The following is a 72,089-nucleotide window of genomic DNA, read 5'->3' as shown; positions in this document are numbered from 1 at the left end:
AATAACAAAAAAACAAGCAACCCAATCCAAAAATGGGCAGAAGACCTAAATAGACATTTCTCCAAAGAAGGTATACAGATTGCCAACAAACACATGAAAGGATGCTCAACATCACTAATCATTAGAGAAATGCAAATCAAAACTACATAGAGGTATCACCTCTCACCAGTCAGAATAGCCATCATTAAAAATTCTACAAACAATAAATGCTGGAGAGGGTGTGGAGAAAAGGGAACCCTCTTGCACTGTTGGTGGGAAGGTAATTTGATACAGCCACTATGGAGAACAATATGGAGGTTCCTTAGAAAACTAAAACTAGAACTACCATACGACCCAGCAATCCCACTACTGGGCATATACACTGAGAAAACCATAATTCAAAAAGAGTCATGTACCATAATGTTCATTGAAATTCTATTTACAATAGCTGGGACATGGAAGCAACCTAAGTGTCCATCGACAGATGAATAGATAAAGAAGGTGTGGCAAATATATACGATGGAATATTACTCAGCCATAAAAAGAAACGAAATTGAGTTATTTGTGGTGAGGTGGATGAACCTAAAGTCTGTCATACAGAGTGAAGTAAGTCAGAAAGAGAAAAACAACTACTGTATGTTAACACATATATATGGAATCTAAAAAAGAAAAGGTTCTGATGAACTTAGAGTAGGACAGGAATAAAGATGCAGACATAGAGAATGGACTTGAGGACATGCGGAGGGGGAAGGGTAAGCTGAGATGAAGTGAGAGAGTGGCATGGACATATATACACTATGAACTGTAAAATAGATAGCTAGTGGGAAGCAGCCACATAGCACAGGGAGATCAACTTGGTGCTTTGTGACCACCTAAAGGGGTGGGATAAGGAGGATGGGAGGGAGACGCAAGAGAAAGGAGATTTGGGGTTATATATGTATATGTATAGCTGATTCACTTTGTTATAAATCAGAAATTAACACATCATTGTAAAGCAATTAGACTCCAATAAGGATGTTAAAAAAAATCTGGGCCAATAACTTGAATAAAGATTTCTACAAAGAAGATATACAAATGGCCAAAAGCACTTGAAAATGTGTTCAATATCATTAATCTTTAGGAAAATGTAAAGCAAAACCACAATGGGATAACACTTCACATCCACTAGGATAACCGTGATAATAATTTTAAAATATAGAAAACAGATGTTGTTAAGGATATGGAGTAGCTGTAATCCACATACATTGCTGGTGGGAATGTAAAATGTGTAACTGCTACTAAAAACAGTTTGGTGAATCCTCAAAAAATTACTATAGAATTACTATATGACCCAGAAACTCCATTCCTAGCAATATACCCCAAAGAATTGTAAACACATACCCAAACAAATACTTATGCACAAATGTGCTTAACAGCAATATTCACAATATCCAAAAGGTGAAAACAACTCGAATATGTATCAATGGATGAAGAAATGAACAAAATATTGTGCATTCATACAATGAAATATTATTCAATTATAAGAAGGAATGACATGTTGATACATGCAACACAGGATGAGCCTGAAACACATTACATGGATTGAAAGAAGCCAGACGAAAATGGTCACATATTATAGGATTCCATTTATATGAAGTATCTGGACAAGTAAATACATAGAGACATAAAATATATTAGTGGTTGCCTGCATATGGGGAGAGACAAGAATGGGAAGTAACTACTTCAGGGGTAAAGGGTTTCATTTTGAGATGATGCAACACTCTGTGATTTCAGTATGGAAAGATGAAAAAAGTTCTGGAGATAGGTGATGGTAATGGTTGCCCAACATTGTGAATATAATAAAGGCCACTGAACTGTATACTTTAAAATGGTTAATTTCATGTTATTTGAATTTCACCTCAATTAAAAAAAATAAAGCTTGCTGGGATTTTGATTGTAATTGTGTTGAGTATATAGATCAATTTGAGAAGAATTGGCATCTTAATAATATTGAGATTTCCAATCCATGAGCATGAAATCTTTCCATTTATTTAGATCTTCTTTGATTTCTTTTATCACTCTTTTTTTCATTTTCTACTTGTAGACCTTATAAATATTTTGTTAGACATACATATTTCAATTTTATTTTTGTTGCTAGTGTAGATAGAAATTATTTTCTAATTCAAATTACAATTTTTTATTGCTGATATACACAAAATTTATTTTTGTATATTTAGCTTGTATTCTGCAACCTTGATCTACTTGTTTATTTGTTCCAAAATATATCTGTTGATTCTTTGGAAATATCTACATGACTTTCAAGTCATCTGTGAATAAAGATAGTTTAATTTATTTCTTTCCAATATGTAGCTTTTATTTCATCTTTTTGTCTTATTGAAATAGCTATGACTTCTAGTATGGTATTGAATAGGAGTGTTGAGAAAATATACCCTTTCCTTGTTCCTGATTTTGTGGGAAAACATTATCTTTCCTACCATTAAGTATGATGTTAGCTATTGGATTTTGTTGCTTTTTAAAAAATCAAGTTGAGGAAGTTCCTCTCCACTTCTAAATTGCTGAGTCGAGATAGTGTAAAGTTACCATTTTACCTCCTTTCCGTACTATGCTCTTTGATGGAAGTCAGAATGTGGAAGCTCTCAGTTAAGGAATGGGAAGTTATGCTTAACTTCCTTGATGGCAGTCTTTATGTAAGTTGCTTAGAATTCTTATGCACAGTATATTTGTCTTTTCTCCAATCTTTTATTTATGTATTCATTAATTTAAGAGCATAAGTATAGGCTCATGGATATGTATTTTACTCTATGGGTTATAATCCAGTATTACTTTTTTGTGCAAATTGTTTTAGCCTTGGCCATGGGAGGTTTTCCAGTTGGCTTTTGCATCACTTTGTCATACCCCCTTTTTTGGGGTTGGACTTCCTTACTTTATGGAACATATGTTCTAGGCTAACATTGTAAATTCCCTGAACCTACTCTTATAATCAGCCAATTCTCCAAGGATCCATGATTTGTTCTTTTGGAGGTATCAAAAAACAAGTGCACCTGCATCTAGTGCACTAGGTGTACTAATTGCTACTGGAGTTTCACTGATTCTAGGCCCTTTCAGCTGATATGAAAAAGAAATATATGTTTATATACTAACTGATATAGTATATATAAATATTTATATATGTAATCTTTGGTGTCTATATTGATCTAAATATGAATTTATACTGATATCTATTACCCCATGGATCATCCTATCCTCCCCTTTCTTGTCTGTAATATCTCACTCCAGCAGTGTAAACATGACCACATCTGCCATTCATGTATTTAATTGTTTAGTTCCAGTGTACATATATGTTTTTAGAATGATTCACCCATATTCCACAGGTAACAACTTTATCATGTAGAATGCAGAGCTTATGTGCAGTTCCTTTTACATTTAGTTTTGCAGACTCCACTTATTTCCAAATTTACGTAAATTTTCCCCCACCTTCACTGTAGGTTTTAGATGTATGGTTTTAAATGTTTGTTCTCTTCCCTTTATTTTATGCCAAGACCTGCAGATGCACATATTTTTTATATCATTTGCTTATCTTCTATGTTTATTACTTTGGGGATAATTCATCATTTCTTTTTATTTTTCCAGGCAATTTTAGAAACTCCTTTATATAACTTTATATAGATTCAATGATGTCAATTATCTTTTTTCCCCCTGTAATCCAGTTTCCATTTCTGAAGTGATTTTGTCCTTTTTGTTCATTTATTTCTGAATTCTGTGTGTTCCCTACATTTTCCTATTGTCTGTTCATGAACTTTCTAAGGTTTTATTTTTGTATTTTTTAAAGCATTTCATGATGTTCTTTCTTAACTGTATCTGCTCATAAAAAATATGTTGAAATGTTGTGTTGCTAGTCTCCTTTGATTTGTGCCTGTATCTTCCAGTAAGTTTTATTTTGCTTCTAACAGGCTCTGATTTTCTTTCTTTTCAAATTCAAAAATAATGTGGCATTTTTTGTATTAATAATTGAATGAGTTAGCTCATCCTAAGTCACTTATTAACAGAATAACCCTACTGTTGAGATATTTAAGGTCATTTTCCCATTACTCGACTTAAGGTCTCTCTTCTCTCGTGTCACAAGGAGGACTTGTTCTTTCATGCAGCTTTCTCTTTAATTTTCCTGCACTTATACTCCTGTTATCTCAACTCTTCATTTTTTTAAATTCTTATCTATTGGTTCTTAAATGTATCCTCATTATTTCCACACTGAGTGAGGTAACTTCTGACTTGGAGTGAATATTAGCTGATATTTTTTGGATACTTCCTTCTTTTGTGTGTATTGTGATAAATTACACATATTGGCCATGCATGTATGGTTTTATTTCTGGACACTTGATTCTAATCAGTTGGCCTGTATGTCTATCTTTGTGCTAATATTACACTTCATTGCTTACTGTAGCTTTGTAATAAGATTTGAAATTGGAAAGTGTCAGTAATTCAACTTTGTAATCTAAAAAGTTCTACTTTTTCAAGATTGTTTTGTCTACTTAGGGTCCCTTGCAATTCCACACGAATTTTTAATATCAACCTTTCCACTTCTTCATAAAAGGTCACTTGGATTTTGATAAGGATTGCACTGATCCAGTAGGTTGCTTTTGGAAATTTACCATATTAACAATATTAATTCATTCAATTTATGAACATGGGATCGTCCTGTTTATTTAGGTCTTCTTTATTTTCTTTCAAAAATGTTTAGTAGTTTAAAGTATTAGCCTCCTTAAATTTATTCCTAAGTATTTTATATTTTAAATGCTGTTGTAAATTAATTATTTTCTTAAATTTTTTTCAGATTGTTTATTACTAGTGTATAGGGATACAACTGATTTTTGTGTGTTGACCTTCTATCCTGAAACTGCTAAATTCATTTATTAGCTCTAAAATGTTTTTTTTGGTGTGTGTGTATTCTTTAGTATTTTCTATATATAAGATCATTTTATCTGCACCTAGAATTAGTTTTACTTCCTTCCTTCCAATTTGGATGCCAACTATTTTTTTTCCTTATCTAATATCTCTGGTTAGAATTTCTAGTACAGTGTTGGACAGAAATAACAAAAGGAGGCATCCTTGTCATGATCCCAATCTTAGGAGAAAGTTTTGGCCTTTCAAATTTAATGTTAGCTATGAGTTTTTTCATATATGCCTTTTTCATGTTGAGAAAATTCCTTTCTATCACTAGTTTGTTGAGTGTTTTTATTCTGAAAGAGTATTGGGTTTCTCAGATGCTTTTTCTGTGTCAGTTGAGATTATCATATGCCTTTTCCCCTTCATTCTATTAATGTTGTGTATTACACTGATTGATTTTCATATATTGAACCACCTTGCATTCTTTGAGAACCCACTTTGTCATGGTGTGTAATTGCTTTTAATGTGCTGCTGTATTCATTTTGCTAGTATTTTGTTGAAGATTTTACATCTATATTCACAGGAAATTGGACTGTAGTTTTTTTTTTTTTTCCTCTTGATGTCTTTGTTTGGATAATCAACGTAATTCTGGCCTCACAGAATGAGTTAAGAAATGTTACCTTGCCCTTCTATTTTTTACAAGAGTTTGAGAAGTATTAAGTTATATAAATGTTTGGTAGAATTCACCTGTACAGTCATCTCGTCCTGGCCTTTTATTTGTAGTGAGATTTTTGATTACTGGTTTAATCTCTTTACTTCTAATATGTCTATTCACATACTCTTTTTTTTTTTCTTTAGTCAGTTTTGGTAGTTTTGTGTTCCTAGGAATTTGTCCATTTCATCTATGTTATCTAATTTTTTGGCATACAATTTTTCACAGTATTCTCTTAAAATATTTTTTATTTCTGTAAGATCTCTGGTAATGAGCCCAATTTTATTTTTATTTTAGTAATGTAAGTTCTTGCTCTTTTTTTCAGTCTAGATTAAGCTTTGCCAATTTTGTTAATATTTTCAAAGAACCAATTTTTTTTCTATTGATTTTCTCTATTGTTTATATAGTCTATTTTGTTTATCTTAACTCTTTATTATTCCATTTTTTTCTGCTACATTTTGGTATTATTTTGTTATTTTTCTACCTTTTTAAGGTGTAAAGTTAGGTTTCTAACTTGAGATATTTCTTTTCCTTAAGTGTAGACATTTACAGCAATACATTTCCTTTGGGCACTGCTTTTTCTACCTCCCATTAATTTTGGTATGTTGTATTTTCTTTTCAGTTGTCTCAAAGTATTTTCTAATTTACCTTGTGATTTCTTCTCTGACCTCTTGGTTGTTTAAGAGTGTGTTGTTTAATTTCTATGTATTTGTAAAATTTCCAGTTTTCCTTCTGTTTTTGATTTCTAGTTTAATTCCACACTGGAATTAAAAAGATATTTTGTAGGATTTCAGTCCTTTTAAATTTACAGAGTCCTGTTTTGCAGTCTGATACATGAGGAATGCTTCATGTTCACATGAAAATAATGTGTATTTTCTTGTTTCTGCATGGAATGTTTTGTATATATCTGTTAGAACCAATTTGTTCATAATGTTTTTTGAGTCCTGTGTTTTCTTACCAATCTTATCTCTAGTTGTTCTACCCATTATTATAAGTGGAGTATTCAAGTCTCCAACTATTATTGTAGAACTGACTATTTCTTCCTTTATTTCTACCAATGTTTGTTTCAGATATGTTGAGACTCTGTTTTTAGGTGTCTATATGTTTATAATTGTTATATTTTCTTTACTGATTGAACCCTTTTCTAACTCTTATAATAATGTTTGACTCTATGTTTATTTTTTCTGATATTAGGATAGCCACCCCACTCTACTTTGGTTGCTATTGGCAGGGGATATCTTTTTCATTCATTTACTTTCAATCTATTTTTACTTTTAGATTTAAAGTGAGATTCTAGTAGACAGTGTATAGATGGATCTTGTTATTTTATTTATACTGACAATCTCTTCCTTTAAATTAGAAATTTTAATCCATTTATATTTAGAATAATTACTGATGACAGACATTTCTGTTATGTTGCTTTTCGTTTTCCACATATGTTATCCTTTTTTGTTCTCATTTCCCCAACTACTGCTTTCTTTGGTACTTAACTGATTTTTGGTTTTTTGGTAGTGCACCATTATATTTTCCTTTTCATTTTATTTTCTGAATATATTTTCATTATTTTCATAGGAGTTACTTTGAGGTTTACAATTAAGATCTTAAACTTATAATAGCTAGTTTAAATAAATACCAATTTAGCTTTGATAGTATCCAAAAACTCATCTGTATACAGCCCTGTGCCTCCATTCTTTAGGTTGTTGTCACATCTTTATATATTGTGTGCCCATTAATATAGATATATAATTATTGTTTCTGTGTTGCTTTTTAAATCACACAGAAATAAAAAGAGGAATGGCAAGTCAAAAAGATGTTAGTACTTGATTTACATTTACTATGTACTTACATTTACTAGTATATTTTATTTCTTATTAGTGTTTTGAATTAGTCTAGTGTCCTTACACTTTGGCCTTAAGGACTCACGTTAGCGTTTCTTATGGGACAGATCTACTAGCAATGAACTCCCACTGTGCTTGTTTCTCTGGGAATGTCTTACTTATTTCTTAATTTTGAAGGGTAATTTTTCCATATATAGAATTCTTGGCTCGTAGGGGTTTTTTGTTTGTTTTCTTTCAGCAGTTTAAATATTCTGCTTCTTTCTTGCCTCTGTGGCTTCTGATGAGAAATCAGCTGTTAATCTTACTGAGGATGACTTTTCTGTATGAATCACTTCACTTTTGCTGCTTTCAAGATTCTCTCCTTGTCTTTGGCTTTGATAGTTTGATTATAAGGTCTTGGTGTAAATTGTTTTGAGTATATCCTACTTGGAATTTGATACGTTTCTTGGATGTGTAGTTTTATGCTTACATCAAGTTTGGTAAGTTCTGACCATTATTTCTTCAAATATTCATTCTGTCCCTTTTCTCTTAACCTCTCTTTTTGGCACTCCCATTATGTATATGTTGGTACCATCAATGGTTTCCCACAAGGCTTAGGTTCTGTTCATTTTTTTAAAATTCCTTTTTTTCTCTCTGCTTCTCAGACTGGATAATTTCACTAGACTTGTCTTCATGTTCACTGATGCTTTCTTCTTCTATTCAATTGTAGGTTAAATCCTTCTAGGGCATGTTTCATTTCAGTTATTTTACTTTTCACTCCAATATTTTTATCACTTTGTTCCTTTTTTATAGTTTCTATGCCTTTATTTCTATCTCCTTATCTCTGTTAGTTTATACATTTTTTGTCTGGTTTTCTTCAGTTCTTTGTCTATGTTTTCCTTTAACTCTTTAAATATATTTAAGTATATTTTAGTCAGTTTATTTAAAATCTTTGTTCAGTAGGTCCTCCAGGACCACAGTATGCCATCTTAAGGTCAACCACTGCATCAGGGCACGGGGATAGAATAAGTGATTTAAAGTGTTATCAAAGCTCTTCCACTATATTTCAGTGCACTTCTCTTGTTAAGCATTCACTTGGATGTTGTATACCTTTGACTAACTTCCACTGTTCTGAACTGGTTTGAATGGCAGAAATAGAAACACAGATGTAGAGAACAAACCTATGGTCACCAAGGGTGGAAAGTGGCAGGGTGTTGGTGGTGTGATGAATTGAGAGATTGGGATTGGCATATATACTCTAATATGTATAAAATGGATAACTTATAAGAACATGCTGTATAAAAACTTAAGTAAAATAAAATTCAAAATATATATATATATATGACATTCATGATACTGACGTTTCCTAAACACTTAAGATAAAGAGAAAAGAGAAAAAAATAGTTAATAAAATAAAAAATAATTATTAAAATAAAAAAATTTTAAAGTAATAAAAAGGAAAAGAGAAAGAAAGAAGAGAGCAACCCAAGCAAAAATCAAATCCAGCAATGATAACAAGCTCTACAAAATGATACTAAAAATAAATAAATATGTAAATAACACTGAAAAAAAAATCACAACAAAAATGGATAGATAGATCCCTAGGACAAATGGCAAAAGCAAAACTATAGAGAAAAAAATCACACAGAGAAACATACACATACACACTCATGAAAAGAGAAAAAGGGAAAAAAATATAAATATCATTACTCCTAAAGTCCATTGCCTCGATTTTGGGATCATTTGTTGTCTATTGAGGTATTCCACAGATGCAGGGTACATCGAATTGATTATGGAGATTTAATTTGCTGCTCCTGAGGGAGCTGGGAGGAATTTCCCTTTCTCTTCTTTGTTCAGCTCCTGGGGTTCAGCTTTGGGTTGGCCCGCCTCTGCATGTAGGTCACCTGAGGGCATCTTTTCTTCACTCAGACAGGACGGGTTAAAGGAGCAGGTGATTAGGGGGCTCTGGCTCACTCAGGCAGAGGGGAGGGAGGGGTATGGAATGTGGGGCAAGCCTGTGGCTGCAGAGGTGAGTGTGATGTTGCAACAGCCTGAGGTGCACCGTGTGTTCTCCCAGGAAAGTTGTCTGTGGATCATGTTGGCTGCACAGGCTCCAGGGAGGGGAGGTGTGGAGAGTGACCTGTGCTTGTACACAGGTTTCTTGGTGCCTGCAGCAGCAGCCTTAGTGTTTCATGCTCTTCTCTGGTGTCTGCTCTGATAACCGCGGCTCACACCCATCTCTGCAGCTCATTTAGGTGGTGCTCTGAAACCCCTCCCCTCGTGCACCCCAAAACAATGGTCTCTTGCCCCTTAGGCAGTTCCAGAATTTTTCCTGGACTACTTCCCATCTAGCTGTGGCGCACTAGCCCCCTTCAGGTTGTGTTCATGCAGCCAACCCTTGTCCTCTCCCTGGGATCTGATCTCCAAAGCCCGAGGCTCAGCTCCTAGCCCACACCCACCACAGCGGGTGAGCAGACAAGCCTCTCGGGCTGGTGAGTGCTGGTTGGCACCAATCTTCTGTGTGGGAATCTCTCTGCTTTGCCCTCTGCACCCCTGTTGCTGTCTTCTCCTCTGTGGCTCTGAAGCTTCCACCCCGTTACCCCTGTCTCCACCAGTGAAGGGGCTTCCTAGTGTGTGGAAACTTTTCCTCCTTCACAGCTCCCTCCCAGAGGTGCAGGTCCCATCCCTATTCTTTTGTTTCTGTTTTTTCTTTTGCCCTACCCAGGTGCATGGGGAGTTTCTTGCCTTTTGGGAAGTCTGAGGTCTTCTGCCAGTGTTCAGTAGGTGTTCTCTAGGAGTTGTTCCATATGTAGATGTATTTCTGATATATTTGTGGAGAGGAAGGTGATCTCCTTGTTTTACTCTTCTACCATCTTGAAGGTCTCTTCGTTTCTTTGATTTTTCATGTTTCTTGTAGGCTTGCATTGATGCCTGTGCATATGATGGAATAACCAGCTCTTCCAGTCTTTGCCGACTGATTTTGATGGGGAAGGAATTTTGTCTGTGGGTGTGTGTGAGGGTAATGGTAGGGTGGGGAGTGGTGGTTGCAGGTCCAAGGGACGTCCAGCAGCATATTCTCCATGCAGCTTCTACAACTGAGTTCAGCTTTGACAAATATTTCAGGGATCCTCAATGGCCAAGGCTATAGGTAGTCTACTGTGCTGGTGAAAACTGTTGGTTTCTTCAGTGGCAGGGGCTCCAGGGAACCCTTGATCTTTTTTACTCCCATGGGGGATGTTGTGGCTGAGGGGATCCTTCTTGATACTTGATCTGACTTGTGGTTGACCTTAGGTTGGTGGTAGCACTGGTATCTGATTTACAGAGCTCTGGGGTACTGGCTAGCCTGCATCAATCATGGCTCCGGTGCCTGAGTCATGGGTGGTTGAAAAATGATGGAGTCAGGGACTAGAGTGAGGGCACTTGCAAAGTGACAGGGTTTGAAGCACAGGCTAATCCATAGCAGTGGTGTCTCTGGCATGTGTAATGAAGGTGCACACTGAGCAGCCAAGGGCCAGGGTCTGAAGTATAGGTACGTACGGAGAAACAGGAGCTCTGGAGTTGGGATGCTGGCTAGCCCACAGCAGTGGTGGCTCTGGTACCTGAGATACATGTGCATGTGGAGCGATCACAGAGCTATAGTCTGAAACATGGGTGTGCACATCACAGCTGCAGAGCTAGGATCTGGATTGTGGGTTGTTAGTTATCTCACTGGCAAAAGCTCTTTGTGTCCTATGTGCAGCAAGCTTCTGGGGTCTGCACTGAGAAACACTACTGGGTCTTCTACTGTGAAAGCTGTGGAGAATTCATGGCTGTCACAAAGGATGTTAAGGTCTTCAGTGGCAAAGGTTCTGGGGCCCTCTGTAGAGCATCCCACTGGAGGAGGACCACATTAATACTTACTGAGTGGCTGATGTGAACAGCCCTCATGCTTCTTTGTTCCTAGCCATCATCTTTAGACATCTCAGTGATGCTGGACTCTGCAACGATCCTTTCTTTGTGGTTATTCTCTGGTGTTTTTCCTCCATTGGGTTGTTGTATGTTTTTAATTGGACAATTGAGACCTCCTGGGCTATTTTTCTTCATGGTCAGCTGTCTAATTGTATTATTTTGGGGTGGGTGGGTACAAAGACTGATATTTCCTACTCTGCCATTTTGCTGATGTCAATCAACCTGCATTGATTGATTTTTGAATATTGAACCAGGTTTGCACTCCTGTAATATGTATCACTTAGTTACACAATTAGGAGTATAATTTTTTTTTACATTTTTGAATTTAATTTGCATATATATATATATATATTTTTTTTTTGCAGTACACAGGCCTCTCATTGCCATGGCCTCTCCCGCTGCAGAGCACAGGCTCCAGACGCGCAGGCCCAGTGGCCAGGGCCCACGGGCCCAGCTGCTCTGTGACATGTAGGATCTTCCCGGACCGGGGCACGAACCCATGTCCCCTGCATTGGCAGCTGGATCCTCAACCACTGTGCCACCAGGGAAGCCCTAATTTGCTAATATTTTGTTGAGAGTTTTCACATGTGAGATATCGCTCTGTAGTTTTCTTTTCTTGTGTGTTATCTGATTTTGGTTTTAAAGTAATGTCAGCCTCATAGAATGAGGAGAAAATGTTTCCTCTGCTTCTATTTTCTAGAAGTGATTATGAAAATTTGTTATTATTTCTTAGTTAAATATTTGGAAGAGTTCACTACCTTAGCCTTGTAATTTGTTTTTTGACAGTGACTAATTCTTTAATAGATAAAGGGATATTCTGTTTTTCTTTCCTTGTATGCATTTTGTTCATTTGTATCTTTCAAGAATTGTTGCATTTCATTTGAATTATAAAACTTAAGTGAATAGAGTCATCATAGCTTTCCTTTATTCTTCTTCTTTTTTTTTTTTTTTGCAGTACGTGGGCCTCGCACTGTTGTGGCCTCTCCCGTTGCAGAGCACAGGCTCTGGACGCACAGGCTCAGCGGCCATGGCCCACGGGCCCAGCCACTCTGTGGCATGTGGGATTCTCCCAGACCGGGGCACGAACCCGTGTCTCTTGCATCTGCACTCTCAACCACTGCACCACCAGGGAAGCCCTATTATTCTTTTAATTGCCATGTAAACAGTTACGATGATCCCTTTACATTTTTAATATTGAAATTTGCAAATTCTTTCTTTTTCCTCCTGTTTAGCCTGACAAGAGATTTATCACTTTATTGATCTATTCAAACGGTCATTTTATTGATTTTTCTCTATTGTACTAATTTCAATGTCATCGAATTCTACTATATTTTTTCTAATTATTTATTTATTTTTTGCTTGCATTAGGCTTAAGTTGTTCTTTCTCTAGTTTCCTAAGGTGGAAGTTTATGTTATTAATTTATTCTTATTTTCTAATATATGCATTTATTGCTATAAATTTCCCTACAAGTACTGTTTTTCACTGCATCCCACAAATTTTGATAATTGATTTTTCATTTTTATGTAGTTTAAAATATTTTTTGATAATTCTTTTACTCATGTGTTATTAATAAGTGTGTTTAATTCTCAAATATTTTGGAGACTTTCCAACTACCTTTCTGTTATTGATTTTTAGTTTAATTCCCCTTTGGTCTGAGAACATACTTTGTATGATATCTATTCTTTTAAATTTGTTAAGGAGTGTTTTATGGCCCAGATCTTGTTGAATGTTCCACTTGAGCTTGAGAAGAATGTGTGTTCTGCCACTGTTGAATGAAGCATTCTATAAATGTCAATTAGATCTAGTTGATTGATGGTGCCATTCAGTTCAACTATATCGTTACTGATTTTCTGCCTGCATCATCTATCAATTACTTTAAGACAGATGTTGAACTCTCTAAATATAATAGATGAATTGTCTGTTTCTCCTTCAGATTTATAAGTTTTTACCTCATGTATTTTGATGCTTTTTATTTTCAAGTACATATGTATTTAAGATTGTTGTGGGGTTTTCTTGTTTTTTAGTGAATTAAGCCCTCTATCACTAGGTAATATGACTCTTTATCCCTTCTGATACTATTTCTTGCTCTGAAGTCTGCTTTGTCTGAAATTAATAAAGCTACTTCAGTTTTCTTTTGATTAGTGTTAGTATGGTATATTTTCACCATTCCTTTACTTTTATCCTATCTGAGTGTTTACTTTTAAAGTGGATTTCTTATAGACAACTTATAGTTGAGTCTTGTTTTTTTAATCAACTCTGACAACTTTGGTATTTTTAATGATGTATTAATATCTATATTTGTAACTCTTTTCTACTGATTACATTTCTCCCTTGTTTTTTCTCCTCTTGATGTCTTCTTTTATTTTGAGAATTTTTTATAAATTCATTTTATGTCATGGCTTACCATATCAAACATTATTTTGAAAAAATTGTAGTTGCCCTAGTGCTCACAATATACATTTTTAACTAATAAAACTCCACTTTCAAATGACAGTATAGTATTTCATATGCAGTGGGTGTACCTTATAATACAGTGTTCTTTATTTCTCCCTCTCACCCTTTTGGATATTGCTGTCATTCACCCAATTTGTCCAGATACTGTAATCACACAACATATTGTCTATTATTGTTTTAAACAGTTACCTTTTATTTATTTTTTTTTAATTTTAGTTTTTTTTAATACAGCAAGTTCTTATTACTTATCTATTCTATACACAGTAGTGTATATCTGTCAATCCCAATCTCCCAATTCACCCCACAACCACCACCGCCCACCACCCCACTTTCCTCCCTTGGTGTCCATACATTTGTTCTCTACATTTGTGTCTGTATTTCTGCCTTGCAAACTGGTTCATCTGTACCATTTTTCTAGATTCCACATATATGCATTAATATACAATATTTGTTTTTCTCTTTCTGACTTCACTCTGTATGACAGTCTCTAGGTCCATTCTCGTCTCTACAAATGACCCAATTTCGTTCCTTTTTATGGCTGAGTAATATTCCATTGTATATTTGTACCACATCTTCTTTACCCATTTGTCTGTTGATGGGCATTCAGGTTGCTTCCATGACCTGGCTATTGTAAATAGTGCTTCAATGAGCATTGGAGTTCATGTGTCTTCTTTTTATTTTTGGTACGTGGGCCTCTCACTGTTGTGGCCTCTCCCATTGTGGAGCACAGGCTCCGGATGCTCAGGCTCAGCGGCCATGACTCACGGGCCTAGCTGCTCTGCAGCATGTGGGATCTTCCCAGACCCGGGCATGAACCCATGTCCCCTGCATTGGCAGGCAGACTCTCAACCACTGCGCTACCAGGGAAGTCCCATGTGTCTTTTTGAATTATGGTTTTTTCTGGGTATATGTCCAGTAGTGGGATTGCTGGGTCATATGGTAATTCTAGTTTTAGATTTTTAAGGAGCCTTCATACTGTTCTTCATAGTGGCTGTATCAATTTACATTCCCACCAACAGTGCAAGAATGTTCCCTTTTCTCCACACCCTCTCCAGCATTAGTTGTTTGTAGATTTTCTGATGATGCTCATTCTAACTGGTATGAGGTGATACTTCATTGTAGTTTTGATTTACATTTCTGTAATAATTAGTGATGCTGAGAAGTTTTTCATGTGCCTTTTGACCATAAATAGTTACTTTTTAAATCAATTAAGAATTAGAAAAATAAAATATTTTACACTCATTTATTAATTTTATGATTATCTTCCTTAATTTATATATATCTTAGTGTCTGACTTACATAATTTTTCTTCCACCTGAAGAATATATTTCAAAACTTCTTGATGGGCAAGTCTGCTGATGATGAATTTTCTCAGGTTTTTAAAATTTGTTTATTTTTTTCTGAAAAAATATTTCTCTTTGACATTTGAACAATATCTTTCTCAGTATAGAATTCCAGGCTGGTGGCTTTTTCTTTCCATACTTCAGACTTTTTTTTCCACTCTCTTGCTTGCATGGTTTCTGATAAGAAGTCCACTGTAATTCATATCCATGTTTCTCTGTATATAATGCCCCCCCCACCCCAATTTGGGCTTTGTTCTTTTTTCTTTGTCTGTTTTTCTGCAACTTTAATACAATATGTGTTGGTGTATGGGAGGAGGGCAGTATTTCTCTTGCTTGGTGTTCACTGAGCTTCCTGATCTATAGTGGTTTGGTGTTTATTTTATATTTTGGAAAGTTCTTGACAATTATTATTTCAAATATTTCTTCTGCCCCATTCACTCATTCTTCTCTTTCTGATATACTAATTATTCATGTATTACATCTTTTGTTATTATACCACATTTCCTAAATGATTTGTTCTGTTTTATTTATTATTATTATGTTTTTCTTTTCTTTTTTCTTTTTTTTGCACTTTAGTTTGGGAAGTTTCAGTAGTCTTATCTTCATGTGTGTTGACTTTTTCCTTGGCTGCATCAAGTTTACTGATGAGACCATGCAGGCATTCTTCATTATTACTATAGTATTTTTGATTTTTACTGTTTCTTTTTGATTCTTTCTTAGCATTTTTATTTCTTTTGCATGTTGCCTATTTTTTTCACTAGAGACCTTAACAAATTAATCATAGTTCTTTTATGTTCTCTGATAATTCCAACATGTGTGTCATATCTAGGTCTGGTTCTTATAATGCTTTGTCTCTTCAAACTATGGTTTTTTCTTGGGTCTTTTCATACCTTGTAATTTTTTGCTGAAATCCAGCCATTTCAAATCTGGCAATAGAAACTGAGGTAAATAGGCCTTAAGTGTGAGGATTTATGTTACTCTGAATAGTAGTTGAGCTGTGTTTAATGTTTGCTGAAGCTATAGGTACCAGGGGTTTCAAATTCCTCTCATGTCCTTGTTTTAGTCAACACTAGACCTTAGGGGTTTCCTGTATACTCCTCCTCAGAGAGAATGTTATGACTCATAACTTTTTCAGTTTTAATTTACTGCTATTGTATTACATTGGGTTCTTTTTGTGTAATGGTAAAGTGTGGTTTAGAAATAGCATTCTATAATTTTCTTATTAAATCTTAGTTTTTTTTTCCCTAGAATGTGACCTCAGACCCTGGCCCTTGGAGTCAATCCTCTCAAACCCTGATGCTGCTTTATCAACTAAGTTTATGTAATATTATAAATCCTTTGTTGTCATTCAATAATCTTCCAAGTCTCTTCACCAGGAGTAGATTCCATCTCAAGAAACCACTTTCTTTGCTCATCCATGAGAAGCAGCTCCTCAGTCATTAAAGTTTGATCATGAGATTGCAGCAATTCAGTCACATCTTCAGGCTCCACTTCTAATTCTAGTTCTCTTGCTATTTCTACCACATCTGTAGTTCCTTCCTTCACTAGTCGTGAACCCCTCCAAGTCATCCATGAGGGTTGGAATCAACTTCTTCAAACTCCTGTGTATGTTAATATTTTGACCTTTTCTCATAAATCACAAATGTTCTTCATGGAATCTAGAATGGTGAATCCTTTCCAGAAGGTTTTCAATTTATTTTGCCCAGATCCATCAGATGAATCATTATCTATGGCAGGTATAGCCTTACAAAATTTATTTCTTAAATAATAAGACTTGAAAGTAAAATTTACTCCTTGATCCATGGGCTGCAGAATGGATGCTGTGTTAACAGACATGAAAATGACATTAATTTCATTGTACATCTCCATCAGTACTCTCGGGTGATCAGGTGCATTGTTAATGAACAGTAGTATTTTGAAAGAAATCTCTTTTTTTTTCTGAGCAGCAGGTCTCAACTTTAGGCTTAAAATATTCATTAAACCATGTTGTAAACAGTTGTCATCCAGGCTTTGTTGTTCTGTTTATAGAGCACAAGTGGAGTAGATTTAGCATAATTCTTAAGAGCCCTAGGATTTTCAGAATGGAAAATGAACATTGGCTTTGATTTAAAGTTACCAGCTGTCATAGCCCCTAACAAGACAGTCAGCCTGTCCTCTGAAGCTTTGAAGCCAAGTATTGATTTCACCTCTCTAACTACGAAAGTCGTAGATGGCATCTCCTTCTAACAGAAGGCTGTTTCATCTACAGTAAATATCTGTTTCTTAGTGTAGCCACCTTCATCCATTACCTTAGCCAGATCTTTTGTATAAGTTGCTGTATCTTCTACATTAGCACTTGCGGTTTTACCTTGCACTTTGATGTTATGGAGATGACCCTTTCCTTAAGCCTCATGGACAAGCCCCTGACAGTTTCAAGCTTTTCTTCTGCAGCTTGTTCACCTCTCTCAGCCTTCACAGAATTGAAAAAGGTTAGGGCCTTGCTTTGGATTAGGCTTTGGTTTAAGGGAATGTTGTGGCTGATTTGATTTTCTATGCAGACCATTAATAAACTTTCTCCATATCAGCAATAAGGCTATTTTGCTTCCTTACCATTCCTGTGTTCACTGGAGTTACACTTAAAATATCCTTAAAGAACTTTTATTTTGCATTCACAACTTGGCTAACTGCTTTCAGCCTATCTCAGCTTTCGACGTGCCTTCCCCACTAAACTTAATCATTTCCAGCTTTTGATTTCAAGTGAGAGACATGTGACTCTTCCTTTTACTTGAACACTTAGAAGCCATTGTAAGGTTATTAATTGGCCTAATTTCAATATTTTTATGTCTCAGGGAATAGGGAGGCCAGAGAAGAGGAAGACAGATGGAGGAGCAGCTGGTCAGTGGAGCAGTCAGAACACACACCGCATTTATCAGTTACATTTGAAGTCTTATATCAGAGGGATTTGTGGTGTCCCAAAACAACTACAATTGTAACATCAAAAACCACTGATCACAGATCACCATAAAAAATATAATAAAGAAAAAGCTTGAAGTGTTGTGAGAATTACCAAAATATGACAGAGACACAAATTGAACAACTGCTGTTGAAAATGGCACCAATAGAATTGCTAGACTCAGGGCTGCTGCAAATCTTCAATGTGTAAAAACCACCATATCTGTGACACACAATAAAGTGAAACACAATAAAACGAGGAATGCCTGTATATTATTGACATGCATTGTACTGGCCAAAAATATTTTCTCTAGGTTTCAATAATTTGTCAGACCATTTCTGCAATGGAAATATTTTTTACACATAAAAATTAAATTACATTGCATACTTCTTCTGGGGACACTAAGTACCCTGGAAAAAACCAATTTTTAAGTAAGGACATTTCTTTCCCAAAGACGATTGCTGCTCTCTACAGTTTTATCACAAATCTTAATAGAGTTTTATTTTAGTTGCCAAGTTATTTCAGTATGAAAAATGATCCCACAATTAAATGTTAAACAGTGATTCATTGTGTGACATTTCCCAATAAAGATAAAAATGATCAACTAAGTAAACAAGTTGTTGAGGTGGGATTTCTTCACCATCACTGTGAATGATTCATTTGTTTATCAGTGTTATCTGAAGGTGGCCCATGTTATGTGGCAGCTTCTATTTTCACATGAGCTCAGAGTCAGCTCTTTACTGCATCCATCAATGACCACAACAGCACAATAAGAGAAACCTTGACTCTGACACCAGCAACAGTAGTATGCTGTGAGGAAGGTTTCTAGGAAAGCCAGAGGATGGGTAACCTTGCAGCACACACAGAAAAACAAAATTGTGTTCTTATAACCCATCAGTCCCAGGCCTGCTCTCTCTCTAGGAGTCTCCATATGCTCTGTTCCACTGTGCTGGCTTCAGCCTCCTCCCTCTGATCTTGTCACCCTGTCTCTTCCTCACTGACCCTCTGCAAACAAAGAAACTTCATTGAGATCCATTTCCGCAAGACACAGAGCTAATCATAAATATTATTTTTCTGTTATACATATTCAAAAAGAAGAAAACATCTAATTTTTGAAACCACCCACATTTTTTCAATTTTAAGACAACTCCATAGTGGAGCATGGAGACTTCATAGAGGTTTTCAGTAAAAGCAGAGATAGGCAATAGAACAGGTGCTGCCACAGCCATGGATCCTACTATCCAGAAGTATCAGCTGGGGCTGGGCCTGAGCAATGTTGCTGGTCCTATGATATGATATAAGCCTTCCCTTCAGATAGAACCAACCAGAAGATAATTCATCCTTTTGCATATAAATTTAGACTTAAATTTCTGGTTTCTCCTCAGCTCTCTGCTATCTCCCCATTATCCCCTGGGGAAAGAATTACCTTGATGACAAGAAAAGACCTCACCTTGTCTAATTTGGTGCTGATTATTGTTGAATCTGTTTAAGAAGCACAAAGTGGTTATACATTTTACTGAACAGGTTTTTATACTCTCTTATATCCTTAAGGAAACAGTCACTACAGCTTTGGAAAAGGAAAACATCCCGCAAGCAAAACACTTGAGCTGATATGACAGTGACGGTCTTATGGGCTTCGCAGCATAGAGGTCTCTGAAGCACAGGTTTAGTAATGAAGGTGAGGCAGCTGAGTGGGGGTCAGGACCCAAGACAAGCTCATATGGCTCCCAGTACTTCTTCCCTCCCATCTTGTCTTGAAGCAAGTGATATAGAAAACTGGTTAGGAGTAGGCATTCCAGAACCAGACAGTTTGGAGATTAAAATCCTGGCTCTGCCACCGAGTAGCTGCATCACAGTGGGGGAGTTAATTTTTCTGTACCTCAGTGCCCTCATTGATTAAATGGGGGATAATAAAAGTACCTGAGTCTGACTATCATTTATTGCTGCATAATAAATCACCAAATATAGTGGTTTAGAACAGCAGCCATTGTGTTCTCTCTCACAGGTTTTGTGGGTCATCAATTCAGAAGGGCTCTGCTGGACAGAGTTAGCTCAGGGTCTCTGCTGGGGTTGTGGTAGTTGGGCAGTGACTGGAGCCAGAACTGAGGTTGAGTACATGAAGCAGTGAGGGACAGCTGTCATCTCTCTCCTCAGGGCAGTTGGGCTGCTATAAGGCAGCTGAAGGCTCTGAGGAATATTCTAGAAGCAAAGCGGAAGCTGCATCGTCTTCAGAGAACCGACCTCAGAAATCACTCCACGAGACTCCGCAGATGGAGCAGTCACAACAGTTCCACTCTCAAGGAGATGCCACTTCTCTGGGAGGAGCATCAAAGTCTCAAGCCACACTCACCCATAGGCAGGGTGGCATTGGTGTGGTCATCTCTGCAAAGCACAGTCTGCTGCAAAGGGGTGCCCAGGGGTGTAAACAGGTTAGTTCACAGGAAGCACTCAGACTGTGCCAACCCTGAAAAAACACGAGGCTTACAGAGAGGTGCAGCCAGATCTCCAAAACTGGCATCTTTGAAAAAGCCAGATGAGGAGCCTGCATCCTGCATCTGGGGAGAGGCTCTCAGGAGCATTGGCTCCAAGTCAGCACTACAGAGGATGTGCCCATTTAGGAATCCCTGTGCTCAGGCCTGGGATACCTCTCCAGGTGTGAGGAGTAGAAAAGACAAGGGCACCTGCTAAATGGCAAAAAGTGGTTCCATGTGCTACTTGCATTGACCCTATATAGACTGCCTGTGCTTGTGTGAGAGCTGAAAGAGGATTTGGTTGAAATTCAAGAAACAGGGTCTCAGAGGTTGCTTCGGTCTCCACATGCTCACGTTATTGGGGACCAGAACTTTCCATCCAACGCATGGCTTTTGATTCAGATGGACAGAGTCAGATCTGAGCACTGCTGCTAAATGGCCCTAGAATCAAAGGAAACAGGGAGAGGAACCCATCACCACTGGTAGCTTCTGCATAGGACTCCTACCCTCTTTCTCTGCCCTTGACCTTGCCTTTCTTGGGCTTGCCTTTGGAATTTGGCTACTGCTCCTGGCTTGGCCTCACATGGATCCCCTTTGTGATCCCTCTCTATATACTCTGTAACCTGTCTCAAAGTTTTCCTGGTTCTACTTCTGAATCACTCTCCAATCTATCTCTGCTCCCTCCCCACTGTCTCTGCCTTCTCATTTCTCCCTATTTTTCCTTCCTCACATCTCACCCCTTCTTCTAACTAGTCCCAGTGCAGGTTGGTGCCTCCACCCCATTCTCTGAACTCCAAATGGTAATCTTACCATAAGGCTTCAAATACAGGTTTCATCACTATAAGAAATGCTGTTATTATATAACAGACCTCTTTTTAAGAATAAGAAAATAGGTTATGGAAAATGTTAAGAGGTTCTGAATAATAATTTGAACTACATGTTCTGATTTTTATGCAGTTTCAATTTACCATGACATATAAGATCAGGATTTCTTTCTCATTCTCTCAGCTTCCCTGTCTGCAGCTCATGACATAGTTCAGTTATTATTTTTATATTGCCAATGTTTATAATGCTTACGTTCTATTCTATAACACAATTTCCATGCTTATTTAGCGTTGATATGAAGTGCAAACTGTTCCGAGGTTCAAGACCAGTTTTACTTCCCCATCTCATGCCTAATTTTTCAGTTGACTGCCTTTCACTGTTGGTAGGTCTTTTGTTTGTTTGTTTTCATTTTTTTTTTTTCAAATTGAGCTTAAAGGTGTTGTGCTTCTTGAGATCTATCACGTTTGAGATGATCTGCCCAGAGCTATAATACTTGTATGGAATCTTTGTTTAGTGTACTATTCTAGGTCATGCTTTATGTCCCTTGGAATACTTAGAACTAATTTCACATCCTTATAAAATTGAATAGTGGCTAAGAGAAATCCAATACTGTGTCCATTCCTTTCCTAAATGCCCCTTTATAAGTGATTCCCTTGATGTTAATTAGTTTACCTGATCTTCCTGGATTATGGTAATAATTGTTATTATTATTATTATTTTGTGTGTGTGGTATGCGGGCCTCTCACTGTTGTGGCCTCTCCCGTTGCAGAGCACAGGCTCCGGCCGTGCAGGCTCAGTGGACACGGCTCACGGGCCCAGCCACTCCGCAGCATGTGGGATCTACCCAGACCGGGGCACGAACCCGTGTCCCCTGCATCGGCAGGTGGACTCTCAACCACTGCGCCACCAGGGAAGCCCAGTAATAATTATTTTTGATCTTCAGAATTAGGACAGTTTTCTCTCTGGGGAAGTTTTTCCTTGTGTATAAGAATGTGTGTTTTGTTCCATTTATTGGAGGTGACTTTTCAGGGACCTAGTTATTCTTAGATTATATCTTTGTCTCTCTTCCATATTGATCCTCTTCTCTCTAGTTAGTTTATTCATTTAAAAATCAAGGCTTTCTCCTTGTAATTCATTTGCCAGTGGTGACCATTCAGTTATTTGCTGTTATAACATTTTACTGGGTCTGAAATAATATGATCACTGTGTTGTTTGGTTCCCAGTTTAACTTAGGTCTGTAGTACTACTTTTGGTCTCATTCTATGGTTTTATCACCTCTTCTTTGAAATTTTGAATTCATGTTCTTATTAACCTATTCTGCAGAGTAAAGGAATCTTGGTAAATGTTCCTGTATTTCTCTGCTTAGGTTTTATTTTTTTTGAATATTTTAATGTGCCTTTGGCATGATACAATACCTGTGTCATCTATCTATCTATTTATCATCTATCTATCTATATTTTGGCTGCAGTGAGTCTGTATACTTGTCATATTGACTCTTTTCCTCCTGCTCAGGCTACTACATTTCTATGGTGTAGTGTGAGTGATTCATTCCCTCTCACCATGCAGTGTCTGAGGCCAGCCTGTTTCCTCTTTCTCATAACCACTGGAAGGCAGGTGTTGGGTGCTCAGAATTCTGGCAGGTCTTGGTATACTGGGGGTATGGTGAGCACCTCAATGTCAAGATGGAACCAGCACTGTTCTATATTGTTCTCTTTCTTACTCATTTCTCCCCAGCTCTTACTATCTCTGCTTTAAGAACAAGAGGAAAATGGGAAGGCCAACCACTCACTTTGCTTCTTTTCAGTTTTAGGGTTACTAGTGCAAATTTTCAAAATTAGTGGGCTTCTGGGTTGTGGGAAGAAGATTAACATTTGAGTCCTTCTGTGCCTTCCAGATATTCTAGAATGGTATATTTTTCTCATTAATCACCAGTTTTTTCAGTTTTTTGTGTTATATTGTAACCCCAGTCATCTGTGCTTTCTGGTGGCCAGTTTTGCTGCTGTGCTGCAATTCCAATCTGTCATCTTACTCATGACTTTTCTTCTAAATGAAATCTTCCATGGAGTCAATACTCATGTAGTTCAGACTCAAAGCATGGTTGTATCTGAAGTGCAATCTGCCACCAAAAAGAAATAATAAAATAATTTTAAAGGACTGTGTAGCTCACTTGCGCCTCCTGGAGGGTGTTAAGTGGCAGGTGGATCATTAATCACTCACGTGTTTCTGCAACACCCCTCATGCTTCCCTTTTCTCCCTCCTGATTTTCTTGTTAAGTGGCAGGTGGGTCATTAATCACTCACATGTTTCTGCAACACCCCTCATGCTCCCCTTTTCTCCCTCCTGATTTTCTAACACCATACACACTCTTCCAAACTCAGAAACATTCTTCAGTCAGCTCTAGCCTAGCACATCTTGTGTCCCTTTCATCTTCTCTTTTCTCCCCAATTCTACTTCACAGTAGGTAAAATAACAGTTTAGGAGGAAAATCTCTCTCTCCTTGGAAGGTGGGAGAAAGGAATAAGCTGAATCCCCCCTAGAAGGGAGGGGAACAGAGGTTGGAGACTTTCATATGATCATCACCTTAGTGCTGTGATATACAAGACAGATAGAAGTGCCTGCAGCTATTTTAACTAAAGAAAGGGTGGATACCCCCATCCCAACCTTAACCCCCCTGTCTCTCCAGTGCCCTCACTCCAACTGTATGGATTTTGGGAGACACCTTGTAGGACCTTATCGCTTAGCAGAAGCCCCAGCTTGATGAGGCACTCCCAGGAACATAGACAATGCGACAACTCAGCATTGCAAATTGATGGAGGAAAGTCTGGACTCTTCAGTTTATGTGTTGGGACAATTGACTCGCTTACGATAAAAAAATAAAATTAGCTCACTTTACACGAAATGTATGTCCTTTGTGGGCTAATAATTTAAATGCAAAAAATAAAAGTATGAAAGTTTAAAAGAAAATACATCTTTACTACATCAGGGTAGGAAATAGTTTCTTAGAAAAGACAAAAGAGCAGAAAACATAGAGGAAAATATAGACAAATTTTATATATTGGAATAATAAAATAGTTATGCTCCAAAAAAGCCAAAACAAGCACAATTTTTAAAAAGCTGCTGGGTAGAAGGAGCTATTTGCCAAGCAAATTCTGGTAGCCAGAATACATAAAGAACTCCTGCAAATCAAGATAAAACCCAACAATACAACAAAGTACAATACCTGGGAGAAAATATGTGCATGAGAGAAAACCACCTGGTCCATCAACATTTAATAAATCCTTCACTTCCTTAGAAATCAGGCAAACTCAGTGAAAACAACAAAGGAATGGTATTTCATTCTCATCAGACTGGAAATAAACACCCAAAAAGCAAAAAAGCAAGTCTGATAGTTTAAAGTGTTAGTAAGGATGCAGGCCTGCAGGTTCTACTAGTGAAAGTGAAAATTGGTATAACTGCATTAGACAGCCATTCGGCAATGTCTGTAAAAGAGAAGATGCACATCCTTTAGGTCTCTTCCGTTCTACTAATAAGTAAATATTCTCCAGATGCTCTTGCACATCAAAGGAGGCATGTCAAAGAGGCTCATTGCAGACTGGTTTGCAATAAAGTAAAAGACGAAACAAAATGTAAATGCTTATCAGTAAGAAAATAATTAAGTTATGATGTATTAATACAATTAAATACTATGCAGACTTAAATGTATGATCTAGATCCGCAATGAATGAGTCTCAGAAAATAAAGCCAAATGAAAGAAGTTTGCTATTGAAAAGCACAGTATGTCATTTTTGTAAATTTAAAATACTTAGAAAAAGTATTATATGCTACTTATGAATTCATAAAAGAGGTACAAGTGTAAAAACACTAACTTCATGGTGACTCCCCCAAGGAAGAGGAGGGAGGAAATGTAGGGGATATGATAGGGGTGTGAAGGATATTACAACAATCTAAAGTGTTTTATTTGTAAAACAGAACATGAAGCAAATAGGACAAACGTATCAACACTTGTTTGTCATATTACTCACCTTACTTTTTGAAAGTTTGAAATATTTCCTAATAAACACCAGGAAAGAGAGAAGAAAGGAAGCTGGCTGCTGCAGGATGAAGTCCACCTTCTCTGGTGGGCCCTCCAAGTCCCCATGATATGTCTCAGCCTCCTGCTTCAGCCTCATCTTTGTCCACATCCTCCCTCAGACCACACTTGTGCTTTCAATGTATGAATTCCCTGTAGATTCACACGCGGTGTTCCTCCCTCACACCTCTATCCTCCTGTTCCTGTGGGGTCCTCAGCATTTCCTCCTCTGTGATGCTGACCCTCCCATCTGGGCTAGTTGGCTGTTTTTATATCATCTCATACTTAAAATCTTTATTCATTTATCACAGCAGTTTGTACATATCCACATGTATGTGTTGGATAGATTGAGAACATGCTGAGGGCTGAGCTTATGTCTATACCCAAAATTCAGTCTAAAACCAACTGGGGCTCAGGGAGTGTTTGTTGAACTAGTTGACTTGACCTCAGGCATGCTCTTGGCCATCTCCTGGTGGGTCACTTGGAGCTGCCATGGAGGCCAGTGCTCCCAGGCCCACCTTGGGCTGGTGGAGGAGGGCTACAGTCACATGTTACAGGTGTAGGTGCTGCAAACAATGCTGACCTTGTTTCTTCTCATTTGGGGAATGAAGAAACATTTTAAAAAAATGAATTTAAAAAAAAGGCTTTTATTTCTATTTCAGCTTTGGGGGCTTATAAAAGTCTTACCCTCCACCCTCACAAGTCTGCTCCTACCTTGATTCTTTGCTTTCAAAGACTGGATTCATTTTTTTTTTTTTCTGCTCTAGTGATGGAGAGCTAAATCATTGCTGTGGGTCCCTACTCTTAAGTACCTTCCATAATTACATCATTTACTCGTCTGACACTCCTGCGAAGTATGTAATCCTGTCTCCATTTCACAAATGAGTAGACAGAGATTCAGAAAGGCAAAATGACCCCTGCAACTTGCAGTCATGCAGCAAGGACCAAGTCCAGAAATTCTCCCCAGGGTGGTGTAATTCTGTGCTCAGTGCTCTGCATCTTCCGACCAGCCTGCTCCCCCCCAAAGCACCCTGGCCCTACTGCTCCTCACTGTCAGTGTGGTCGAGGATTGGATCAGCAGAGCAGACATGCTGATAGCAGAGATGTGTCTGAGCCAGTCTGGAGGGAAGGCAGTTAATGACAAGCAGCCTCGTTACTCTGGGGCAATCGCACACAATTAACAGATTTGCTAATTTTATAATTCCTACCTTTCTAATAAACATACAGTTTCATTTCATATGTGGGGTTATTATTCATTTATCAATATGAGATTGCTCCCCTTTGAAGCATAAGTAGAAAAGCAGTGGGAGGGTGTATCGGAGCTGAGCGATGTTCAGTGTCACATGGGCAAAGGCAGAATGTACTGCTATTCATAAGACTTTGTCAGTGTGCTGGCATCTCTGAGGGCAGAATACTCTATGTAGATGAAATCATTAGCAAAATTGCACAGCTAATTAAGGGCAAATTAATTATAAGCCTGTACAAATAGCAACTCGTCATACATCATTGGTAAATAATCGCCAAAGAGGTGTTTGGAACGTATTCATTGTCTTAAAAATACCAACTGGACAGTTTATCCTCCATAGATCAGCTTGTTCAAATGTGTTTCTCTCTTTATCTCAGGCTCTGAGAAGTAAATTTCAGGTTGTGATTCCAGACAGGTATCTCACCTCCTGGGTATATCTGGGGAAGAGCTGGAGGAGATGGAGAGAGATGTCCCACTCTCCAGCAAAGGGTAACAAACCATCAAATTGCAAAAATGTTGTAGGTGTTGTTACAACAGAATTCCTTTTCTACTCTTACTTTTCAATACTTACATTTAAAGTATTGAAAAGGACAGCAAAGGAGAGATGACACCTGTTTGGACAAGAGAGTACATCTGGCTGCTTCTAGACAATGCCCTGCAGCCCCATCATACACACCACAGGGTGATGATAATATAATAGCATAGAATGGGCACAATTATATTTAAAATAATTAGCATTCTTGCCATGCACTCTCATTAGGTTGGAATGTGACTAGCCTAAATTTGGAAGTCCTTTTACAAAGGTTCATGAGGCCATAAATTAAGTCTGCTCTTTGTGGAGTTGCTAGTGCAAAAACAAGTGGTGCAATCAGCCCAAAGACCATTGTATGCTAGTTGGGCTGTGCATGGGGCCAGTGTGGATGGATGTGCCTGGATGAAAGCTTATTTGTGTCTTCTAGTGTCACCCTGAGGTCACTGTGGGTAGGTTAGTGTTGTGGTTCTGCTGGATGGGCAAGGGTGCTGGCAGGACATTCATGGTTACTGACTTAGGAGGGAGAAAAGAGAGAAAGGGAGAGATTGAGATAGAGAATAAACATGGAGAAGGCAGTTATAAGAACAATGTGGATACTTCACAGGACCTGTTCAGTCCTTTCTCTTCCAGGGCCTTGGGGTCTATCTCTCATCTGAGGTCATCAGGAAAGGAAACAAACCAGCTCCTACTGGACGTTGGAGTGGTCTGTGCTGTGACAGGTTCTGGGCTGACTCAGAAGCTAATGGTTACAGCTATTTACTGTGGGACCAGTGGTGACAGGAGCCTCCATGCAGCCAGGTGGGAAGAGGGAGAGGGAAAGTGAAGCAGCTGTGAGAAAGAACACGGCCAGCTCTGCAGAGACCGGATGGCCAGCTCAAGTCCTCCTGCACTGCCCACTAGCTGTCCAAATGCTAACAAGCATCAGTCTCTCTAAGCTGAGGATGATTGAAAAAGTTATGGACTGAATTGTGTCCCCCCACCCCAAATTCATATGTTGAAGCCTTAATCCCCAGTACTGCAGAATGTGACTGTATTTGGACATAGAGTCTTCAAAGAGGTAATTAAGTTAAAGTGTGGCCATTGATGTGGACCTAATCCAATGTGATGGTATCCTTGTAAGAAAAGGAGATTAGGACACAGACACGCACAGAGGAAAGAACAGGTGAAGACACAGGGAGAAGGTAGCTGTCTACATGCCAAGGAAAGACCTTAGGAAGAAGCAACCCTGCCAACACCTTGACTTCTAGTCTCTGGAACTGAGAGAGAGAGTGACACAGAGGCAGAGAGAAACAGAGGCAGAGAGAGACACACACACACAGAGAGAGAGAGAGAGAGAGACAGAGGAAGTGAGAGAGAGAGAGGGAGAGGCATTTATTTTAAGGAATTGGCTCATGCAGTTATGGAGGCTTGCAAGTCCCAAATCGGCAGGGTGAGTCAGAAGACTGGAGACTAAGAGAAGAGCCGACGCTGCAGTTCTGGTTGGAAGGCCGTCTGCTGCAGAACCCCTTCTTGCTCAGGGAAAGTCAGTCTTTTGCTATTCAGGCCTTCAGCTTATTGGATGAGGCCCATCCACATAATTGGGGGCAATCTGCTTTCCTCAAACTCCACTAATTTAATCTCAACAAAAACCACCCTCACATTTAACCAAAATATAGGCGTCCCAAATTCAACTTCTTCTTGGCTGTTTACTAGCTATGACCAGGCCCAGTTAATCTCTCTGAGCCTCAGTTTTCCTACCTGAAAATGGGGATAATGATACCTATGCTGGTTATCATTTGTTTCCTGCTTCCTGCATCCTCCTCCCATCCCTGTCACATGCTCTATGCTATATGTTCTGGAAGGCTGACTTATATGGACTGCTTCACCTGGACTTCCTTGTCTTCTTGTTTCTAAAACAATAACAGCATTGAGGTTGAGAACCCTTCCCTGCAGTGCTCAGAGCTTCCCGGAAACATTTCAGTTCTTCACTCCTAATATAAGCAGAAAGCCAAGGACATCTGACAGAGCCTGTAATATGACAAAGATCAAAACAAACAGGAAACACACTTAGAGGAAAGAGAGACAGGGAGAAGGAAAAAAGCCTGTCCATTGTATCCTCAGATAAATAAGGGAAGGCAATGCTATGAAAAAGCGATAGAGGATGTCATAGAAATTTAAGTGAGAAAGTAGACATCCAGAGAGCACAAGTCCACATGCTAGGGTTTTTGTGAAATGTAAATATGATGAGCGACTGTGGGGCTGGGCAGGTCCTAGTACTGATTGCTTGTTTACCACTTGGTGGGGGGAGGGGGGCTGCACAAAGTACCTGTTTCCGGACATTCCAGGCACTTCTTATTCTGGGTCTTTAGTAGCAATATCTCTGGTGTTCCATTGGTATATTAACTTCTCATTGCTGTTATAACAAATTACCACAAACTCAGTGGTTAGAAACAAAACAAATTTATTATCTTACAGTTCTAGAGGCCAGAAGTCTAAAATCAAGGCGTGGGCAGAGCCACATTTTTTTGGAGGCTGCAGGAGAGAATCCATTTCCTTGTCTTTTCCAGCATCCAGAGCTGCCCGCATTCCTTGACTTCTCCTTCCTCCGCCTTCAAAGCTCATCCCCCAACCTCTTCTTCTGTCACCACATCTCCTTTTTCTGAATTTAAACCCTTTTGCCTCTCTCTTATAAAGACCCTTGTGACTACATTGGGCCCACCTTGATAATCCAGACTAATCTCTCCATCTCAAGATTCTTAATGCAACTGCATCTGTAAAGTAATTGTAATTGTGGTGTGTGTGATGGGGCTGTAATTACATCCCTTTTGCCATGTAAGGTAACATATTGCCAGGTTCTAGGGATAATGGTGTGGCCATTATGGGAGGTCTATCATTCTGCCCATCATAGTTGGTATCTGTCTTTATAACTCCTCTGTTCTAGATCTCATTCTTGAATCTGGGGGCACAGAGAAGAGACTTCACAGTCTGCAGGAGACATGGTCAAATAAGCAAATAACTCTAATGTCTGCAGAATGACACTTTGGTAAGGACTTTTGCAAGTGGCTAAGAGATGGTGCAGACTGGGTTCTCACCTTCTGGGAGATTACAGTCCAGTGGGGAAGAAAACGTGTGAATGAATGTACCTCATGTCATTAGGGGTGCCACCAGCTCCTACCTAGAAGATGGTTTTACTTTTCCAGTGACTGCCTGTTGAAACTCCCTTCCCAATGGGAAGTAGCCACCTCAACAGTTCCCCAAGGCTTCCAGAACTCTCCAGTCACATGTTTTTGATTGATAAGGAGTCTCATTTCTGTTCTTTAAGTTTCAGCCATGTTCCTTTTAAAGCATCAGCTTCACAAAAGCTTCCCTTCCCTCCACCCAGTGCAGGCTGGACTTGTGGCTCTGACTCTTAGTGTGGATGGGCTGAGCAGGGGATATGGGCTGGTCTTGGGCACTCCTCATCACCTCATGGAGGGAGAGAGAACAGAGGCAGATGGCTCTGACTTACCTGCCCATGCTCATTGCATAGCAAGGTGTGGATCTTAATGTTTCTCTGTCTGCCTTTGACTGACCATTGGGTCCCTCAGTGTGCAAGCATTTGTTGGTTACTTTGGGGCCAACTGGCTCAGGCTTGGCCTCTTCTTCTTTACCAAAGCCCCTGCAGGAGGCATTCCCCTTACTCCAGCTTCTCATCAACAGGATTTCTTTGCCTATCAGACAGGCTTCTAGGGTGGAATCCCTTCCATGGGTCTCACCTCATGGAAAAATCAGTCTCCTTTCAGCTCTATCATCTCTCTCCTATTTCTTCACCCCCAATCCAGAAGGACCTGGTGCCCATCCTCAGAGGCTTTTCAACTCTGAGTAAAAGGTGATCTCCAGCCTAGGTATAGGTGCTTGGGAGCAGGGGTGATGAGGGTCCTCAGAGATTGTCCTAGACCCTTCCTCCCTGGACTCAGCTTAGAGAGTTGCTCCTCCCAAAACGTATATTGTCTCTTGCACAGAAAATGTAAGTCTGAGACCTTGGTGCTCCATCCTGAGTGGTGTCAAGTTCAAAGGGCTCAGCTTAAAAGGCAAAGCAACACAAGCTTTCCTCATCAGCTCCTCTTCAAGGATATTAAGAAGAGTTAAAGCTCAATATCAGCAATATTTTCCATGCTCCCTTTTTCAAATCTCTATTTTTTATACCTTACCCTCTCCAGTGTTTTTCACTCACCAAACCCGCCTGCATATAAAACATAAAACCATCTCCTTGGTGTCCACAGCCAGGGCACCCTGCTTCCTGCCCTCTTTTCCATCTCCCAGTGCTGTGCTGGGAACATTGACCTAGTCTCCCACAGTGTAGATTCCTGTCTGACCACTTCCTGCTGATCATCTCCATCCCACAGGCCTGGGAGACCAAAGTCACACAACAGGTGCTAGAGAGCAAGAGTCCTTTGAAAGGCAGAGGTAGGGGAGGGAAAGAGGAAGGGGAACTTGGACTGGCAATTTCAATATTTTCACAGGGGGTTGGGGGAGGGGAAAGTCTGCGTAGCCCACAGTGGTCATTTCATATTGTCATATGTGTGATAATATGCCTGTAGTTATAGAAGGTATATGAGGTAGAGAAACAGGACATAATACTAGTTTTCTCTTAACTGAAAACCAACCTTGCCAAAATATTTCATGAATATTGAATGAACTGGGAAGTGCCTTGAAGTTCTCTGGATGCTAGGCTGGGCACATGGTAAGCACCCTGATAGACTGCCAGAATGGTAGAATGTGATGTCTAAAGGGGAGGGAAAATGCCTGTGGATAAAGAACAGAGCTGTTCTCAGGTATCGTGAATGTCCATTTCTTGTGTTGACCACACTTTAGTCATGGATTCTTTGGTTCTACCCAAAGCCTTGCCTGTGGAGCTTGGGCCTAATGTCCCCACAGTCCCTCCTCCCCACCCCCCACACCACTGTTCTCTATGTGTGCCAGAGGCTGGGCCTTCCTACAGTCCATTTTTCTCTGCTCTCCATTGCATCCCCAAGTTAGAAGACACCTGGGTTGTAAGGCAGCACTGCATAGGATTTGCTCTTAGAGTTATCTAATGAACTGTAAAGGGCTCTATAAATGACGGTGCAGGGTGACTGAGAGCCTGCTCCAAAGGACAGTAAAACAGGTGCCATAGAAAATTGTGAATCATTGTCTAAGCTCCCTGAGCCACTGGTTTCCCTGCAGGACACAGCACAACCACACAAGCTGTTTCCCCAGATAGCCACTGAGACAGCCTGCTCTTTGTGGAGTGATGCACGCACTCGTCAGACTGTCCTCAATTTTATACTTCCTAAGCAGTGCAGGACCATCTGCAGGTGATATAATACTCCTTACTACCCCAGTGACCAAAGGAGTCGTGGAGAATGAATGAACAATTTTTGTGCTGAGCCGTCACCGGTACGTCCCCATTTGGGCTGGATTCATAACATTTATAATGGGATGGAGCAGAGAAGACCTACTGCTCTGGTAAGAAGGTCAACAGCTGTCAGCTAGCCTTTATGATTTCTTCCTTTGAAAAAAAAAAAACATGTTTGGAAAGGTCTCACTTTCATTTTCTCCTTCTTCATCTGTACTAAATGGCTCCTAGCATTGCTGTGTATGCATTGAAGCACCTCAAACTGTCCCCACTCTACTTCTATAGTGCCATAGTAGTATTTTCAATAATGCTAGACAAGATAGCAACCTGGCATTCAGAACTTAAATTGTCAATCTTTCCTTTCCCTCCTAGAAAACTAGGCAAGCACATACAAGAGAACAAGACAATGACACTGGAAATGGGTATTTAGGGAGAACAATGATAAATTACTACAGTGGATTATTTAATAATTTATTAGGAGATTACACCTGCATTAACAAATTTGAGCCTCACCAACACTTTGTAAAATTGACAAACCATGTATTGATGTTCCTCTTTATAAGGGAGGAAATACCCAAGATCACGTGGTTATTAAGAGGCAGGCTGGATGGAACTGGGTCCAACTACAAACCCAGGACTTTTGCTCCTATTCTCTGTGAGAACCCACTTGGCAAAGATACTACTGAGAGGGCTTTATGACAACTGAATATACTTTATACAGAGCTTAACTAAATAAGCACATTCATACTACACAGAGTATCTAAACGGGGTGTGTGTGTGTATGCGTGTGTGTTATATGGATATTTCAAAAATCAAACTACAGCTTTCTGAGCTCTTGACTGACAGACTGTTTTACAATTTTATTTAGCTCTTTAATGTGCATGTTTATTTCTCTAATATAGCAGGAAGACAAAAAAATTGGTCCAGAGAAAGAAGCTGGAGTTTGTATCCAGCTGAAGTCCAGCTCCTGACATGAAGTCCAGTTGGTCACCCAGCCTGATGTCATTTCCTCTTCTTGTGACCACTGAGTGGACCCATTAAGACAGGGGCCTGTGGGCCTCTGCAGCTCTCTGGGGGATTTCATCAACGCAGGGCTGTGTCCTAGGCACAGCATGGTGCTGTCCACATAGCAAGTGGTCAATACCTGCTGATGTTAGTTATATTCCAAGATATGAGGACTGAGGTGTTTTCTTTCCTCTACTTCCTTAAAGAATAATATTGTATAAAGAGTCTTAACTGAAGAGGAGACTATCAAAACTCTGAGAAAAATGTATATCAAAGAGGGATAGAGTAGTCTCACATTTAGCAGTTTGCCAAGTCTTGCAGTTTTAGTGGAACAAGACACAGTTAAGAAGTGCTGAAAGGCAGGCTTTGTCTTCCTGGCTTCAAGGTTTTACTCTCAGAAAGAAGTCTGGAAAAGACACCACCAACAGTAGCAAACACATTTGTTCTGATATGATTAAGAGATTGTACTTGTATGGGTATATCTTGTGTTTAACTTGCAACTTTTTCCCTTAATTAGTGGCTATCCTCATTAAATATTGTTAGAATATCAGAACTGATACTAATTAATTGACTGCTCAGATACACCAGTATAGCTAAGGGGCACTGTCAAGGGGGGGAATCCTAATACATGAAGTGCCCAGCCCAGAGGCTGCTCTCCAATCTCCACAGGCAAGGCAGAACCAACCACAACAAACACCCAACCAGGGAAATCTCTCTTCCTGTGGGTCTCAAATTCCACTCCTCCTCCAAGAGATATCAAGCAGCCTTTCCTGCAGAAATGCTTTTCTCAAGCTGCCCAGTGTGTGCCCCAATGGCCCCATTTAAATCAGGCAGACCAAAATAACATCCCAGAGGTTCAGGTCATTAAATTGTCATTGGAACCACAGCCCACAAAGTAAGCCCAGGAGCTATGTACTAAACCTAAACATGTGCTAAACTACATGATTTAAATAGAATCCAGTCTTCTACATTACAGTTAAAATGTCTAGGATACAATAGAAAACCACCCACCATAGCAACATTTAGGAAAATCACAACTTGAATGCGAAAAGGCAGTCAAATGATGCCAACAGTAACACATCAGATGTTAGAATGATCTGACCATGATCTTAAAGCAGGCATAGTAAAAATACTTCAAAAATATTCTCTTGAAATAAATGAAAATCTCAGTGAAGAAATAGAAGCTGTGAAAAAATAATCAATTGGAAATGATCACATTGTACATTTTAAATATATACAATTTCATTTGTCAATCGTACCTCAATAAAGCCTAGAAAAATAATACGAGAAATCAAATAACAGAAATTTAGAACAAAACCTCCTCAGGGGGCTTAACAGTAGAGTGGAAATGACAGAATATAGAGTCAATGAACTTGGGCACCTATCAACAGAATTACTCAATCTGAATAATTAGTAGTAAACAGATTAAAAAAATAAATAGCTAGAGTCTCAGGGACATGAGGGATAATAATAATAATAGTAAACCTATCCTTGGTACAAAGGATACAAAGTCCCAGAAAGAGGGGAGAAAGAGTGAAGATAAACAAGTATTCAAAATTATAATGGCTGAAACTTCCTAAATTTAGTGAGACACAAATCTACGTAATTTGGAGCAAACCCGAAACAGGATAAACTCAAGAAAACCCATGCCAACACATATAATAATTAAAATTCAAAAATTTAAAGACAGATATGGAAGTAACCTAAGTGTCCATCAACATATGAATGGATAGGCAAGATGTGGTATATATATACAATGGAATACCACTCAGCCATAAGAAAGAATAAAATTTTGCCACTTGCAGCAACATGGATGGACTTGGAGGACATTATACTAAGTGAAATAAGTCATACAGAGAAAGACAAATACTGTATGATATCACTTATATGTGGAATCTAAAAAATACAACAAACTAGTGAACATAACAAAAAAGAGGCAGACACAGTTACAGAGAATGAACTAGTGGCTACCAGTTGAGGGTGAGGGGCAATATAGGGGTGGGAGAGTAGAGATAAAAGCTATTGGCTCAAGGATGTATTGTACAACATGGGAAATGTAGCCAATATTTTGGAATAACTGTAAATGGAAAGTAACCTTTAAAATTGTATAAAAAATTAAAAAATATTTAAAAAAAATTAAAAAGTGAAGAAAATGAAAGACAAAGAAAAATCTTAAAAGCAGCTAGAGAGAAATTATACATCGCCATTAGAGCAACACAAATTTGAATAAAAGTGCGTACCTAATTAGAACACATGGAGACTAGAAAAAAGATGTTACAATGTTTTAAAGTAAACATTTATTTTCACATAAAAATTTGTATGTTAACGTTAATAGCAGCTGTATTCATAATAGCAAGAATTGGACAGAAGCTAGACATCCTTCAACAGGTAGAATAGTTAAGCAAACTCAAACTGTGGTACTTAAAAAAAGAAGATGGAGAAGGAGGAAGAGGCAGAGGAGGATTAGCAGGGAGAAGGAGAAGTGGATGGGGAAGGGGAAGGGCTATTGACACTTGGATGCATCTCAAAGGAAACATGCTATTTCAAAAAGAAAAATAAAGTCAACCCCAAAAGGTTATGTGTTGCCTGATTCCATTTATATAACGCCTTAAAATGACTTAATTTTAGAAATAGAGAACAAATTAGGGGTTGCCAGGGGCTAGGGATGGATTGGCAGAGGGAAGTGGCTGTGATTATGAAAGGGAAACACAAGGTATTCTGTGGTCATGAAACTGTCCTGTATCTTGACTGAGGTGATGGATACACAAACCTATGGATGTGTTAAATTTGTATGGAACTAAAATGCAACACAGCACACACACACACACACACACACACACACACACACACAAATAGTAAAAATACACAGGGAGAATCTGAATTGGAGGATTGTATCAATGTAGGTATCCAGGTTGTTATACTGTAGTATGGTTTTGCAAGATGTTACCATTAGGGGAAACTGGGTAAAGAGCACATGGGATCTGATCTGTCTGCATGATTTCTTTCTTTGTTTTTTTTTTTTTTTTTTGTGGTACGCGGGCCTCTCACTGTTGTGGCCTCTCCTGTTGCGGAGCACAGGCTCTGGACACGCAGGCCCAGCGGCCGTGGCCCACGGGTGCAGCCGCTCCGTGGCTCGTGGGATCCTCCCGGACCAGGGCACGAACCCGTGTCCCCTGCATCAGCAGGAGGACTCTCAACCACTGCGCCACCAGGGAAGCCCCTCTCTACATTATTTCTTAATTAATATTATTTCTAATACATGTGGAGTTATAATTATCTCAATATACTTGTCAATTAAATAAAAGTAAATCCACAGATACTCTGGACAAGAAATAAACATTTCCAGCACCTCAGCCAACCTCCCCACAATCCATTCTGATCTTAACCTCCTTCCTTGTTACAGGTAACATCTATCCTGATTTTTAACCAGGTGTTTAAAATTTTTAACAAGATTTTAACAATTTAAACAAGGATTTTTAACTAACAATCAGGTAGTACTTGTCTCTGCCTTCTTTCTCTCAACTTTTTGTTAATGAGATATTATTCATATTTATAATATTTAATTGTTTATCCATTTGGATAGTTTAGACACTTGGATAGTTTCCAGTTTGGAGCTCTTGGGAATAATGCTGTTATGATCACATTTGATGTGTCTTTCAGTACGCATGTGCATACCTGGGAATCAGATTGCTAAGTGATAGAGTATCTTCAAATTTAATAGGTTCTTCCAAACAGTTTCCCCAAGTTGTACAGATTTACACCCCGATAGGTTTGTTTAGAGTTCTGGTTGCTCCATATACTTGATAATGCTTGATGTCAGTCTTTTTTAAAAATTGTTTTATTTAATATCTTTATTGTAGTATAATTGCTTTACAGTGTTGTGTTAGTTTCTGCTGTATAACAAAGTGAATCAGGGGCTTCCCTGGTGGCGCAGTGGTTGAGAGGCCGCCTGCCGATGCAGGGGACAAGGGTTCGTGCCCCGGTCCGGGAAGATCCCACATGCCGCAGAGCGGCTGGGCCCGTGAGCCATGGCCGCTGAGCCTGCGCGTCCGGAGCCTGTGCTCCGCAACGGGAGAGGCCACAACAGTGAGGGGCCCGCGTACCGCAAAAAAAAAAAAAAAAAAAAAAAACAAAGTGAATCAGCTATATGTATACATATATCCCCATATCCCCTTCCTCTAGAAAAAAAAATGGTTCTGATGAACCTAGGGGCAGGACAGGAGTAAAGACACAGACATAGAGAATGGACTTGAGGACATGGGGAGGGGGAAGGGTAAGCTGGGATGAAGTGAGAGAAGAGCACTGACATATATACACTACCAAATGTAAAATAGATAGCTAGTGGGAAGCAGCTGCATAGCACAGGCAGATCATCTCGGTGCTTTGTGACCACCTAGAGGGGTGGGATAGAGAGGGTGGGAGGGAGATGCAAGATGTCAGTCTTTTTAACTTCAGCTTTTCCAATTCCTGTGTATTGGTATCTCAATATGGTTTTAATTTGCTTTTCTTGAGAATAAATAACATTGAGCAATTTTCATGTGCATTATAACTTTTTAGTGTTTTCTTTAGAGAAATGTCTCTTTATTGACCATTTGGGTAGGTTTACCTGTCAAAGTTTACAAATTCTTTACATATTCTCTATATAGACTGTTTTTGGTTATATGTGTTTCAAATAATTTCTCCCATTTTGTGACTTGAGTTTTTACTATCTCTTAGTGGTTTCTTTTAATGGCTCAAATTTCTTAGTCTTAATGAAATCCAGTTTTATCAGTATTTTCCATTATACTTAATAAGATTATTAAGATTATTCTTAATCTTGTTTAGAAACTCTTTGCTTACCCCAAGGTCATGAAGCTATTTGCCTTTATTATATTCTAAAAATGTTATTATTATCATTATTTACATTTAGACATAAGTATATCGTGTGAGGTAGGAGTATTGCTATCCAGTTTACCCATCACTATTTACTGAATAAAACTTATTGTTTTCCCAGTGTTCTTTGTTGCCAAGTTTGTCATGCATCAGTTTTTCATGTGTCAGTCTGTCCTTGACTCTTTATTCTATTTCATTGGTCTGTTTATCTATAACATATTTATTGTAGCTTTTCTGTAAGGCTGGCTATCTGGTAGTTTTAATCTTTCATTTTCTTTTTTCAAGAGTGTCTCAGCTAGACTTGTCATTTTAAGGTAACATACAAATTTTTAGAATCAACCTGTAATTTTCCAGATACTGCAAGTATATTGATTAAGGTGTCTTCAGATCTATATTTGAGAAGAATTAATATTTGTAGAATACAAAATCTTCCAGTCCATGTATGGAGCTTTATTTATTTGGTCATTTGTGTTCACTTTGTTGATATGTGAACTTGGCTAGGCTGCAGTCCTCAGCTATTCAAACACTAATCTAGGTGTTGTTGTGAAAGAATTTTGCAGATGTAATTAAAGCCCTAAACAGTTGACAGTCAGGGAGATTATCCTGAATAATCTGGATGCGGTTTATTGACTCTACTGGAAACCTTTAAAAGCAGGGCTGAAATTTCCCCAGGAGGGAGGAGAAATTTCAACTGGATGATAGCTTCAGCCCTGCCCATGAACTTCCATTCCTGATTGCCTTTCCTACAGATTTTGGACTTGTTTAGTCACTATTGCATAAACCAATTTCTTATAATATATCAAATATATATTCAGTTCTATTTCTTTAGTCAAACACAGACTGATAAAGCCTTTTAAAATTTCAGTGAAAGTTTCCTAATTTTCAATATATAGATCTTGTGCATATTTTGCTGTATTTATGTATTTTATGTCTTTTAATACTATTTTTATGGTACCATTCTAAAAGTACAGTACATTCATTGTGTACTATAATTCTTCTGGTATAGAGAATTACATTTGATTTTGCATCCAGTTATTCTGCTAAATTAACTTATAAATTCTATTAATTTATTTGTGGGTTACTTTGTCATGTCACCTGAAGATAATGACTGCTTGTCATCTCTTTTCAAATTCTTAAAATTTTATTTCTTTTCCTGCCTTTAGTTTACTAAGTAGAATGCCCCATATAAGGTTGAATAGCAAGAATCCCTGACTTTTATCCCTGATATCAGAGGGGAACTTTCGACATTTCACAAATGAGTATTATATCTGTGTAGAGTCTCTGTAGAAACTCTTTATCAGATTAATTATGTTCACTTCTATTCTTTGTGAAGATTATTTTTATCATAAATGATGAATTTTATCAAATCTATTGACATATTGTATAACTATTTCCTTTATTTTGTTAATGTAGTTCATTATAATGATTTTTGAATGTTGAACCAAATTTGAAGGCTTTTTTTTTTTTTTTGCATTCCTGGAATAAAATTATTGGGTTGGCCAAAAAGCTCGTTCACGTTTTTCTGTAAGATGGCATGGAAACCCTGAATGATCTCTGTGGCCAATCCAATACCTTTATATAATAGTTATAATAGTTCTTTTTATATTTCATTGAATTTGGTCCACAAATATATTGTTTAGGACTTTTGCATTTGTGTTCATGAGACATATTTGCTTGTTATTTTCCTCTTTCGTAATGTCCTTGACAGGTTTTAGCATCCAGAGTATTTTTCTTTCATAAAATTAGTTGGGAAGAAGTCTTTCTTTTTCAGTTCTCTGAGAGAGTTTCTATAAGATTGAGACTTGTTTTATGGCTCAATATATGGTTAATTTTGATAAATACTCTGTGTACATTTGACTGGAACTCTACATTCAGTATTCTATGTTTATGAATCAAATCAAGTTTGGTAATATTGTTGAAATTTTCTGTATACTGGTTGATATTTTAATCAATTTGTTTTATCCATTACTGAGAAAGCTTTCAATATACTTATATATATTTCTATTTCTACTTTTAGGTCTGTCAGTTTTAGCTTCATGTATTTGAGGCTATGCTATTTTGTGCATACAGAGGTGCATTTGTTATATCTTCCTGGTGAATTAAAACATCTTTTTATTCTTTTTGTCTCTAGTAATGCTTCCTGCCTTAAAGTCTACTTTGCCTTATATTAATATGGGCATATCAACTCTCTCTTGATTTGCGTTTGCATAGTATTTTGCAGCCTTTTTCTTTCAATCATTTTGCATTCTTACTATTCAACTTGAGTCTCCTACAAGCAGCATATTTTTATCATTTTTATTCCACACTGATGATCTTTGCCTTTTACTTGGAAAGTTTAGTTCACTAACATTTAGAGTAATTGTTGATATATTTTCTTTCTATTTGTTCCTCTACTTCTCCTTTCTCATCTCTGTTCTTTTTCTCTCTCTTTTTGTCTTATTTTAAATTCATTTTTACTGTAACGCTTTCATCATATTTTCTTGTTAGTTATATGTTCTTAATTATTACATTAGCAATTGCCATAGAGACTACAAGATTAATTCCAGACTTATTAAAGTTTAATAAAATTAGTCTTTTTCACTTTGTGGACAGTACAAAGGCTTCGGAGTACTCAGCCTCCTGCCTGATCCCTATTACATAGCTCTTCAGTGTTTACATTTTCTGTAATGTAGTTACGCATCTCAGATTTTTGGTGTTGTGTTTGTTTGTATTAATTAGTCAATAATCACTTAGATTTATCCTTTGTGCTGCTCTTCATTCTCTCCTGCATCTGAGGGCGGTCAATTGCATGACGCTTATGATTCTTAATGACCCCTCTACTGACTTTGGCCTTGGGCAGTGGGATAAAAACAGATGTGATTATACCATGTCTGGGCAGAAGCTTTATGCCTGATTGTGTGGATCAGCTCCACATGTCACTCTTCACTGCTTCCACAAGAATCCATCACGTTCTTGCTAAGGGCTGTTCTTTCCCATCCCATTACTGCTGATGAGTAATAAATTTGGTTGTGTGGGGTATTAATTTTGTTATGCAGAAAAGATAGTTGTAAGTAAACTGAGCTTCCATTTAAGGACATTTTCCTTCTACCTACAGAACACCTTTAGTGCAGGTATGCTGGGAAACTTGAAAATTTTTCATTTCACATTCACTTCTTTAGCATTCTTTGTTGAAGTATAACATAAATACTAATAAGTACACAGATGGATGAATTTTCGCAACGGTAAATACACCTTTGTAACCAGGACCCAGGTCCAGAAGCATAACACTATCAGCATCACAGAAACACCCTCCTGATGCCTCCTCCTCGGTGGTGGTAGAAATTTCCAAATCAATGGCTACCCTGATTTTAAATACCATACATTCATTTTGCCTATTTTTGAACTTTATATAAAGGGACTCTTAGAGTGTGTATCTTTTATCTGATTTATTTTGCTCTTGAGTCTGTAATATATAATTATATCAAGTTTTACATCTTTAATATATTAGGCTATTTCTCTCTTTCTTTGTACCTCTTCATCCTTGCTGGGACTACGTCACTTTTTAAAATACTTGATTGTTTTGTTACTTTTTCTTTCATGCATATGCTTTGTGATTACTGTTCTTCTCCTGCATGTCAGGCACTATGTAGCCAACGTGAATGCAGACATAACCAGCACGCTGTCTTGGCTTTAGTAGGCTCACAGTATAAGGGGCCTGCAGGTAAATAAGTAGTGTGATAACTGTCACAATTGAGATAACTATAAGATCCTGATTATTATGTAATAAGTGGATAAAGGAAGGACAAAATGAACTGTTTGCTATGTCCATTGCAGCCGAATTCAATTATTAATTATATCATTATGAGCACTTATGTACTAGGCACCTGGTACTAGTCTAAGATATAGCAAAAGTTATGACTTCTAACTTTGCAGTGGGGTTAGCACACACCCTGCACAAATAAAACAATAAGTGAATGATGTCAGTCAGTGATGACTGCTGTAAGTGGAGTGCATCAGAGTGCAGTAAATGAGGGGCACTTGGCGGGAAGTGCTGAGGCTCTGAGGTGGTAACAGTGTAGCTCAGTCAAGGACAGAAAGGTCAGTGTGTCCTCATGACCAAGGTAGTGGTGAGTGGCATGGCATGAGACCGATGAAGCCAATGAGACCCACATGGAAAGTTTTAAAGGCCATAATGGAGAGTTCGATTTTCATTCTGGGTTTAAAGAAATCCAGTGCACTCCTTGAAGCTGAAGGTGTAGAATCAAAGAAGGAGGATGCTCAATGTGCTCAAAGAAAGAATAGAAGTGATAACCCAGGAGACAACGAGCCCCTAGTCTTGCTGCAATTTTAGGTACAAGAAATGGTTGTGATAAGCCTGAAGAGACAGATCGTGAAGGGCTTTGAATGCCAGGCTCAGAGTCTGAGACTTTACCCAAAAGGGCAACAAAATTTACTGAAGGATGAAATGTGAGAAAGGGACATGAGCAAATAGAAGTTTTGGATATTGATCTGAGGGTGTGTTAAGCATGGCTTAAAGGAAGGAGGACACATATTACCCCTTAGACCTGATAAGGCTTGTGCTTAGCAAACTTGTATATTTGATAAGACAGCTTAGGAAGAAAATTAGAGAAAACATGACCTTTTTGCCTTCAGACTTCCTGTTTTCAGACCCACTGTCTGTGAAGCCTGATAAATGTGGACCACATCCTGAGGGGGAGGTCTGTGAACAAGGGCACGGGAGTGGGAACATGGTCTCAGTTCCTCCTCCTGTTCTCTGAGGCATGGTTCTTGATCATTCTTGTCTCTCTAAGAGAAGGCAGTCCATGACTGTTCTTTCTGTGCTGTTTATGGAAGAGGCTGAGTGAGGGTGCAGAGTGGACCACATTGATGGTTGGAAAGCCTGAGTGAGGAGGGATTGGAATTAAACACAGTAGGGAGCCACTGGTGGCTTTTGAGCAGGGGAGGGTGTGGAAAAATAGACATCTAGGAAAATTTGCCTGGCAGTGGAAGGCAAGATAGCTATAGAAGCATCATTTTGATAATGGAGCCAGTAAAAAGCAGTAGGATTTTAAAAAACTCATTACTTATAATGTTGGTCTTCATTCAAAAGGGATGATATAAGTACCTGAATATTTATGTTTCTAAATATGGAGAAAGCATAGTTCTCAGAGGGACATAATGATATTTTTGAGTTTTAGCCAGAAAGATATTATATGAATTGAAATAGTTTCTGTATATATTATCACATTTTATTCCCATCACCCTTAAGAAGTAAGAAAGTGTAGGCAATAGTCTCATCTTCAGAGAAGGAAGATAAGCCAGCATTTAAGCCCTTTCCAATAGTTGAGGATGGCCACAGAGCTTAGAGGACAATGGTGGGAATCTTTTTAATCAGGTCACTGGGGCTAATTCTACAAGTGGGGCTAATTCAAGTCCATATGAAGGCCTTGACTCTAAGTTTCAGCCCTGTTTGTCCAATAGAACTTTAGGCCATAATGCCAATGTTCTGTACCTCAGCTGTCAAATACGGTATCTACTGGCCACATCTGGCTTTTGTAGGCTTGAAACATGGCTGATGAGACTAAAAAATCTTATTTTATTTAATTTTAGGTAACTTAAATTTACATTCACACACCTACATGTGACCTGTGACTCCGGCCGGAGCTCACTGCTCCTCCCTGGACTGTCTCCTGGGCTTTTACTCATCCATCTGTCAAATCTTGGGTTGTTTTTTCATGCTCATGGACCAGAGAAACAGCTTTTTACTGGGGAGAAGGGGGAGGCATCAGGATACTGGTTCAGAGTCTTTCAAGGTGCATTTGATATGATAAAAGGTCTCTGTAGTCACATGGGGTTGAGCAGCTCTGAGTTAAACAAAGGTAAGTGAGGTCTTTACTGAAGGATATTTTTGAGCCTTTTCAATGCTAATGCCCCTTTTAAAACCAAAAGAGAAGAGATTCAGTAACTATAGGCACATTTTCACAGGACAGATATCATACCAGGGAGTATATTTTAGAAAACTGGCTTTGGAGAAAGAAAATGTGTCTGAGCCACTTACTGGCTATGTGACCTTGAACTACTTCTTTATTTTGCTTATCCTCAGTTCCCTTATTCACAAAATGCTAAAAATATCTCCTAACTCCGAGGGTTGCTGTGAGTATGTGCTTACTTAGAGGCGATTAAGACATGGTCCCCCCCACCCCCGTCCCCGTTAAGTGAGTCCAGGTCTGGCTGCTAATCACGGACATGAACTGTACAAAGATGTGCAATTCTAACAGAAATGACACAAAACCTGCTGATGGACAAAAGGTTTTAAAATCTCTCCTTTCACCTTCATTCTCTCTGACTTACCCAGAGATACGCAGTTTCCTGAGTGGGTTTGCATTTATAAAGTGTTGTGTCCTTGAGCAGTCTGCATTGCCCTCCCCTACTTTTGTAGCCTTCTTGATATGGGTCTAAATATTCCTTGTCTGGTTTATACCATTGAATTTTAATGTTTGGATGTTGAGTAATGCAGGAACAGCTATTGACAAAGGAAGGACACACAGTTTGGCAGCCCCATACTCCCAATCACTGACAGAAAGGGGTCTTGTGTTTTGAAAGTTGACTCACTGCAGTTCTGTGTTTGCCCAATGAATGGAAGCCTGGAAGGTAGAATATTAAGTCAAGGAGGATTATTTCTGAGTCTTAAGATCTGATGGAATTTTCCTTGCTAGGTTTTGGACCGTGAGACATAAATGTCTGTTATTTATGCCACTCAGCCTATGATATTTTGTTACAGGGGTCCCAGGTGACTAAGATAACCACCTCAGAGAATGCCTTTTTTTTTTTTTTTTGAGAATGCCTTTTTTTGTTGTTGGCTGTGATTGTGTCTGATGATTCTCTATATAGCCAAGTAAAGACTATGCATGTCCTGGCATACAATAATTGTCCAATAAGTGTTGATGGAACTGCACTGTGGGGCAAGCCTGGGCCTTCCACACAGTGTTACACATACTTTTTACCGCCTCTGGACTCATATCGTGGCAGAGCAACTACGTAATTGGGAAATGCTTGTTTTTGAGAGAAAGGGCAGAAAGTAAAGCCAAATAGATTGGTTTTACATGAAAAAGACCTTTCCCCCATGAAAGGTGGGAAGGGGCTATAGGAGTACGGACACGGAGATGAAGGCCCTGCATAAGAAAACAGGTCTGTGTCTACAGGGGTCGGCCACGGGGGGGATGAACTAGATCCTTGAGCTGTGGGGTTCACCAGAGCCCGTTCTCAGGACAGGGCTGCTTCTCTGATGGGTCAGGGCTGGGACCTGCCAGCTGCCCTTCACTCTTTCACCTGCTGCCCCAGCCTGTGAAGTTATTTCCCCCATTTATTTTGCTGTTCCTTCACTCTGAAAGAAACCCTGTTACTTTAGGGCCGCAGTCTGGAGAACTGCTGGCCAAGCTGTCTCTGGTAGCAGAGACAGTGGACGTGGAGCGTGGACTGTCAGCAAAGTAGGATTTCCCAGGACAACCCTGGAGAGAGAGAGAGAGAGACAGACAGAGAGAGAGAGAACGAAGCTGGCAGCGGAAGTGAGGGTACATGAGTCCCTGTGAGGAAGGTGAATGCTCTTTGGGGTACACAGTGTCCTTGGGCAGCTCTGGGGAATAAGCCAGCAGAGCAGAGGGCTCCCCGGCACCCGCGGCTCAGCAAAGCATGCTGAAGAAGACACGCTAGACTTCACTGCCCCACACAAAGGAGAAGTAGAGTGTCTGCATCTGCCCATATCCCAGAAACACAAAGCAGCGGTGACTGTCAACACCCCAGGTAATCAAGGTGGCCACAGCCAGACTCCCCATCCCCCTACTGAGCCAGAATTGAAGAGGAAGGAAAGAAACTGCAAAGGAAGTGCTGCTACTTTGGGGCAAGAGCTTCTGAAACCTGTCCTGGGACATGTGCAGAAGGGAGGGCCTTGTCCTGAAAGGTCTTGTGATCCTCCAGCAAGCAGCCCAGAAAACCATGCTACTGTATGGAACATTCCTTGGATTTTAGTAAAAGTCAGGTTGCCATTGTTTTTCCAAAGTTCCCAAGAGGTGCTGTGGGCTCTATCTCCCATCATGGTGTCACCTGAGGTGTCTCAGGAGTGCAGCCAGATCGATTATTGCCATTGTGACTAGGCAAGACTTATAATAATGAGTTAGGTCAAGTTTAATAATACTTACAAAACATCGTGGCTCCGAGACTTTACCAGGATATCCTGATAAAGAAAACCGGACTTGTATGAAGGAAGGTTGTGTGGCAATGGAAAGGGTCTGTCTATGCTGGGTTCAAATTCAAATTCAAATTAATTGTTGAATGAAATGTGAGGTCTTCTTGAAGATGTTCAGCCCCATAAGCCTTGACCTCCTCATCTGTAAAACGGGTGGGGCTGTGCCTGCCCCACATCTTTTTAGACAAATTTTGTACAGGTCTAGTGTGAGGATACTCCTTTGTTTACACAATATTTGTTCACGCATTGAACTTGGAAGGTAACCCACTTATCTTGGGCAATAACATACAGTTGCATAAAATTATAAACACTTTCAGGTAGGATTTGGAATTCATCTTGTTTAATAAAGTGAAAAAAAATCATTAAAGAAATCATTAAAGGGATTTTAGTCAAAAACCAGGATTAGTGGGATCTCTGGTCCTTTTTACATACAACAGATTCCTACTACAGCTCTTTGTGAAGTATTTTCTAAGCATCATTTCCAATCAAACACTCAAACTAGTAGTTGCTAGGTTCAAAATCATTACACCATTAAAGAAAGAGGGGTCACCACTTTCGTTCAAGTCAGGAAGTACCTTTGTGGTATATCAAGTACTAAACATAACCCCTCCCCACACCCCCAAAGAAACTGAAGGGCCAAACAGGGAAGAGTCCACAATGTAGAAGAGGCTGTGTCAGTAGCAAGTCCTTGGTTTGGAGTCAGAAAGCTCCACGATCCAATAATGGCTTCACCAGCTGTGGGACTTCAGGCAGGTTCCTCCATATCTCTGATCTTTCTGTACCATCAGTTGTAAAATGAGGATGATAATGGCTCACAGGGCTGTTGTGTTACATAATATAATGGTTTTAAAAATGGTTAATTTTTATAACTAGCAAATATATTGACATAATGCCTGGCATCTAATGAGCATGCAAAGATGACCTCACTTCACTTGTATATTAGTGATATTTTTAAAATGTTTGTGTGCCAATTTTAGGACCCAATGGAGGAGAAGAGCTGTCATCCCATTTGCACTTCCCTGGGCACACTTGCCTTTGTAATCACAGTTTCACTTGCCGATGGAAGCTCAGCTCATGGTGCACTCTGACGCTGACTGCTTTCTCAGCCATCTGCCTATGTGAATGGGGGTATTCCCTACTACCTACTACATTTGTTTTGCTCAGGCCCACAAAGCTGAGTAATAAATAATAAGATATTGCTGGTTATGGTTGCTGACAGATGCAGGAGATAGGATAGCCCATGTATGTCTGATACTAAAACTACTGAATTTCTGTCTTATGAATGTCTCTCAACCTCTGTATTCCTCCCCCTTTCATTCTAGAAAGGGAGTTCCGTGAAATAATAGGTTATAATTACAAATGCCAGTTCTAACTTATTCATTTTTGGTTTTCTTAAGGGCAGTCTACTATTTCTTTAGAAGAGTAGCAATAACACTGATAACAATGATAATAGTACTCTGTAGACATTTGACATATCTATACTGTATGATACCCTCCATGGTCGCTATTTATTATTCCCATTTTATGGATGAAGAAAATAAGGCTCAGAGACGTTAAGCAGTTAACTTCAGGCTATTCAGCAAGTAAAAGGCAGAATTTAAATTCAAACCTAGGTCAGTTTGGTGCCAAAGCCCTGTGAACTTTCTCCTGTACATGGACCTCCTTTTTGGTTTGGTATTTCCAGTCTCCTGTACAGGGTCTGATTCTAAGTATCTGTTAAATGAGTAAATGGATGAATGGCTGAATGAAGAATGGATGGTTGGAGGGGTTTACTTCAAACTCCTTTTGTAACCATGATTCATTGAGAGGCACATTGTTTTTTCTGGCCAAATTAACACATTTTTCTCTTGCTTGGTCATGTATCCCCTTGGGACAAATGACTCTGATGGGCTAACCTACTTTTTACACTTCCCAGCAGCTCTTGCCAGGTGGGGAATTAGCTGTTTGCATCTGCACTTAGAATACATTCTAGTTGAGGAGGCAGAGCCTGGACAGGAGGGAGAAGAAATGGGCTTCTGCATTGCTTTCCTCTCCTGCAATGTTTGCAGAAATCTGGAGACTAACAGAGCGTGAGGGAACTTGCGTGGAGAAATTTACTGGCAGGCATGATAACAGGAAGAAGCCCCTGTCCCCAATAACAGCATAGAGCATGTTGGAGGGTTCCTGCCTGTACAGAATTTCCCTGACTCAGGGACCTGGGCAGGTGGTCTTCTCAGGCTGCTGTTTATTGAAAACAGGAAAACAAGGCAGACTCAAGTACAGAGGCAGTTACCACTGTGAGGGTCTCCTACCTCAAGAGAGAATAGAAAGTCTAGATGTGAGTGCCTGGAAGGTGCATGGAGCCAGGGCTTCATAAACAGCAGCTGTTTTAATGGATCTTTCCATCAGACGTGAACTCAGCCTGGCCACTTCCTCCACCGCTACAATGCTCTTCACCCCCAGAGCCCCAGTCTCCCACCCCCAGCAACTTGCTCAAGGTCACAATATTCAGATACCCAGCTGGTGCTGGAACTCAAGGCATCCACTCTGTCATCTGTGCTTTTTAACCCTGACCCAGGGCTGCTCTGTGCCCGGTGCCTTCCTGAGTACTTTACACAGGTAATCTCATTTCATAGCCATGACTGCCCTATTTTTACAACAATTTTATGTACCAAAAAACTCAGACTCAGGTAAAAACACACCCAGGGCACATCGTTGGCAAATTGTGCCTTGAGGTATGTGCCCATGTGTGGCTGAAACTTTAACCTTTAGTCACCATTTGTGATGCTCTTTTCCTGTTGTGCCATCTTGCTGTTAGGTGACAAGGTCTTTGCACTTACCTGGCTAAGCTCTGGGTCACCAGCTGCTGGCACCCTCAGGTCCGAGACATTTCAGCAGGGAGTGGCCTCTGCAGGGACCTTCTGTCTATTTCAGAAGCCTGTCCTGTTAGGTCCTCCTGGTTTTCTGCCGGGGCTTCAGAAAGATCATTGCAGGGCCTCTGTCTGCCAAGAGGCTGAGAAATCCTTGGGTGCTTTTTGAGCCCCCTTTAATTAAGAGACAGCACCAGAAGCTGCTAGAGCACTGGACATCTATCTTTGACTAAAAGGTCGCCAGCTGAGGGACAAGGGGATGAATCAAAACATTTAGGGTCAACCTTTCACACTGAAAGTCATCCACAGCCAATGAGTGATTTCATTTTGAGGAGCATGTGCTGTGTTGTACAGACAGAGACATGCAGCTTTTCTTATGCTTGTTTTGACACTGAATCACAAACAAAACCTTGTCTACATGCATGCTGTTTAACAAAGGAAGGAGCACAGGGGAAGGGTTCTCACTAATGGCTTGTTCATTAATTTAAAACAGGTTTGTAATCATAAGTTCATTCTCTAAATCTGTTTCTGTTTTGTAAATAAGTTTATTGTACCATTTTATTTTTAGATTTCCCAGATAAGCGATATCATACAATATTTCTTTCTCTGTCAGACTTACTTCAAGGACCTACTGTATAGCACAGGAAACTCTGCTCAATATTCTGTAACAACCTAATTGGGGAAAGACTGTGAAAAAGAATAGATACATGTATATGTATAACCGCATCACTTTGTTGTACACCTGAAATTAACATTGTTAATCAACTATACTCCCATATAAAAAAAAAAGTTAAAAAAAAACAGGTTTCTCTCAGATTCTTCATTCATTCATTCAGTCATTGATAAAATATTAACCCACCATCTGCTAAGTAATTGACAGTGAACTGAGGTTATGGTTGTAATCATCATACAAAAAAGAAATGATTCTTGTTCTTGTAGAATCAGCCTGGTTGAGTGATAGCCAGTAATTAAAGAACACACTTGAGTGTAAAATTTAAAAAGTCCTAGCCAGGTGTTTGGCCTAGTCAGGTGGGTCAAGAGAAGCTTTGTTGAGAACATGTCTCTCCAGCTGATATCTGACTTAATTAAGTGAAGAGAGGAAGGAAACACTCCAGATAAAGGAAGCAGCATGTGCAGAGGCCCTGTGGCAGGTAGGAGTACGCTGATTAGGAAAGACCTAAAGATGGTGAGTGGGTGAGGCAGAGAGGCCCCCAGGAAGCTGAGGAAATGGGGGAGGAGTGATGGACCAGACAGAATTTGGGCACCATATTCAAAGGGTTGCTTTGTCTGTTTTTGTTTCTTATTTTTATCCATTAAAGGGTTTTTTAGCAAATCATTGGCATTATCACATGTGTTTGTTTGCTTATTTTAAATATTACTCTGGCTATGGTCCAAAGAACTGATTACAAAGAGTCAGAGAGGATTTGAGGAAACCAGTTTAAAGACAGTTGCAGCCGTCCAGGGAAAAAGGAAGCTGGCTTGGACCAGGTGGTGACGGTCTTGACAGTGAAGAAAAAAGGACAGATGTGCAAAATACTTAGGAGATAAAAACCATTTATGCAAATAGGGGTTTGGCTTGAGCAGAGCTCCCACCAGCCTCCTGAGCAGCTTGAAGCCAGGGAGAGACTCTGCACACTCAGATCTGGCATCCAGGTAGGTCTGCAAACTAAGCTCCAACCCCTGTTCTCTGCATGGGTGAAAGCTTTTGGTTTTACTTTTTTGCAGCTCATCTGAGCCCCTGTGAGTTACAGCAGGCTGAGTGCAGGGTATAGTCCCTGTTTGGCCTTAGTTTCCTACTTTGTTAAATGAGGAAGGAGGACCAGACTTTATTCAGCTCTGTGGCTGGCAGTTCTTATGTGGCTGGCAGTTCTTATGACAAATGTGCATTTTGAAGGCCTCATGGAGATGCTTGTATTCTTGACTCCTAGTGTTCACTTGTTAACTGTAGCCCCTTATACATCAGGGATGGGTTTACACTCCTTTCCACACTTCTCAGTGGGTGCACCATGAGCATTTGCTGATTTGATTTCATTTGATTTGACTTGAATGTTGGCTTCAAAGCCAAGATTTGAACCAGACAGACTGAGAAAACCTGGCAGTCTTGACCTGTGTTCTGGCCTGTCAGTCACTGCAGTGGGATATGGTGTGAGCTAGGTCAGCATGCATGCAAAGGAGGTGGGTGGTAAGAAGCGACGGGCACCCCTTAGCTGATACAGGCAGAGGGGTGTCTACAGGATCAACCTCTTAATTTTTATACTTGGATTTGTAATGCATGCACATGGTTAAAAGATCAAACAGCCCTAAGAAAGATCACAATAAAACAGCTGACCCCTCACTGCATAACTCCCCAGCCTTCAGTTTCAAGATTTTTGACTTTCTTCTTGCCTTTACCGTCATACTTCTAAATATAATGCCAATACTACTGCTTTTGTACTTATCATCTTCATGTATCATTTGTTGATACATGAGGTTAGGATTTAGCCCTCTCATATCTCTCACCACATCTCTTTCCTTTACCCTCAGAGGCCCCCCATCTTTCCAACTGAGTTATAGCACTATTTTTTTTTTTTTTTTTACTAAATCTATGTTCACAAATGAACTTATTTACAAAACAGAAACGGATTCATAGACCTAGAGAATGAACTTACGGTTACCAGGGAGAAGGGTGGGAGGATGGGGAGGGATAGTTAGGGAGTTTGGGACTGACATGTACCCAATACTATATCTAAAATGGATACCCAACAAGGACCTACTGTATAGCACAGGGAACTCGGCTCAATACTGTGTAATGACCTAGATGGGAAAAGAATCTGAAAAAGAATACATACATGTGTATGTATAACTGAATCACTTTGCTGTACACCTGAAACTGACACAGCATTGTAAATCAACTATACTCCAATATAAAATAAAAAGTTAAATATATGTTCACTGTACCCCACACTCATCCATACTCATCCAAATTGTGTTTAGGTGTACAGGTCCTGGGTCCTAGATGTCAGCACAGGGAACTGGAAGAAGCTGAAACAAAGAGGAATTTTACCCCCATCCTCACTTTCCCTCAAACTCCATTGAATTTTCAGGCACATGTTGTTTGGGAGATGGCACTTTTTCTAAGAAACATGCATTATCTGGGTTCTATCTGTGGAATATTTTTTCTCTTCGATCTGTGGGTGTGAAACCGATATTGTGATACTTGTATATGTTCTGTTAACTGTTTAACTCATTATAAAAATGAGGCGAAAGGGAATTCCCTGGTGGTCCAGTGGTTAGGACTCCATTGCAGGGGGCACAGGTTCCATCCCTGGTCGGGGAACTAAGATCTCGCATGCCTCACTGTGTGTCCAAAAAAAATGAGGCCAGAGATTATGGGATGATCAACTCAGCTCTGGACTTGCTGGAGGAATGACACCCTTTCCTGGCTGAAGACAGCTCATGCTCCAGCTGTTGAAAGAATCCTGACACTCTCCAGATGTTAAGGATTTCTCAGCATAAGAATAAAATATGAGCTATAAATCTGAGCAGAATTTGAAGTAGGGGGATAACATAAAATTCTTTGGATATTTTGCTTCTGGGAAAAATGCAAAAGACATGTTTTCCTATTCTTTTTGCTAAGTAAAACTAAAAATCTTGGATGTTATATAGAAAACAAACCTAGGAAGCCTCTGAAAAGTGGAGAGAAGAGGGTAGCCTGGCTATGCACCTCAGACCTGAGGAACAACGTGGTAGAGTTTCATGGAGATTTCTTTCTTTCTTTCTTTTTTTTCCCCTCATATATCCCAGACTTGTGAAAATCCCAGTGGGCACAGACTTATGTCCTGTTGTGCCAATAATTACCTTGAATGTAAATGGTTTAAGTATGTCAATTAAAAGATAGAAATTAGAAGAGTAGATTTTAAAACATGACCCACAATATCCTGCCTGCAAGAAACTCACATCAAATACAATGAATTAGGCAGGTTGAAAGTGAAAGGATAAAAAAATAGATATCATACATATACTAATCAAAGGAAGACATAAATGGCTATGTTAGTGTCAGATAAAGTAGACTTCAGAGAAAGAAAATTACCAGAGACAGAGAGAGACATTATACAATGATAAAATGGTCATTCAACCAAGATGACGCAGTAATCCTAAATGTGTTTGACCAAGCAACAGAGCTGCAAAATATATAAAGCAAAAACTGATAGAACTAAAAGGACACATGAACAAGTTGACGATTATAGTTAAGAGATGTTAAGATTCTTCTGTCATCAATTGATAGAACAAATAAACAGAAACACAGAAAGGATGTAGGAAAACTCAACAACATCAGCAACCAAGAGGATCTAATTGACATTTATAGAGCATTCTGCCCCAAAATAGCAGAATAACATTTTTTTCAAGTGCACATGGGATATATACTAAAATAGATACTATCCGGGGCCATAAGACAAACTTCAGCAAAACTTAGAAAAATTGAAATCATACAAAGTGTGTTCTCTGATCACACTGGAAATCACTAACAGAAATAAAAGTATAGTTTCCAAATACATGGAAACTAACAACACATGTCTAAGTAATCCATAGTCAATGTCTCATAGGAAATTTAAAAACACACTAAACGGAAAGAAAATGAAATTACAACATAAGAAAATTTGTGAGACACAGCTAAAGCAATGCTGAAAGGTAAATTTATAGCATTAGATTCATACATTAGAAAATAGGAAACATCATAAATCAATAATTTATTCTCGAATCTCAAGAACATAGAAAAAGAATAAAATGCATCCAAAGCAGATAGAAGGAAGGAAACAATAAAAGTAAGAACAGAAATTAATGAAATTGAAAACTAAAACAATTGGAAAAAACAATGAAACAAAACTTACTCTTTGTAAAGATTTTTAAAAATGAAAAATATGTTGCAAAACTAACAAAATAAGTGAGAAGTTACAAATTGCTAATATCAGAAATGAAACAGAATATATTACCACATTTCCTGCAGACATCATGGGGATAATAAAGGAATGTCACAAAAAATTCTACACACATAAATATACAAGTTAGACAATTCTTCAAAAAACACAAAATACCATACCTCATCCAATATGAAATAGATACTGTGAATAGCTGTGTAACTATTAAGGAAATTGAATTCTTAATTTTAAAACTCTACTCAAAGATCTCCAAGCTCAGATGATTTCACTGGGAATTTTTCCAGACATTGATAGAAGCATTATCAAATCTAGACCATTTCTCATGGATTATGGAAGAGGAGGAAACACTTCTTGATTCATTTTTAGGAAGGTAGCAATTACCCTGATTGCAAAACTAGACAAAGACAGTTTAAAAAAAAAAGAGAGAGAAAACCATAGACCAATAATCTTCATGAATATAGATGCAAAACTTCTTAACAAATATTGAAACATAGAATTCAGCAATATATAGCAAGAATTATATACCATGACAAAGTAGGGTTTATTCCAAAGATGGAAGGCTGGTCAGATTGATTTGAAAATCAATCTATGTAATCCATCATGATATTAAGCCAAAGAGGAAATATCACATGAGCATATCAATCAATGCAGAAAAATGGTTTGCCAAAAATCCAACACCCTTTCATGATTAAAACAAACAAAACAAACAAACAAACATGTCTTACAGTAAACTAGGAATAGAGGAGAACTTAAACTGGTAAAGAACATCTACAAACACCTACAGCTAATATTATCCTTATTGGTGAAAAACTGAATGCTTCCCCCCAAGATTGAGAACATTGTAAAATTGTCTGCTCTCATTACTCTTATGCAAAAAGGTGCTGAATGTTCTAGTTAGTACAACAAGGCAAGAAAAGGAACTTAAACTTATATAGATTGGAAGGAAAAATAAAATTGTCCCTATACACACATGACATAATTGTCTATGTGGAAAATTCCAAGGAATCTACAAATAAACACTAGAACTAGTAAGTGAGTTCAACAAGATCATAGGAATCCAGATAAGCATACAAAAATAAATTGTATTTGTACATACTAGCAATAAACACATGGGCACCAAAAATTAAAATACAACAATTTAAATCTATAAATCTAACAAGGAAATGAAATACTTAGTTGTATTTCTAACAAAACATGTATAGAGCTTGTAATTGTGAAAACTACAAAATATTGATCAAAGAAACCTAAGTAATATCAAAGAAGGCATTCATGAATTAGAAGACCCAATAGTAAAGATAAAATTCTCCTCAAGTTGGTATACAGGTTTAACCCTGCTGTTTTCAAAATCCCAGCTATAGGGATCTTTTGTAGCTATAAAGATCATTACAAAAAATTTATGGAATGGCAATTGAACTTGAGTGGTTAAAATGATTGTCGAAAGAATAATCACCCTACCTAATTTCAAAATTATATAGCTCCAGTAAATACTGTATGGTCTTGGAGGAATGCTAGATACATATAGTTAAATGGAACAGAATAGAGAACCCAGCAGTAGACCCACACAAATATGCCCAAGTGATTTTTCACAAAAGTGTAGGAGGAATTCAATGGAGGAATGACAGCTTTTTCAACAAATGGTGTTGGAGAAATCAAACATTCATAGGAAAAAAACAAAACAAAACAAAACTTCACCTAAGTCTCACATCTTATACAAAAATTAACTTAAAATGGATCATGGGCATAAATGTAAAACTATAAAACTTTAGGAAAATCACAGGAGAAAATCTTCGGGACTTAGGGATAAAGAGTTCTTAGACTTGACACCAGATGTACAATTCTGGGGAAAATGATAAAGTGGGCTTCATTAAGATTGAGAATTTTGCTTTGTGAAAAATACTGTTAAGAGGTGAATGAAATATCGCAATCCCCAAATGTTACACATTATATATGATTCCATTAATATAACATCTTTTGAATGATAAAATTATAGAAATTAAGAACAAATTAGTGATTGCTAAGAGTTAAAGAGGGGATGAGGGTAGGAGAGAGGTGTGGTTATAAAAGGGCAGCCTGAAGGATCCTCGTGGTTATGAAAACGTTCTGTATCTTGACTGCATCAATGTCAATATCCTGGTTGTAAAATTGTTTTATAAGTGATCATGTCACTTGAGGAAACTATGTAAAGGATACACTGAATCTCTTTATATTATTGGTTACAACTGCATGCAAAACTAACGTATATGAAAACTTTTAATTAAAAAATTATCTGGACATTAATTTGAGAACAAAATTGGATTTTGGAGATTGATTTCTTTATACTTTAAACTTTTTTCCTGGGAACTTCATACCGAGAGGGATTTTATATTCAAATTTGGGGCATCTATCAATATTTTGTTGGCATTTTATGACTGAAATATCTCTAGGTTTTTAATATCATTGTAAAATTTTGATGAGCTATTTTGGAATGGTAAATAGAAAAGCAGATTCATTTACAATCTTAGGTGCAGAGTGACCTTGGAATTAACTTCTATTTTGGAGTCTTCTGGGGACAATGCCCACACTGTCTGTCAATGTTCACAAAGAAGTGTTCTCATATATTAGGATCAGGACTGTATCAAAAGTCACATGACTGGCTGATGGTAGGTTCATGGTATGTCCATTATGTTAATAAAAAAAAATGATGATTATTGGGGGTGGGTATGATGTGGAAGCAGTGCCCATTGAGTGGAGGAGGATTCCTAATTGCAAGTTTGAGAGAAGCAGTTGAGTATTCCTAACTCAGTCCTTCTACTCTCCCTCTTGGTGCTTCATGTGGAAATCTTACTCTCTTTCCTCCCCACCATGGACTCCACAGGGGCAGCCCCCTAGGAGAGGCACATGCAGGTAGAAGTGACCTTATGAAATTATGGAAAAAGACACAAGACACAGAAATATAGATATTGGCAGTTAGAAACTGCTGAGCTCATTAGAACTGCTAAGGTCAGAGGCACATGGGTGGGTCACATAGAGCATCTGCTTCAACTTATCACACATGCAGAATACATCTATCCATTATCTATCTATCTATCTATCTATCTATCTATCTATCTATCTATCTATCTATCCATGCATCCATATATATATATCTATCCATCTGTTTATGGGTCTGATTTTCTTAGACCTAGCCCAATGCCTGGCACAGTGAAAGAACACAGTGTGTATAGAATGAACGAAAGAATGAATCTATGGGTGAAGTAAGGTAAGGATAGCCAATATGATTAATTTCATATATTTTCTCTCTGGCAGACTTTGGTGGAGGCGTTTGTAGGGCATAGAGAAAGACAGTAAGCTTTTTCCAAGGAATTTTTCCCATGTAGATGAAAGAAAGGAGAAACATTTAACAAACTTATCCTTGTTGATTAATGTGGTAATTAAAATATTGCCTTTAAATTTTTTATCATAGTATTATATTTAAAGACTCAAATTGTTCTATAAAGTTGTCAAGAAAAGAGTAGCCCCTCTCCCCAACATTTCCCCAATTTCCCTTTCTCCAGAGGCAATTGATTTACTTTGCTTTAGCTGTTTTCTCTTTCTGTTTTTATTTTGGTATTTACCTCTGTTTCATTTAATACAATGCCTTTATTTCTGCCTCAGTTTTTCAGGTTTAGGCATTATGCGTTGGCCTTTCACTATATCAGTAGAAGAAGATTCATTTCTTTCACCACCCTTCCTCCTGCTCTATACCTCCCTTCCCACCCCACCCACTCAATTATAATTATTGTAATTATGCAAGGGCCATCAACAGGTAAACCATGTAATTATATACCACAACTGCTTCTTCATTCCAAACCACTCTTTTTTTTCTTTCCTTTACCTTGGAATATTTATTTCTCTCTCTCTTCCTGTCTATCTCCATTTTCTATACATTTATTATAAATTTGGCCCAAAACTATCCTGAAATGTTAAGACAATTCAGTTATTTATAAATCTTATCTTGATGAAGAAACCTCTCCCAGAGAGCCCTCTCCAGTCTGTATTGTTGCCCTCTAAGCCTGGTACATAGCTGTTGTTTTTGTGACCTTCATTTCCTATTATACTTGGAATTCCCTTCAATTTACTGGTACCCACTACTGTTTCCTGCATCCTTATGCGGGCATATCTTAGAGATGTTGCAGACTCAATTCCAGACCACTGCAATAAAGTGAATATCACAATAAAGCAAGTCACCCGAATTCTCTGGTCTCCCAGTGCACATAAAAGTTATGTTTATACTATAATGTAGTCTATTAAGTATATAATAGCATTATGTCTAAAAAACACTATACATACCTTAATTAAAGAATACTTTATTGCTAAAAAATGCTAACCATCATCTGAGCCTTTAGTGAGTCATAATATTTTTGCTGGTGGAGCGTCCTGCTTGGTTGTTCATGGCTGCAGACTCCTGGGGGGGTCCTGCTGAAGCCTGGGGTGGCCGTGGCCACTTCTTCAGGTAAGACAACAGTGACGTTTGCTGAATCAATCAACTCTTCCTTTCACAAGTTATGGTTGTGCTGTTTGATAACATTTTACCCACAGTAGAACTTCCTTAAAATTGGAGTAAGTCTTCTCCAAACCTACAAATGCTTTATGTAACATTATAAATCTTTTGTTGTCATTTCAACAATCTTCACAGCATCTTCACCAGGAGTGGATTCCATCTAAAAGAAAATACACTTTCTTTGCTCACCCATGAACAGCAACTCCTCAGTCATTAAAGTTTTACCATGAGACTGCAGCAATTCCGTCATATCTCAGGCTCTGTTTCTAGTTCTAGTTCTCTTGCTATTTCTACCACATCTGCAGTTACTTCCTCCACCAAAGTATTGAACCCCTCCAAGTCATGCATGAGAGTGGGAATCAACTTCTTCCAAACTCCTGTTAACGTTGATATTTCGACCTCTTCCCATGAGTCACAAATGTTCTCCATGGAATCTAGAATGGTGAATCCTTTCCAGAAGGTTTTCAATTTACTCTGTCCAGATGCATGAGAGGAATCACTATCTATGCAAACGTAACCTTTTAACCATAGCCTATTTAAGAAAATGTATTTCCTTTTTTTTCTTTAACATCTTTATTGGAATATAATTGCTTTACAATGTGTGTTAGTTTCTGCTTTATAAGAAAATGTATTTCTTAAATAATAAAACTTGAAAGTAAAAATTACTCCTTGACCCATGGGCTATAGAAAGGATGTTATGTTAACATGGATGACATGAAAACAACGTTAACCTCCTTGCGCATCTCCATCAGAGTTCTTGGGGGACCAGGTGCATTGTCAATGAACAGTAATATTTTGAAAGAAATCCTTTTTCTGAGCAGTAGTTCTCAATAGTGGGCTTAAAATATTCACTAAAACATATTGTAAACAGATGTTATCCAGGCTTTGTTGTTTTATTTACAGAGCACAGGCAGAATGGGTTTAGTATAATTCTTAAGGGCCCTAGAGTTATTCAGAATAGTAAATGAGCACTGGCTCCACTTAAAGTCACCAGCTGTGTTAGTCCCTAACAAGAGAATCAGCCCATCCTTTGAAGCTTTGAAACTAGGCATTGACTTCTCCTCTCTAGCTATGGAAGTCCATAGTCTCTAGCTATGGAAGTCCTAATAGAAGGCTGTTTTGTCTCCACTGAGAATCTTTTAGTGTAGCCACCATCATGACTTATTTTACTTACATTGTCTGGATAACTTGGTGCAGCTTCTACATCAGCACTTACTGCTTCACCTTGCACTTTTATGTTATGGAGACAGCTTCTTTCCTTAAACCTCATGAACCAACCTCTTTTGGCTTCAAAGTTTTCTTCTGCAGCTTCCTCACCTCTCTCAAGCTTCATAGAATGGAAGAGAGTTAGACCCTTGCTCTGGATTAGTCTTTGGCTTAAGGGAATGTTGTGGTTGGTTTGATCTTCTATCCAGACCATTAAAATTTTTTCTGTATTAGCAATAAGGCTGTTTCACTTTCATACCATTTGTGTGTTCCCTAGAGCAGCACTTTTAATTTCCTTCAAGGATGTTCCCTTTGCATTCACAAGTTGGCTAACTGTTTGGCACAAAACTGTTTGTCCAGTTTTCAGCCTATCATGGCTTCTGACATGAGTTTCTTACTAAGCTTAATCATTTCTAGCTTTTGATTTCAAGTGACAGACATGTGACTCTTCCTTTCATTTGAACACTTAGAGGTCATTGTAAGCTTATTAATTGGCCTAATTTCAATACTGTTGTGTCTCAGGGCATACAAGGGCCCAGGAGAGGGGGAGAGATGGGGAAACAGCTGGTCAGTGGGGCAGTCAGAACACACACACACTTATCGATTAAGTTCACTGTCTTATATGGGCACAGTCTGTGGTGCCCCAAAACAATTACAATAATAACATCAATGATCGGTGATTAGTGATGACCATGACAAATGTAATAATAATAAAAAAGTTTGAAATACTGTGAGAATTACCAATATATGATACAGAGACATGAAGTGAGTAAATGCTTTTGGAAAACTAGTACTAATAGGCTTGCTCGACTCAGAGGTGCCACAAACTTTTAATTGGTAAAAAAAACCCCAAACCCCACAAAAAACCCTGCCTATCTGTGAAGGACAATAAATCAAAGTGCACTAAAGTGAGGTGTGCCTGTGTTTTCCTTTCCTGGTCTCCTTCCATGCTATGTAGAATGTATCTTTCAGTAGCTTCCTGAGAAAGAGTGCTTGGGCTGTCAATTTTTGAAACTCTGTCTATAGAAAACCTTATTTATTCTATCCTTATATTTTAGTGTTAGTTTACTGGGTATGGATTTGTTTCAAAATTTAAAAGGTCCCTTTATTTTTTTCTATCTTCTATGGAGGTTGTTGAAAATCCAGGATACATTTTATTCCCTGATTCTGTTGTATTTAACCTTGTTTTTTTTCTGTCTAGATAGGATCTTTACTTTGTCCTCAGTTTCATGATTTTGTGCTTTGTGAACATCTGATTTTATTCCCTCTGCGGGCCTTTTCAAACAGAACATTTGTTTCCTTTGGTCTGAGAAATTCTCTTGCATTATTTCTTTAATAATTTCTTCCTATACTTTTTCTCCATTCTCTTTTCCTGGAGTCTCTATTTTTTTATATGTTGGCTGTGCTGGGCTGGTTGGTATCTTCTTCTTCATATTTTCCATTCTTTTTTGCTTCCCTTCTTGGGAAATTTCTTCAGCTTTATATGCTGAACCTTCTATCATGTTTTTATTTCTGCTATCTTAGTTTTAGCTTCTACAAGATATTTTTTCTTCTCTGCATATTCAATTTTGATAGCATCCTACAATATCTTCTCTTACATTACTGAAAACATTTATGACACTTCGGTGGTGGTGTTGTTTCCCTGCATAGTTTTTATTTCCTTTGATTTTTTAAAAAAAAGTCTCTCAGTTTTGGTCTTTCATTTTCACATTAACCACATTCCTCAATTATCTAGTGATAGTTGGTTTTCTGATTACATTTAAAATGAGGCACTGGGAGGCTGACTGAAGACTGGAACATGAGTGGGGTTCTCCATTTGTGGGGTTCACTGCAAAACAGCATATCAAGGCATTTCCTTGGAGAATCCCCCAATGTCGGCATCTTCACGTTTTTTTTTTTCTCTTGGATTAATCAGATTCTCTAGAGAATATATATTTTGATTTCTGACTTGGAGCGTAGAGACCAGAATTCTGAAAACTGTGTGGATAAAGGTTTGGTGGCGCAGGTGGGGGGTCTCATCAGTTCTTCACGTGACCATTTACTTAACCCTTTTCAGAGCAGGAAAGCAAAGAAAGAGTGTTAACTAATTTAGCAAATCCACGAAAGCTGGTTCTTAAACCCCAAATGGGAACAGACATAAATTACTTGGGATACACAGTAAACTAGAAAGCTCAGAATCTTATGGCATCTGTTGTCTCTAATTGTTGGGGTAAAAGCAAGGCAGGGAGACTGACACACCCAGCAGAGTGAAGCAGCAGGCCTCCCAGGCACCTTCCCCACCCTGGCAGAGGACTGGAAGGTTCTCCTCTGGAAGGGGACAAATGTGGACAAAGTCTGTAGTCAAGAATGGCCTTGCCCCTGACACCATGACCTCTCCTTGGTTTCCCTCAGGACCTTGCTCCTTCCCCATCATTGTGAGGGACACTGCAGTGGCAGAGTGTAAGTCAGTGCTGCGTCCATGCCCCTGTTGACCTGCACAGAGCCTTCACTGGGTAGACTTTTATAGACGAGTATTTCCTTCCTAATAAATGATTTACTGATGTCAAAAACTTATCAGATGTTTAAATACCTCTCCCTGTCCTCTCCCCTAGCATCCTCTAACTCTTTTGGCATGTGTCTATTACAAGAAGTACTGGGTACAGGCCTGAGAGGGTTTTCTGTAACAAATAACACAAAAGGAAACAAAATGCTTGCAATGTTTCTTACCATGGAAACATGATAATGTATTTTCAAAATCATGAAGGTCAATCCACACATGAACATGCAAACTTGGGGTTATCCCAAGACAGTAAGTCACAATAAGAATATTGATATCTTTGCTATGTTTTCTAACATTGTTCTATTATTATAAATAACAGGGGCTCATAATCTTTACCAGACAACATGTGTTGTGATACCAAAAGCAATAGAGCATTTTCATCTTTTATATTTTTAATATTTATCTTTTCAGTTTCTTTAAATGAGTGACACTAATCTGACCCTCATTAAGTAAAAATTGCCTCATACCTATGATCCTTTTGCAAAACACACTAAAAGACTATTTTTTCCTTTTCTAAGACGTTTTAGCCTTTCTTAAATGACACATTAACAACTCAAAGCACGTGAAGAAAAATATTAAAAATACAGCTGTATTTTATGGAAAATTCTTTCTGTACTATTTCACTACACAAATCTAATATTTTTTTCTTAGGAAAATTTATATTTTATTGTATAAGTAATGGATGTAGCAAATACCTAAACCCCCAAAAGTATAAAGAAAACAGTCAAAGATATCCATTATTCCACCTCCCATGGGTAGCCTATGAAAGTAGCATTTTGGTTTTCTAAAACTTTTTCTCAAATGTATACGTTGTGTTTTCCACATGGGGAATGATTCTATAAGAACAATTGTACACCTTGCTTTTTTTTTTTTTTAATCAACAGTATACCAGTCCTCCACATCACAAAATGTGTTTAACCATGGTTTTGTACCATTATTTATTTACTAATTCCCCATGTTGGAGGTTTAAGTCGCTTAAAGTTTGTCACTATTATAAATGATGTTGCCAGGGACATCTGCGTGCATCAACCTTTGCCTACATTTCTGATTCATTCCTTAGTATAGATTCCTGGAGGTGGAATTGCTATTTCAAAGATGCTATAAATAAGATTCTGATGCATGTTTTTGAACTGGCTTCCAGAAAGATTGCAGGAGTTTTTCGTGCTCTACACAATACCACCAGAAAGGCTACTATAAAAGCACTTGCTGGTGCTGGTGACAAGTTCCCTCCTACACAGAAAAGTCCACAACAGATCATATAAAATTTCCCTGTCAGACCTTGGTCAGAGTCAAGATATTTACAATGCTTGGCTTTTGCCAGACCAGCTTTGGAGGTTTTATCTAAAGCCCTTTCTTTTAAAATGCCTGTATTTGGCATTCTACCATGTACCTCTCCCCTTTCCTTGCCAAATAAAGTGGCTTCATGGCATACAGAACCCATGAAGGTGGGATTCTGAGACAACCTAAAGAGTAAACAAAGATTTCTCTATAAGTTCCCTCACTCACTTGTCCATCTGTCCATCCATCCATTCACCTATCCATACATCCATCCATCCAGCCTCTCCATGGGGATGGGTATTACTCTGGATACAGGGAATGATGAAAACAAAATTCCAGCCCTCACAAGCTCTCAATATATAAGGGAAGACAACCATCATCTAATTATTTCCTTTGTCATTTTCTACTATATGAATAGATCATGAATTTTTATTGCCCTTTGTGAATTCAATCCTCTTTCACTGAATAACAGGGACAACAAATTGTCATTTATTGAGGAGGTGATCCCCCAAGTTTGACACACTTATTCCACATCCTTGTGCCAACTACAAGAGGATGATGTTACCACATCCATTTCCCAGAGAGGGGAACTGAGGCTCAGAGTGTGCAAGCTGCCCACAGTCGCCATATGGCTTCGCCCACCACAAAAGTCCCCTGTTGCCCTGGTCCTCCTGCTGCTGCATCCGGTGATCAACACAGCAGGGACAGGCCATGGGACTCAAGCAAGCTTAAGTTTCCTCCAGATTAATTCAGCTTCTTAAATTAGTAGCAGCTCCCGGTGTATGTGCCCTAGAAATATAGAGGTGGCACATGTGAGCACAGAGACTGATGCCGGTTTCCAAGACAGAAGGCCAGGGGAGTGGGCTGCAGCTGGGTGAGGTGCATTCCATCTGTCTGGGGAGTGGGAATGTGAGAGCATCCTATGGGTCAAGTGACAGCTGCAGAATGGAGACAGGCTTAGAGGTCTTGAAAGACCCTCCTGCCAAGCTGCTGCCCAGGTTTAAAGCCTACAGGGCTAGACTCCAGGGGCAGGAGCTGAGAAGGGCTGTCATAAAAGAGGCAGGAGGCAGAGGAACTGCAGGTCCTAGCAAACAGTCTTTGAGGCCCTACCAGTTGTCTTCATGTGGAGGCAGCAGCATATGCCTTTGTCCGTGGCTTTCAACTTGGGTGCAACAAGGAGACCTAAAGGCCAGACCTGAGTGAGGGCAGGGCTATGGTTATGCTGCTGCCTTTGCTGGGAGGACTACTTGGAAGAACACGGGGCTTAGGAATTAACGCCAATGACTTTTTGTCTTTCTCCATTTAACAGCGGAGCAATATCAAGCCCAGAAAGATCAAGAAACCCGCCCAAGTCTCAAAATCCTAGTGAGTGATGTGCTTGAGATATTGATCCTACACATTACATCATTTCTTAGGAGGAAAAGTAGTGTTAATTCTTTATTTACTTCATTTATTCAATTATTAATTTATTCAAAAATATTGATTAAGCACCAGCTGTCGACCAAGCATGGCCTGGTCCTGGCTCTCTGCCGACGCATTAGACCAGCCTTTGGGCTCTGCCCCCAAAGAAGTCCAGGCCTGGGTGGATACATCTTGGCATGGATGTAGCACATTAACTGGCATTTTCTGTGACAATGAATACTACTCACTTTTTTAGAGTAAAACTTCATATTGTTACAAAATTATGTGTGTTCCAAGAAAATCACAAAGCAGTAATAAAGAACCGCTCACATTCTACCTTTAGTTCTTACCAGTCCACTGTGGTTTTATTTCTAGCCTTAATATAGGTTCAACCATATAAAATTACAGGTAGGCCAAAATGGCTAAACAGCAATCTCAGATCACTCAGCGCAAGTAGAACCAACCTTGAGATATTCCCGGAGTGTCTCCTAGGATAGAACAGAAATGCTGGCTCATGGCTCTTCATCTTCCAGGTGGTAAGTGAGAAGTTTCTCAAATGTTAGACCACCTCGCATGCTACGGGCATAGAGGAGATTGTGCCTGTCCTCAGGCTCTTACAGAATAAAAGGAAGAACTGGAAGTTGGCTTGAAGGTGTGTCAGCTTCCATCACCTTTATTAAAGGAGAGAATTAATAATCACCAGCATCCCTACACACACATTCTAAAATGGTAGGACCCTCACCGATTCCTCTGGGGGTTTTCTGCACAGTCAGCCTGTGCATCAGTGCCTTTTGTTTATTTGTTTGTTTTTGGATAGCTAAAGCTGGTCCTTCTGCCAATTTAAAAAGAAAAACATTTATGGGATGAGCCCAGCCCAGCTCAGTCCTTGGCAGTGACTTAACAGTCTCCCTGAGCTGATTCTGATTCAGCCCAGCATCAGTTATGCTGTAGGCTTATCAGAGCATAGCTAACGCACACTTATATGAAACACTAAAAAGGGTTTAAAATGGACATGTCCAGTGGCTTCTCCTTGTTAACATGCAGGGTCAGATTACCTTAATGGGACAGAGTCCCTGGGGTGAGCTTTATAAAGGTGAAGGACTTATGGGTATAGAGCCTCCAGTTTCTATCTGACCTGGCTTCACCAGGACACATGCCCTTGGGCAAATCATCTTCTCTAGCTTCAGACTTACAGAGTCAGCAAAGTTCACAATGCGTATGTTTTGCACATGCTGAAGTCCTCCATGTTGTTGACATAGCTGCAGCCAGATTAAAATAATGTAACCTACCAGTCATGTACTTTTTCCTCCAGAAAAAGAGAAGGAAAAGGGACTAAGCTTGAATTTGTAAAGACCAGGGCATGTGGAGCTGTGTGGATTTGCATGCAAGTTCCCCAATATATGAATGTTTCCGTCGGAAGTCTTAGTGATCACAACCTTGCAAGAGGGTTACAAGTGTGCCAGAGACTATGGGGTCAAAGTCAGAGGCAGGTTTAGTTATTGTTTTTCTCTATAGGTGTTCCCATGAAAAACTGTGCTTGAGACACGACACCCCAAGACTCACACCATACCCAGCAAAGCACCCCATCAACTCACTTCTGCTACTCACTTTCTTAGGTCCACCACATGCAGGCCTCTTCTGGCCTGTCCTCCTCTTTCTGCCAGCTCCCTCACAGCCCAGCATGGAGCCTCAGCTCCAGAATGTCTTACTCCTCTAGAAAATTGTCTCTGAATAACGCCCACCTCAGCCATACCTCCCCCAGGTTGAGCGGCACCCCAGTAATATCTTCTGATCAGTTCTGCAGGCATTTATCATATGTCTTTATAAGGATTATTTACCTTACTCTCTTCAAAGTCCTTGGGGACAGGGACAATCTGTTATTCACTTTTGTATCTTCAGCATCCATCACAAGATGGCATATTTTGGGAACACAATAGAAATACAAATTTTAAAAAATGTTTGTGATGGCTCATTTTATGTACTAACTTGATTGGCTTACAATGCCTGGAGATATTTGGCTAAACATTTTTTCTGGGTGTGTCTGTGAGGGTATTTCCAGATGAGATTCACATTTGAATTGGTGAACAGAGTAAAGAAAGTGGTGGGCCTGAACAGAACAAAAAGGTGGAGGAAGGGAGAACACACGCTCTCTGACTGCATCAGCTGGGACACTGGCCTTCTCCTGCCCTCAGACTGGAACTCACACCATCAACTTTCCTGGGTCTCCAGCTTACACACAGCAGACTGTGGGACTTCTCAGCTGCCACAAACATGTGAACCAATTTCTTACATTACATCTTCATAGATAGATAATCTCCTATTGGCTCAGTTTATCTGGAGAACTAATATACTATGGAAAATACAATAAAAAACCCTTCTACCAGTTCAATTTGTGGGGAGGGAGGACTGAAATCACCTCCAGTGCACGAGTTCCTGGCATCGTCTGGCCAGCAGTTCTCCTCAATCACCCACAGCTCTGCCCCCGACTACAAGTCTGGTCCAATGTAAGCCCAGGAAGGGTTAACACTCAGGCCACTGAGGATGAGGCTTGAGTGATGAGGAAAGTGCCCTTGAAATAGAATCTGATCTACAGCAGACCTACCATGCTCCCCTGGGACAGGGTCTGAGTCATGTGAATTGACTTGAGTTTTTATACTTGAGGCGTTTATGGGGTTTGGCACAGAGAACTTAATCTTTGGAGGAAATATTAAAGCTGCATCTACTCATTTATTCCCTTCTCCTGTGTGCTGCATGCAGCTCAAAGCCCCATTTTCATGGAGACAGACAGTAAACACACACCTGTGTAATATGCCCAGTGCCCCTAAGTGTCACCAAGAGGGATGGATTGGAGCAAAGGGTGGAGAGTAACTGGGGGGTTTGTTTTAAAGGGGAGCCCCTCAGGTGGAGCTCCTCTGATGAGGGGATATTGGCAGAGCCTGCATGAGGTGAAGGAGTGGCCATGGGCATCCCTGCAGAGGGAGTCCAGGCAGTGCCAGAGCTCGTGCAGAGCCCTAAGGGAGGGGCAGGCTTGGCAAACTCTAAGGACAGAGGAAGAACAAGAACCAGGGCTTGGGGCAAGGGGAAAGCCGGTGCTGAGCCAGGGTCAGATGGCCTTGACATAGGCCGTGGTCACTGACTTGGAATTTCTTTGAATGAGATGGAAAGATTTGAACAGAGAAATGACGTGGTCTGACTGAACTTCTGAAAAAATTCCCTAGCTTCTGTGTTGGAACAGTGTGAAGGGCCAAGGGGACAAGAAAAGAGGTTGGTTAGGAGACCTCTGATGAGTGTGGCCAGACCAGGGTGATGGGGGTGCCAGCAGGGAAAAGATCTCTAGGAAGGTGGCAGGATTTGCTGCAGAGAGAAGGAGAGGAATCCAGAGCAGCTCTGAGGACGATGGCAGTGGAGGTCCACGAGGGCTGGGATGCAGAGCTCAGCTCTGGGAAGGATGACTCTGAAATGCTGCCTACCAATGAGGGGAGAGGTTGGCTATGTGGCTGGACATCCGGTCTGGAGTCAGGAGCCTGATTAAGACTGGGAGTCACCCACACAGAAGAAGAATGCCGAGTCTATGTAGGGAGTGAGGGCAAGGGCGGGGGAAGGGGACTGATGCCCAAGCCTGAGGGAGTCCGGGAGATCCAGCCCAGAAAATGAAGACAGGGAAACAGGGGTGGGGGTCGGGTGCTGAAGCTCAGACTCCGGAGCTCAGACCCAGAGTTAGATGCAGACAGTCTCTTATCTAGACCTGCCTTTTCCCCACTTGAGCAGTTGGAGACTTCATCTGGAGGCTCAACACACAGCACTGAGTGCTCACAGTGTGCCAGGTCTGTATTCATGTTGGGGATGCATGCCTCTGCCCTTTGGGAGCTCCATCCATGAGGGTGTCCCCTGGGGAAGACATGCAGGGAAGTGGATGGGCCGTTCCATTGACGTGGGTGCATAAGTGCAAGCAGGGGCACATACCCTACCCCACCTGGCTGTCAGGAGAGGCTGAGGAGGGTACTGATCTTGAAAGATGAGCAGGTAATCACCAGACCCACAGTGGGGGCCATGGCAGGGTGGGGAGGCCTGGGGGGATGTTACATACCACTATAACTTCCCTCATGTTTGTGCCAATGCAAGGGGTTCTCCAGCCCACCCTCCAGCAGGCCCTGGTATAGGTCTCCTGATATAGTATATTATTCTCTTGCTGAAGACACGAAGGCCCAAGTCACCACGTCCATTCATTCATTCATTCATTCAGTAATTACTAACCTCTAATAGGTGCCAGGCATGGGAGATCCTTGTGGAATAAAACATTCCTGCCCTTTAGGAGCTGATCTGTGGGGACTATGAGTAATAAACATGTTAGCTGTAAGATTTATGAAGCAAATAAAACACAGATATATGGGAAGGGGCTGTGGGTAGCTGCTGGTCAGGGTAAACCTCTTCAGGGAGATGACATTTGGTCCAGATGGTGATGTGTGTCTGGAGGGAGAAGCTGGGCTAAGCCAGGAGATGCCCCAGGAACCACTAGGCCAGCAAGTGAAGGAGGAGCCGGTCCAGATTGAGTCACAGTATTCAGCAGGGATAGAGCGTATTGGACTTTGTTAAAAAGGTGAGTTTTATTCTAAGTGGGAGGTAAAGCCATTGCTCAAAGTATTGAGAAAGGGAAGACATCTCTGGCTGCTGAGTGAAGAGTACCTTACAGAGGAGAAGTGGGGAGTCTCTGTGGTCTGGGTGAGTGGGGGGAGCCTGGATATACCTGGAGTGGTGGCATTAAGGAGGGTGGAAAATGGTTGGATTCGTGCTGTGCTTTAGAGGTAGAGATCACAGTCTTGCTAAGGGCTTGCACTTGGAAAGCAAGGGAAAGAGCAGTCTCAAGAATAATGCCTAGGGCTTCCCTGGTGGCGCAGTGGTTGAGAGTCCGCCTACTGATGCAGGGGATATGGGTTCACTCCCTGGTCCGGGAAGATCCCACATGCCACGGAGCGGCTAGGCCCGTGAGCCATGGCCACTGAGCCTGTGTGTCCAGAGCCTGTGCTCCGCAACGGGGAGAGGCCACAACAGTGAGAGGCCCATGTACTGCAAAAAAAAAAAAAAAAAAAAAAAAAAAGAATAAATAAATAAAAAAAAGAAAAAATAGGATTTTTGCCGTGAGCCATTGGGTGATGCTCCTCAGACATGGGAATGATCTTCCTTCCTCCACATAGAGGTCATTCACCTTGAAATTCCCCAAGGATGTGGCCTCCTCAACCACAGCGACTCTGCTAGGCTGCATCCAGTGACAGGAGTCACTGCCCAGACCATTGGTCCTGGCAGCCTGCTCTCGGAGCACAGCAGACTGAGAGAGTGGATCAGTCACACCACCAAATGGATTTACAGGACTGAGGCCCCTCCAGGAACTGTTCCAAATTCTCCTCTTTTTATTTATCTGTTTGTTTGTTTTTCTCCTAATTCTGCTGCAGAAGCCAGCAGAGGGCTTAGCACACATGATCATGATCAGGTCTCCTTTGTAGCCTTTCGTTTCATCACATGTGAGAAGGTGACAGCATGGGGAGCCATGTGCCAGCAGAGGTGCGTATTTTCCCTCTGCATTGAAGCATTTTACAGATGATGTCGCGTCAAACACCCAAGTATGTCTTAGAAGGCTAGTGTGTGCTCAGAGCCGAGCTGAATTTAAAATGTTCCCCTTGTCTTATTAGCTCCAGGATCTTGGCCAAGTTACCAATATTTTTGAGTCTTAGTTTCCCCATTTGTCAAAGAGTTCTTACCTCAAAATTATCATGACTACCTCCAAAAGTAGTGGGGGCTGTTTCTCCTCCATGATTTTATTTTGCGGGGTAAATGAAAAGATGCCCTGCAGCTGGGAACACAGGGCCAGGCACGGAGTAAATATCCCATCACCGTGAGTTCTTCTCCCCTGCGGTTTGCCCTACTCGGGGGTGTGCCGGTGGGGCACTCGTGTCAAGTGGCTGCTGTGCTTCTGTGATTCTACCTTGTAGTTTGGGGGAGGTTTCTGGGTTCTCTCTTTTCCCCAGTTTGGACTGGGACATAGTGGTCCCACATGCCATCTGTGCTTGTAGGCACAGACTCTACGTCTGTTCAATGCTTCTAACCCATGTTCAGCCAGTGAATTTATGAGACAGAAGAAACCTTAGTCCCTTTGTTAGAGTTGGTGCCAGATAAGGTCAATGACTCATAAAACATTGGTAAAGTGAGATAACAATATCTTTCTTAGAAGGTTATGCTGGGCAACTTGAAAACTTGTGGCACCGTACCTGTCATGTAGTAAGTGCTCAATTTAATGAGAGAAACAGAGAAGAGAAAGAGAGACAGAGAGGGAGAAATATGAAATATTGGGTTTGGCTAGTTTTTAGAAGTAGAGATTACCCATAACTTCTACTGATGGAACTGGGCACTTGGCTCACTTCACTAAAAGCCCATCAGATGCTAGTTTGCAGAAGAGGGAGTGGAGACTCAATAAAGCCAAGTACTTCACCCAAGGTCCCAGAGCTGGTCAGCAGGAGAGCTAGGATTTGAGCTCTGCTGTGACTCCAGAGCTCCTTCTAGTTGCTCCTTCCAGCTGGCTGTGTTGTCATCAGGAGAGGTTGATCTGATGGGGTCCGGCTGGGAGAGTCAGCACCAGGGGGAGGGCTCCATGTGCAGGGGGCAGCTGGGTTTGAGGAAAGAACACAGGTTAGAATGGCGTTAAGGTTTTCAAGCTGGATAATG

Source organism: Phocoena phocoena, chromosome 7, assembly GCF_963924675.1.
Source record: "Phocoena phocoena chromosome 7, mPhoPho1.1, whole genome shotgun sequence".
NCBI lineage: Eukaryota > Metazoa > Chordata > Mammalia > Artiodactyla > Phocoenidae > Phocoena > Phocoena phocoena.
Note: the sequence above shows the minus strand (reverse complement) of the source record.